Genomic DNA, 72,089 nt, shown 5'->3' on the forward strand with positions numbered 1-72,089 from the left:
CTTGGAACATCAGTAAGAAAGGAAAAGCAACAACAAGATAAATATATAAGTAAATATAATAGACTTCCCTTCTTGAGAGTTTCTAAACTAAGTTCAACTGTTGAAGCGAAAATTATAACATCATTTGATGCAGTTTTCAATTAATGTAGAAGAAATATGTAGGACAATTACACAAATAAAGAAGAATAAAGCTATGGAGAAGGAAAGAGTTTTTCTAAACTTCACATGAAATAGTAAAATGACAACACTGGTGACCTAGATCAACCACTAAGAAAAGCTGTACAAAGATACATTCAAAACACTATAAATTTTAAACTGTGTCATGTGTTTAAGAATAATACCACAAAGGAGAGCTGAGGAAGCAGACCAAGACTGGTGCTGGTGGTTAGTCACCTAGTCATGTCCAACTCTTTGTGCCGCCGTGGACTGTGGCCCGCCAGGCTCCTCTGTTTGCAGGCATTCTCCAGGCAGGAATACTGGAGTGCGTTGCCATGCCCTCCTCCAGGGGATCTTCCCAACCCAGGGATCGAACCCAGGTCTCCTGCATTGCGGGCAGATTCTTTACCAGCTGAGCTTCCAAGGAAGCCCAAGTTTGCAGTTAAGATTGCTATATTTTCTCAGAATTAAGTTGTTAATCTGAAGTGCATTTTGACAGACTAATGATACATTATAATCCATAGAATGACTAAGAAAAAATATAGCAAAAAAATCAGAGGAATAAAAATTGCACCTTGAAAATTGCTTTAAATAATACAGAGGCAGGAAAAGAGAAAAAGAATAACAAAAACATGTAAGTCATATGGAATATGAACTGCAAAACTCAACCACATTGATAATTATGTTAAATGTGAATGAATTAAATGAACCAGTTGAAAGATGGAGCTTGTATAACTGCATGAAAAGCAAAATGAGACAATTGATGACTATGGAAGACACTAAAGACACAAACAGATTGAAAGTAAAAAGATGGGAAAAGATAGTAATTTTAAAAGACCTGAAATCACTATAATAATATAAGACAACATAAAGTTTAGGATAAGAGACATTCAGTTCAGTTCAGTCGCTCAGTCATGTCCGACTCTTTGCGACCCCATGAATCGCAGCACACCAGGCCTCCCTGTCCATCACCAACTCCCGGAGTTCACTCAGACTCACATCCATCGAGTCAGTGATGCCATCCAGCCATCTCGTCCTCTGCCGTCCCCTTCTCCTCCTGCCCCCAATCCCTCCCAGCATCAGAGTCTTTTCCAATGAGTCAACTCTTCGCATGAGGTGGCCAAAGTACTGGAGTTTCAGCTTCAGCATCATTTCCTCCAAAGAAATCCCAGGGTTGATCTCTTTCAGAATGGAATTGTTTGATCTCCTTCAGAATGGAATTGTTTGATCTCCTTGCAGTCCAAGGGACTCTCAAGAGTCTTCTCCAACACCACAGTTCAAAAGCATCAATTCTTCGGCGCTCAGCCTTCTTCACAGTCCAACTCTCACATCCATACATGATCACAGGAAAAACCATAGCTTTGACTAGATGGACCTTTGTTGGCAAAGTAATGTCTCTGCTTTTGAATATGCTATCTAGGTTGGTCATAACTTTCTTCCCAAGGAGTAAGCGTCTTTTAATTTCATGGCTGGAGTCACCATCTGCAGTGATTCTGGAGCCCAAAAAAATAAAGTCTGACACTGTTTCCACTGTTTCCCCATCTATTTCCCGTGAACTGATGGGACCAGATACCATGATCTTTGTTTTCTGAATGCTGAGCTTTAAGCCAACTTTTTCACTCTCCACTTTCACTTTCATCAAGAGGCTTTTGAGTTCCTCTTCACTTTCTGCCATAAGGGTGGTGTCATCTGCATATCTGAGGTTATTGATATTTCTCCCGGCAATCTTGATTCCAGCTTGTGTTTCTTCCAGTCCAGCGCTTCTCATGATGTACTCTGCATATAAGTTAAATAAGCAGGGTGACATTATACAGCCTTGACGTACTCCTTTTCCTCTTTGGAACCAGTCTGTTGTTCCATGTCTAGTTCTAACTGTTGCTTCCTGACCTGCATACAGATTTCTCAAGAGGCAGGTCAGGTGGTCTGGTATTCCCATCTCTTTCAGAATTGTCCACAGTTTATTGTGATCCACACAGTCAAAGGCTTTGGCATAGTCAAGAAAGCAGAAATAGATGTTTTTCTGGAACTCTCTTGCTTTTTCCATGACCCAGCGGATGTTGGCAATTTGATCTCCGGTTCCTCTGCCTTTTCTAAAACCAGCTTGAACATCAGGAAGTTCACAGTTCACATATTGCTGAAGCCTGGCTTGGAGAATTTTAAGCATTACTTTACTAGAGTGTGAGATGAGTGCAATTGTGTGGTAGTTTGAGCATTCTTTGGCATTGCCTTTCTTTGGGATTGGAATGAAAACTGACCTTTTCCAGTCCTGTGGCCACTGCTGAGTTTTCCAAATTTGCTGGCATATTGAGTGCAGCACTTTCACAGCATCATCTTTCAGGATTTGGAATAGCTCAACTGGAATTCCATCACCTCCACTAGCTTTGTTCATAGTGATGTTTTCTAAGGCCCACTTGACTTCACATTCCAGGATGTCTGGCTCTAGGTCAGTGATTACACCATCATGATTATCTTGGTCTTGAAGATCTTTTTTGTACAGTTCTTCTGTGTATTCTTGCCACCTCTTCTTAATATCTTCTGCTTCTGTTAGGTCCACACCATTTCTGTCCTCTATCGAGCCCATTTTTGCATGAAATGCCCCCTTGGTATCTCTAATTTTCTTGAAGAGATCTCTAGTCTTTCCCATTCTGTTGTTTTCCTCTATTTCTTTGCATTGATCACTGAAGAAGGCTTTCTTATCTCTTCTTGCTACTCTTTGGAACTCTGCATTCAGATGCTTATATCTTTCCTTTTCTCTTTTGCTTTTTGCTTCTCTTCTTTTCACAGCTATTTGTAAGGCCTCCCCAGACAGCCATTTTGCTTTTTTGCATTTCTTTTCCATGGGGATGGTCTTGATCCCTGTCTCCCGTACAATGTCACGAACCTCAGTCCATAGTTCATCAGGCACTCTATCAGATCTAGGCCCTTAAATCTATTTCTCACTGCCACTGTATAATCATAAGGGATTTGATTTAGGTCATACCTGAATGGTCTAGTGGTTTTCCCTACTTTCTTCAATTTCAGTCTGAATTTGGTAATAAGGAGTTCATGATCTGAGTCACAGTCAGCTCCTGGTCTTGTTTTTGTTGACTGTATAGAGCTTCTTCATCTTTGGCTGCAAAGAATATAATCAATCTGATCTAATTTCGGTGTTGACCATCTGGTGATGTCCATGTGTAGAGTCTTCTCTTGTGTTCTTGGAAGAGGGTGTTTGCTATGACCAGTGCATTTTCTTGGCAAAACTCTGTTAGTCTTTGTCGTGCTTCATTCCGTATTCCAAGGCCAAATTTGCCTGTTACTCCAGGTGTTTCTTGACTTCCTACTTTTGCATTCCAGTCCCCTATAATGAAAAGGACATCTTTTTTTGGGTGTTAGTTCTAAAAGGTCTTGTAGGTCTTCATAGAACTATTCAACTTCAGCTTCTTCAGGGTTACTGGTTGGGGCATAGACTTGGATTACTGTGATACTGAATGGTTTGCCTTGGAAACGAACAGAGATCATTCTGTCGTTTTTGAGATTGCATCCAAGTACTGCATTTAGGACTCTTGTTGACCATGATGGCCACTCCATTTCTTCTGAGGGATTCCTGCCCGCAGTAGTAGATACAATGGTCATCTGAGTTAAATTCACCCATTCCAGTCCATTTCAGTTTGCTGATTCCTAGAATGTCAACATTCACTCTTGCCATCTCTTGTTTGACCACTTCCAATTTGCCTTGATTCATGGACCTGCCATTCCAGGTTGCTATGCAATATTGCTCTTTACAGCATCGGACCTTGCTTCTATCACCAGTCACATCCACAGCTGGGTATTCTTTTTGCTTGGCTCCATCCCTTCATTCTTTCTGGAGTCATTTCTCCACTGATCTCCAATAGCATATTGGGCTCCTACTGACCTGGGGAGTTCCTCTTTCAGTATCCTATCATTTTGCCTTTTCATACTGTCATGGGGTTCTCAAGGCAAGAATACTGAAGTGGTTTGCCATTCCCTTCTCCAGTGGACCACATTCTGTCAGATCTCTCCACCATGACCCACCCATCTTGGATTGCCCCACAGGCATGGCTTAGTTTCATTGAGTTAGACAAGGCTGTGGTCCTAGTGTGATTATATTGACTAGTTTTCTGTGAGTATGGTTTCAGTGTGTCTGCCCTCTGATGCCCTCTTGCAACACCTACCGTCTTACTTGGGTTTCTCTTACCTTGGGCGTGGGGTATCTCTTCACAGCTGCTCCAGTAAAGCGCAGCCATTGCTCCTTACCAGGGATAAGGGGTATCTCCTCACCGTCGCCCTTCCTGACCTTCAACGTGGGATAGCAGGATCCTCTAGGCTCTCCTGCGCCCGCGCAGCCACTGCTCCTTGGAGGTGGGGTTGGTCTTCCAGGCCTCCGCCCCTGGCCTCCGGCGTGGGGGCGTGGGGTAGCTCCTCTCAGCCACTACCCCTGACCTCGAATGCAGGGTAGCTCCTCTCGGCCGCTGCCCTTGACCTCAGACGTGGAGTAGCTCCTCCCGGCAGCCGCCCCTGACCTCAGACTTGGGTAGCTCTTCTCCGCTGTTCCTGCACTGTTGCAGCCTGGCACTCTTGGCCGCTGCCCCTGACCTCGGACATAGGGTAACTCCTCTTGGCCACTGCCCTTTGGGCATGGGGTCCTCCTGGCTTCTGTCCCTGACCTCGGACATGGGGTAGCTCTTCCCGGCCACCGCCCCCGACCTCGGATGTGGGGTAACTCCTCTTGGCCGCCGCCCTTTGGGCATGGGGTCCTCCCGGCTTCTGCCCCTGACCTCGGACATAGGGTAGCTCCTCTAGGCCGCGCTTACCGCCGCGCTTAGTGCGCCGGTCGCAGCTGCCACCACGCTAAGGCCAAAGAGGAACATTTCATAATGATAAAGAATCAATACATCAGGTAGAAAGAATAGTTATGAGTATATATGCATCTAAAATGAGAGCCCTAAAGTAATGAAACAAAGAGAGAATGAAGAGGAATAACAGAAGCTTCAAAAAAGTTATACTTTCATTTAATATAGCTGATTTAAACAGTGTTTTGTGGTCAGTGATGAAACAAATAGAAAATCTGTGAGAATGTATGACTTGAAAACCACTATAAAGCGTGACATACACCACATACAACTACTACATATAGAAGAACCCACCAAACAGCAGAAAAATACACAATTTTTCAAGTACTCTTGCAACATTCTCTAGGATAGATCGTATTCTAGGCATAAAAACAGTCAACAAATTTAAAACAACTGAAATAACATAAAGTATCTTCTCTGACCACAATAAAGTTAACTTAGAAATCAACAACAGAAAGACATCAGGGAAATATTTATATATTTAGTAATCAAACATCACACTTCTAAATAATGCACAAATCAAGGAAGAAATAAAGAGGGACTGCAACAAAATAGAAAACACGATGCTAAAATACGTGACGTAATTAAAGCAATGTTTAGGTGAAAATGTTGTATTTAAAATCTATTATTAGAAAGGAAGAAAGATTTAATAAAATTAAGATTGAAAGAGGAGACAACAATACAGATTTCTGGGAAGTAAGAGGATTTTAAGGGAAGATTATCATCAATTTTTGTCAAACTAAAACAAGTTTTCTTGGAGATGGTTTTAGTCACCATGTCCTGTACAATGGTACAAACACCATCCCTAGTTCTTCAGGCACTCTGTCTACCAGATCTAGTCCCTTGAATCTATTGATCACCTCCATTGCATAATTATAAGATTTTATTTAGCTCATACCTGAATAGTTGGGTTTCCCTGATAGCTTAGTTGGTAAAGAATCCGCCTGCAATACAGGAAACCCTGGTTCAGTTCCTGGGCCAGGAAGATCCCCTGGAGAAGGGAACGGTATGCACTCCAGTATTCTGGCCTAGGGAATTCCATGGACTGTATAGTCTATGGGATCGCAAAGAGTGGGACATGACTGAGCGACTTTCACTTTCACTTTTCATACCTGAATGGCTTACCATTGTACAGGAGGTGGTGACTAAAACCATCTCCGAGAAAAATAAATGCAAGAAGGCAAAGTGGTTGTCCGAGGAGGCCTTACAAATAGCTGAGAAAAGAAGAGAAGTGAAAGGCAAAGGAAAAGGGGAAAGATGTACCCAACTGAATGCAGAGTTTCAGAGAATAGCAAGGAGAGATAAGAAAATGTTGCTTTAAAAAAATAATAAATTTACTCATTTTAACTGGAGGACAATTTCTTTACAATATTATGATGGTTTTTTGCCATGCATCAACATGAATTGGCTATAGGTATACATGTGTTTTTAAGTGAACAATGTAAAGAAGTAGAGGAAAACAATAAAATGGGAAAGACTGGAGCTCTCTTCGAGAAAGTCAGAGGTAGAACATTTCATGCAAAGATGAGCAAAATAAAGGACAGAAATGATACGGACATAACATAAGCAGAAGAGATTAAGAAAAGGTGGCAAGAATACCCAGAAGAACTGTACAAATAAGGTCTTAATGAACCAGATAACCACAATGGTGTGGTCACTCACCTAGAGCCTGGCATCCTGGAATGTGAAGTCAAGTAAGCCGAAGGAAACATTACTACAAACAAAGCTAGTGGAGGTGATAGAATTCTTCTGAGCTATTTCAAATCCTAAAAGATGCTGCTGCTAAAGTGCTGCACTCAATATGCCAGCAAATTTGGAAACTCGGCAGTGGCCACAGGGCTGGAAAAAGTCAATTTTCATTCCAATCCCAAAGAAAGACAATGCCAAAGAATGTTCAATACCGAACTATTGCACTTATTCCACATGCTAATAAGGTAGTGCTCAAAATTCTCCAGGCTAAGTTTCAGCAATATGTGAACAGAGAATGTTCAGATATACAAACTGGATTTAGAAAAAGCAGAGGAACCAGAGATCAAACTGCCAACATCCACTGGATCATAGAAAAAGCAAAAGAATTCCAAAAAATTCCATCTTCTTTTGCTTCATTGACTACACTAAAGCCTTTGACTGTGTGGATCACAACAAACTGTGACAAATTCTTAAACAGATGGAAATACCAGACCACTTTATCTGCCTCCTGAGAAATCTGTATGCAGATCAAGTAACAACAGTTAGAATTGGACATGGAACAGCGGCTGGTTCCAAGTTGGGAAAGGAGTATGTCAAGGCTGTATATTGTTACCCTGCTTATTTAACTTATATGCAGAATACATCATACAAAATGCCAGGCTGGATGAATCACAAGCTGGAATCAAGATTGCTGGGAGAAATATCAACAACCTCAGATATGCAGATTATACCACTCTAATCACAGAAAACCCAGAGGAACCAAACAGCCTCTTGATGAGGGCAAAAGAAGAGAGTGAAAAAGCTGGCTTAAAACTCAACATTAAAGAAAACTAAGATCATGGCATCTGGTCCCATTATTTCATAGCAAATAGATGGGGAAAAGTGGAAACAGTGACAGATTTCATTTTCTTAGGCTCCAAAATCACTGCAGACAGTGACTGCAGCCATGAAATTGAAAGACACTTGCTCCTTGAAAGAAAAGCTATGACCAACCTAGGCAGCATATTAAAAAGCAAAGACATCACTTTGTTGACAAATATCCATATAATGCAAGCTATGGTTTTTCTAGTAGTCATGTATGGATGTGAGAGTTGGACCATAAAGAAAGCTGTTGCCAAAGAACTGATGCTTTCAAACTGTGGTGTTGAAGAAGACTCTTGAGAGTCCCTTGGACCTGAAGGAGGTCCAACCAGTCAATCCTAAAGGAAATCAACCCTGAATATTTATTGGAAGGACTGATGCTGAAGCTGAGGCTCCAGTACTTTGGCCACCTGATACGAAGAGTCGATTCATTGGAAAAGACCCTGGTGCTGGGAAAGATTGAGGGCAGGAGGAGAAGGGGGCAACAGAGGATGAGATGGTTAGATGGCATCACTGACTCAATGGACATGAATTTGAGCAAACTGAGGGAGATAGTTTAGGACAGGGAGGCCTGGCGTGCTGCAGTTCATGAGTTTGCAAAGAGGAGGACATGACTTAGCAACTGAACAACAACAACAAAAACAAACAATTTAGATGGAAAAGGAAAGTTCCTAGAAAATCATAAAATATCAAAACTTAGTAAAGAAGAAAAAGGGAAATCTTTAAGCAAAGAAACTGAATTAGTAATTTAAAACCTTATTCAAAATAAAGCTCAGGCCAGGATGACTTCATTGGTGAGTTTTACCAAACATTTAAGGAAAAAATATCAGCAACCCTTCACTAAATCTTTCAAAATACCAAGAAGTATAAAATATTTCCAAGAAAGTATTTCAATTTATGAAGCCATATTCTCTGTTAAAGACTGACAGAGACATCACAAGAAACCGAAACCATGGACGAATCTCCCTCATGAAAACTGATGCCAATCTTAGCAAACTGATCCAAGTGACAAATGAAGCTGATTTTACATAATACGCAGGAAGGTTTATCCCAGAAATAGAGGGTTGGTTGACATCCAAAAGTCAAATGATGTAATACACCATAGTAACAGAATAAAGGGAGAAAATGACCATATCAATGGGAGTGGAATGCTAGTCACTCAGTCCTGTCCAATTCTTTGTGACCCCACGGACTGTAGCCCTCCAGGCCCCTTCCACGGGTTTTGACCATATCAAGAGTTGCTATAAAATCACTTGACAAAATCTAATACTGATTCATGATAAAAATTCTCAGAAACTAGTAATAGAAGGGATTTTTCTCAACCTGACAAAGTGCATCTACAAAAATCTTATGTGCATATGCACTCAGTCATGTCCAACTCTTTGTGACCCTATGGAATGCAGCCTGCCATGCTCCTCTGTCCATGGGATTCTCCAGGCAAAAATACTGGAGTGTTGCCATTTCCTACTCCAAGGGATCTTCCTGATTTAGAGATTGAACCCTCGTCTCCAGAGTCTTCTGAATTGGCAGACGGATTCTTCACCACTGAGCCACTAAGGAAACCTACAAAAAATTCATAGCAACCATCGTACTTAACAGTGGAAAAAAAATGCTTTCCTCTGTAATATTGGGAAGAAGACAAGAATATCGGTTCTTACCACTTACATTCAGTATGTGCTGGAGATTCTAGTATGTGCAATACAGCAGTAAGAGGAAATTAAAGGCATACAGTTTGGAAAAGAAGAAACAAAACTGTCTTTGTTCTTAGAGGACATGATGTTACATATAGAGAATACTAAAGGAAAGTGAAGTCGCTCAGTCGTGTCTGACTCTTTGAGACCCCATGGACTGTAGCCTACCAGGCTCCTCTGTCCATGGGATTTTCCAGGCAACAGTACTGGAGTGGATTGCCATTTCCTTCTCCAGGGGATCTTCCCGACCCAAGGATCGAACCCAGGTCTCCCGCATTGTAGACAGACGCTTTACTATCTGAGCCACCAGGGAAGTCCAGTAGAGAATACTAAGGCATCTATAAAATTATTAGAACAAATAAGAAAGTAGGAAGGTCACAAGATATGAGCTTAACAAACAAAAAAAGGCAGAGGAACCAGAGTTCAAATTGCAAACATCTGCTGAATCATAGAAAAAGCAAGAAAATTTCAGAAAAACACTGACTTCTGCTTTATTACTATGCTAAAACCTTTGTGTGGATCACAAGAGACTGTGGAAAATTCTTCAAGAGATGGGAATACCAGACCACCTTATCTGCATCCTGAGAAACCTGTATGCAGGTCATGAAGCAACAGTTAGAACCGGACATGCAACAACAAACTAACTCAAAACTGGGAAAGGAGTAGTGAATGCTGTATATTGTCACCCTACTTATTTAACTTCTATGTAGAGTCCATCATTCGAAATGCCAGACTAGATGACTCACAAGCTGGAATCAAGATTGCTGGGAGAAATATCAACAACCTCAGATATGCAGATGATACCACTCTAATCACAGAAAGCGCAGGAGAACCAAAGAACCTCTTGATGAAGGTGAAAGAGGAGAGTGAAAAAGCTGGCTTAAAACTCAACATTCCAAAAACTCAGATCATGGCATCTGGACCTGAGAGAGTAAACTTAGGCAGGTTGATAAGGAGTCCAAGCCTAAGACTCCTTTAAAGAGGGGATAAACATTCTTTCTTTTTCACATTCTCTTCCATAGACATGTAGGCCTCATAGGCAGCAGTATCTCTTGCTCAAGAACATGCTTTTTTGAGCTCAAAGTGAATGCTATGGGAGAAGGTCTGGGTAAAATTTCCACAGCCTCGAGCCCTGGGTTAACCCATTCCTTCTGGCTAATCTCATGCTGACGTCATCCCAGGATATACATTATAGGAAATGGTTTAGGCAAAATTTCCACAGCCTTGGGGTATATTTTTCTATTCTCAGCAGCTCGCAGAAAAGTATATAACGCTCTACTTAAACTAGCAAGAAGGGTAATCTTTCTACTCCCTTCTGATGTCTATGTCAGAAGTTTTTTTTTTTTTTCTATCACTATCACTTTAATAAAATTTCTACAAAGCTCTGAGTGACTGAGACTGTCTTTGGTCCCAGAGTTAAATCTTCTCCTTTGGAGACCACAAATCTGGCAGAACACTGTAAGCTTTCGCCTATCATGCTGGAGGCTCATCTGGGACCCCAAGACAAGATGTGAGCTATCATCTTGGGGGCTAACCTAAACCTATCAGTCCCATCACGTTATGGTACATAGATGTGGAAAAGGTGGAAACAGTGACAAATTTTGGTTTTTTGGGCTCCAAAATCACTGTGGACAGTGAGTGCAGCCTTAAAACACACTTGCTCCTTAGAAGAAAAGCTATGACAAACACAGACAGTGTATTAAAAGCTAGAGACGTTACCTTGCCGAAAAAGGTCCCTATAGTCTGAGCAATGCCTCTTCCAGTAATCATGTATGGATGTGAGAGTTGGACCTAAAGAAGGCTGAGCGCCAGTGAACTGGTGCTTTCAAACTGTGGTGCTGGAGAAGACTCTTGAGAGTCCCTTGGACTGCAAAGAGGTCAAACCAGTCCATCCTAAAGGAAATCAACCCTGAATATTCACTGGAGAGACTGATGCTGAAGCTGAAGCTCCAATACTTTGGCCATGTGATGCAAAGAGTCAAATCATTAGAAAAGACCCTGATGCTGGGAAAGATGGAAGGCAGGAGAAGAAGGAGATGACAGAGGATGAGATGGTTGGATGGCATCACAGACTCAGTGGACATGAATTTGAACAAGCTCTGGAAGATGGTGATGGACAGGGAAGCCTGGTGTGCTGCAGTCCATGGGGTCACAAAGAGACCGACATGACTGAGCGGCTGAACAGCAGTTATTAAATTCAATTTTTAAAAAAGGATTTACTCCTGTCTCTAAGCCACCTTTAGTGCTCAGGTTTAACCCAAACCTCAAAAGAGTCAGCACCCTACACATCAGCTTTAAATCCTTTTCCGAGGGACCACTGCCCACAGATGATGTTCATCCAGCTCCAGGTAAAAGTTGTCAGATTTCAAGTGAAAAAGCTTTGTCACTGTTCTTGAGCTTCCATCAAGGGGCCTTTACTTGGAGACCTTTGTTTTACTGCTTCTTAGACAATTTATGATGAGAATAAAGCTCAGAGCACAGATTTTTTTTTTTTGCTGTAAGTAAAACAGATACATAAGAAAACATACAGTTCTTATGGATTTTCCCTCTAACAATGTGTATAATAAGACAAACGAGAAGTAATTGTGATGTCCCGAGTCGGAAAGATCCGCAGCAGAAGGGAAAGGCTACCCACTCCAGTATTGCTAGGCTTCCCTTATGGCTCAGCTGGTAAAGAATCCACCTGCAATGCAGGAGACCTGGGAGGATCCCCTGGAGAAGGGAAAGGTTACCCACTCCAGTATTCTGGCCTAAACTCCATGGACTGTAGAGTCCATGGGGTCGCAAAGAGTCAGACACAACTGAGTGACTTTCACTTTCACTTTAAAATAAGCAAGTTCAGCTCAGTCATGTCCGACTCTTTGTGACTCCATGGACTGCAGCACACCAGGCTTCCCTGTCCATCACCAACTCCTGGAGCTTGCTCAAACTCATGTCCATAGAGTCGGTGATGCCATCCCACCATCTCATCCTCTGTCATCCCCTTCTCCTCCTGCCTTCAATCTTTTCCACCATCAGGGTCTTTTCCAATGAGTCAGTTCTTCAAATCAGGTGGCCAAAGTATTGGAGCTTCAGCTTCAGCATTAGTCCTTCTAACGAATATTCAGGGTTGATTTCCTTTAGGATTGACTGGTTTGACCCCCTTGCAGTCCAAGAGACTCTTAAGAGTCTTCTCCAACACCAGTTTGAAAGCATCAATTCTTTGGCACTCAGCTTTCTTAATAGTCCAACTCTCACATCCATACATGACTATTGGAATAACAATAGCTTTGTCTATATGGACCTTTGTCGGTAAAGTATTGTCTCTGCTTTTCAATATGCTATCTAGGTTGGTCAAAGCTTTTCTTCCAAGGAGCAAGCGTCTTTTACGCTTTAATTTCATGACTGCATTCACCATCTTCAGTGATATTAGGGCCCAAGAAAATAAAACTCTCACTGTTTCCATTGTTTCCCCATCTATTTGCCATGAAGTGATGAGACTGGATGCCATGATCTTAATGTTTTGGATGTTGAGTTTTAAGCCCGCTTTTTCATTCTCCTCTTTCACTTTCATCAAAAAGCTCTTTAGTTCCTCTTCACCTTCTGCCATAAGGGTAATGTCAGCTGCATATCTGAGGTTGTTGATATTTCTCACTGCAGTTTTGATTCCAGCTTATGCTTCATCCAGCCCAGCATTTCACATGATGTACTCTGCATATAAATTAAATAGGCAGGGTGACAATATACAACCTTGACGTACTCCTTTCCCTACAAATTTGGAACCAGTTTGGTTCCAAATGGAACCAAATTTGGTCCCTACAAATTTGTAACCAGTTTGTTGTTCCATGTCCCCATCTGTTCCTTCTTGACCTGCATACAGATTTCTCAGGAGGCAGGTCAGGTGGTCTGGTATTCCTATTGCTTGAAGAATTTTCCACAGTTGTGATTCACACTGTTAAAGGCTTTGGCATAGTCAATGAAGCAGAAGTAAATGTTTTTCTGCAATTCTCTTGCTTTTTCTATGATCCAGTGGATGTTGGCAATTTGATCTCTGGTTCCTCTGCCTTTTCTAAATTCAGCTTGAACATCTGGAAGCTCTGGGATCATGTACTGTCGAAGCCTGGCTTGGAGAATTTTGAGCATTACTTCTCTAGCGTGTGAGATGAGTGCAATTGTGCAATAGTTTGAGCATTCTTTGGCATTGTCTTTCTTTGGGATTGGAATAAAAACTGACCTTTTCCAGTCCTGTGGCCACTGCTGAGTTTTCCAAATTTGCTGGCATATTGGGTACAGTATTTTAACAGCATCATTTTTTAGGATTTGAAATAGGTCAGCTGGAATTCCATCACCTCCACTAGCTTTGTTCGTAGTGATGCTTCCTGAGGCCCACTTGACTTCATATTCCAGGATGTCTGGCTCTAGGTGAGTGATGACACCATCGTGGTTATCTGGATCATGAAGATCTTTTTTGTATAGTTCTTCTGTGTATTCTTTCCACCTCTTCTTAACATCTTCTGCTTCTGTTAGGTCCATACCATTTCTGTCCTTTATTGTGCCCATCTTTGCATGAAATGTTCCCTTGGTATCTCTAATTTTCTTGAAGAGATCTCTAGTCTTTCCCATTTTATTGTTTTCCTCTATTTTTTTCCATCTATCACTGCAGAAGCCTTTCTTATCTCTCCCTGCTATTCTTTGGAACTCTGCATTCAAATGGGTATATCTTTCCCTTCCTCCTTTGCCTTTAGCTTCTCTTCTTAATTATTTGTAAGGCCTCCTCAGACAACCGTTTTTCCTTTCTGCATTTCTTCTTCTTGGGGATGATCTTGATCACTGCCTCCTGTACAATGTTATGAACCTCCATCCATAGTGCTTCAGGCACTCTCTCTATCACACCTAATCCCTTGAATCTATTTGTAATTTCCAGTGTATAATTCTAAGGGATTTGATTTAGGTCACACCTGAATGGTTTAGTGGTTTTCCCTACTTTCTTCAATTTAAGTCTGAATTTGGCAATAAAAATGTGGCTTCATGATCTGAGCCACAGTCAGCTCCTGGTCTTGTTTTTGCTGACTGTATAGAGCTTCTCCATCTTCAGCTACAAAGAAACCAATCTGATTTCAGTACTGACCGTCTGGTGAGGTCCATGTGTAGAGTCATCTCTTGTGTTGTTGGAAGAGAGTGCTTACTCTTGCCAGTACGTTCTCTTGGCAAAACTCTGTTAGCCTTTGCTCTGCTTCATTTTGTACTCCAAGGCCAAACTTACCTGTTACTCCAGGTATCTCTTGACTTTCTACTTTTGCGTTCCAATCCCCTGTGATGAAAAGGACACCTTTTTTTTGGTGTTCATTCTAGAAGGTCTTGTAGGTCTTCATAGAACTGTTCAACTTCAGCTTCTTCAGCATTACTGGTTGGGGCATAGACTTGGATTACTGTGATATTGAATGGTTTGCCTTGGAAACGAACAGAGATCATTCTGTCATTTTTGAGATTGCATCCAAGTACTGCATTTCTGACTCTTCTTGACTATGAGGACTATTCCACTTCTTCTAAGGGATTCTTGCCCACAGTAATTCCAGTCCATTTTAGTTCACTGATTCCTAAAGTGTTGATGTTCACTCTTGCCGTCTTCTGTTTGACCACTTCCAATTTACCTTGATTCATGGACCTCACATTCCTGGTTCCTATGCAACATTGCTCTTTACAGCATCAGGCTCTACTTCCATCACCAATCACATCCACAACTGGTCGTTGTCTTCACTTTAGCTCAGTCTCTTCATTCTTTCTGGAGCTATCTCTCCACTGATCTCCAGTAGCATGTTGGGCACCTACCGACCTAGGGAGTTCATCTTTCAGTATCATACCTTTTTGCCTTTTCATATTCTTCATGGGGTTCTCAAGGCAAGAATACTGAGGTGGTTTGCCATTCCCTTCTCCAGTAGACCACATTTTGTCAGAACTCTCCACCATGACCTGCCCATCTTGGGTGGCCCTACACGGCATGGCTCATAGTTTCATTGAGTTAGACAAGGCTGTGATCTAAGTGATCAGTTTGGTTAGTTTTCTGTAATTCTGTAAATAAACAAGGAATGTTTAAACAAATGGTAGTTTGGCCATATCTGGGAATACTGTATAGCAGTGTAAAAAAAATGAGAAGGAAGAATTCCAAGATTAATAGGGAACATTTTTTATTAGTATTACTGAAGTATTTCAATAATACTGTTGGTTAATGAGCAATTAAACTAACTCAGAAATTAAAAAAAAAACAAACAAATTTATTTGAACTGTTACCAAATTTGAAACCTGGAGAGAGGTGGGGAAGCACCTTTCTCACTCCCTCATGCAGAGGGTACATCCTCAATATAGAAACAGAGGCCCAGAGAAATTAAACTGTCTTGGCCTGTCAAGGTATTATTTATCAGAATGTGGATTAAGATCCAAGTCTGTTGATTCCTGTTCATGCATTATTAATAAAGTCAATATGTTACTTCCCAAAATAAATAATAAAAAGTTCTGTATAGGAAAGGAAGCAATTGACAAAATGAAAAGAGCAACCTATGGAATGGGACAAAATAGCTATACACTATATATCTGATAAGAGGTTAATATTCAAAATATATGGGCTTCCCAGGTGGCGCAGAGGTAAAGAATCTGCCTGCTACGGCAGGAGAGGCAAGAGATGCGGGTTCGATCCTTGGGTTAGGAAGACCCCCTGGAGAAGGAAATGGCAACCCACTCCAGTATTCTTGCCTTGAAAATTCCCTGGACAGAGGAGCCTGGTGGGCTATATAGTCCACAGGATCACAGAGAACTGGACATGACCGAGTGACTGCATGCATGCACACTTTCAAAATATATAAGGAATTCATGTAACTCAGTAACAAAAAATAATACAAAGCAAAACAATTAGTTTTTTAAAAAATAAGCAAAGGGCTTGAATAGACATTTTTCCAAAGAAGACATGCAAATGATCAGCAGGCATGTGAAATTGCTCCTGCCATCACTAACCTTTGGAAAATGCAAATCAAAACCACAATGAGACATCACCTCACAGATGTTAAGAAAGAAAGAGACAGCAAGGGTTGACGAGGATACGGAGAAACTGGAACTCAAGTAACTTGGTGCAGCCACGATCCTCTGTCCATGGGATTTTCCAGGCCAGAATACTCCAGTGGGCTGCCACTTCCTCCTTCAGGGGGATCTTCCTCACTCAGGGATCAAACACGCAACTCTTGCATCTCCTGCACTGGCACGTGGATTCTTTACCACTGAGCCACCTGAGAAGTCCTATGGAAAACTGTATGGAGTTTCAATAAGTTAAAACTATTACTACAGTACGATCCAGCAATTTCAACTCTGGATATATATTCAAAGGAAACAAAATCAGGATCTCAAAGAGATATATGCACTATTATTCACAGCAACCAAAATATAGAAACAACCCATGTGTCTGTCAGTGTATGAGGGGATTAAAAAATGTGGTACATATCTACAATAAAACATCATTTATCCATAAAAAAGAGGCTTCCCTGGTGGCTCAGATGGCGAAGAATTTGCCTGTAATGCGGGAGACACAGGTTCTATTTGGGAAGATCCCCTGGAGAAGGACATGGCAACCCACTCCAATATTCTTGCCTAGAGAATCCTTTGGACAGAGGAGCCGGGTGGGTTACAGTCCATGGGGTACAAAGAGTTGGACATGACTGAAGCAACTTAGCACAGCACATATAAAAAAGAACACCTGCCATTTGGAGCAACAAATGAACGAACCTGGAGGACAATATGTTAAGTGAAATAACCACAGAAAGACAAATACCATATGATCTCGCTTACATGTGAAATCTAAAGCAGAAATGATAGAGAGTTGACAGGTTGTCACCAGGGCTTGGGGGATGGGAGAAATGGGGGGATGTTGGTCAAAGCATACAAGCTTTCAGTTACATGGTGAAGAAGTTCTGGGGATCTAAGGTACAGCATGGGGACTACAGTTAACAATAATATCCTGAAGGACTTCCATGGTGGTCTAGTGGTTAAGAATCTGCCTGCTGATGCAGGGGACACAGGTTCGACCCCTGGTCTGGGAAGATCCCACATAATTCAGGGCAGCTAAGCTCATGTGCTACAACCACTGAGTCTGCATACCACAACCACTGAGTCCCTCTTTCTGAGGGCCCGTGCTCCTGTCACCACAGTGACAGGCCCGTGCACTGCAACAGAGAAAAGCCCTTGCTCACAGCAACTAGAGAAAGCCCGTGCATGCAGTGAAGACTCAGCACAGTCAAAAATAGATAAATAGAAATTGTAAAAAGTAATATACTGCAAGCTTGACATTTGCTAAAAGAAAAGACCTTAAATGGTCTCACCACACCAAAGGGAAAAAATGGTGAGGTGATAGATATGCTAATTAAATTAAATTAAATTAAATCACATTGATTTTGGAAATCATTTCACAATTGTGGTTCAGTTGCTCAGTCATGTCTGACACTTTGTGAGGCAGACTGCAGCAAGCCAGGTTCCCTGTCCTTCAGTATCTCCCAGAGTTTGCTCAAATTCATATCCATTGAGTCAATCAATATATTTCACAATATATACAATATATTCAATCATCACATTGCACACTTTCAAAATATACAATTTTTACTTTTAATTTTACCTTAATAAAGCTGGAAAAAAATAAAAGTAAAAAATAGCCCAAATAAGATGACAAAAAAGACAATAATAATGGAACTTGGCAAAATTGTTATGGTGGTAAGGTCAAGGACAGAAGAAGACCAGCCAATACAGAGAGTGGAAGACACCCAGAGTAGGATGAGGTGGTACCGCAGCCAAGTCTTAAAGGATGAAGAGTGACCCAGGGAGAGAAGAGGAGAAATCCAGGCAAAGATGGGCAGTCTGCTGAAGGTGTGGAAGGCTGTGCTCTGCGCTGCCTGGAACTGCCACTTTTCTAGAGTAGGAAGAGTATTAAAGAGCAGAGGGACAGCCTCAGAGGGTTTACAAAGAATAAATGCTAGAGAGAGTGCGGACAGAAGGGGAGCCCCCTACACTGGGGGTGGGAATGTAAAATGCTCTGGAAAACAGTATGGAGATCCCTTTAAAAACTAACAATAGAGCCACTGTGTGACCCAGCAAGCCCACTCCTGGGCATGTCTCCAGAAAACTGTGATCGAAAAAGGTACACGCACCCCTGTCTTCACAGCAGCTCTACTCACAGTAGCCAAGACATGGAAATGGCCATTGACAGCTGAATGGACAAAGGATAAATGCACGTGTGGTCCATGTACACAGCGGAATACTACTCAGCCATAAAAAAGAGCGAAAGAATGCCATCTGTAGAAACATAGATGGACCTAGAGAGCATCATACTAAGTGAAGTACGTCAGACACAGAAAGACAAATACATTATATCACATATATGTAGAAAAAATGATACAAATGAATTTATTTATGAAACAGACTCACAGACATAAAAAGCAACCTTACAGTTACCCATGGGGAAAGGTGGACAGAGGTAAATTAGGAGCTTGGGATTAAAATATACACAGTACCATACATAACATAGATAACCAACAAGGACCTACTGTATAGCAACAGGGAACTATACTCAATATCTTGTAATAGCCTATAATGGGAAAGAATTTACAATGTTGTATTTGTTTCAGATGTACAGCAAAGGGGTTCAGTTTTATGTATTATATATATATATATATTTACATATATAAGGGCTTCTCTGGTGGTCAGTGGGTAAAGAGTCTGCTTGCAATGCGGCAGAGCTGTGTTCGATCCCTGGCTTGGGAAGATCCCCTGGAGAAGAAAATGGCAACCCACTCCAGTATTCTTGCCTGAAGAATTCCATGAACAGAGGAGCCTGGTGGGCTACAGTCCATGGGGTCACAAAGAGTCGGATGCAACTGAGTGACTCACACACACATATATAAAATCATATTACATATGTATATATTATAGCAATATATTTTTATATATTAAAATATATTTATATATAATATGTATATTTATATATATCCATTCATACTTAAAATTGAACCACTTTGCTGTACACCTGAAACGAATACAACATTGTAAATCAACTATATTTCAATAAAATTTGAAAAAATACATAAAAAGGAAAATAATTAAAGGGTGGAGGGAGATGAGCCGATGAGCCTAGACAGCTCTGGGAGGGGGCAGGGGAGCGGCTTTAGCCTACAGGCGGTAGGAAATCCCGGTGCAGTTCTGGGGACAGAAGCGCTCCGCTCGGGGCGTGTGTCTGAAAGCAAGCTCTTGCACAAAGCGGGTGCGGCGTGGTTTTGGGCTCCGCCGTCTTGGTGTAAAGGGATCACCAGTGCTTACCTAATAGAACGCCGCATGATGCACTGTTGTCTGAGTCCTCGCCTCCCGTCTGTGCAAAGAGGGGGTTGAGTGACTTCTCGTCAGTCCAACGCGGTGAACGACGGCGGGTTGCCAGCTCTGTGCCCTGAACCAAGCCCTGGAGACGCCACCTGGGAGAGGGAGGTCCACGGGCCTGTGAGGCTGGGGGCGCAGCGCGGCTGAGCCCCGGGCTGTGACCACAGGGTCCTTCCCCGGCAGAGCCCAGCCAGGCCCGGACCCCCCCCGCCTTCCGGGGCCCTCCTCACACCTCACTGCCTCCTGGGCTCGGAGCCAACAGGGATGCTGGGGGCGCCGCTGCTGAAGGCCTGGGACCGGGCGCAGCAGGCCGACGGCCGGCGGAAGGAGACAGACACATGTTCGTGAAGACCAAAGTAGAACACTGTCGTGGCGGCGGTTCAAATCAACAAGCGGGGTGAAAACGGAGAAGGAGGCGAGGCACCAGCAAGCTCAGGCTATAAAAATACTGCCTCCCTGCCCGGCTGATCAAGTGGGACTTTGGGGATGCCAAGCGTCCCACGAGTAAACAAATACAAGGCCTCCTACCCGTGTAACAGGATAAGATGGAAAACACATACAATGATGAAACCCTATTTAAAAGGCGCAAGTCAAAACAAATAAATTAACTGAGTATGTGATGAAACAATTACAGCGGCACCCACTGCCCTGGTCCCAACCCTCACCCTCCCCCCACCCCAACCCAATTCTAACTAGAGGTCCTCTTTCTGGCTCGAAACCTGGGGTTTTGGCAAAATTTTAAATGGCTTCAGAGTACAGCGTGTGCCTTTGGACCCGACCCGGCTGGCTCTACTATGTGCTGGGGCTCCATCAGCGGGGATGGACGACTGTCGGCCTCCCCGAGTCCAGCATCCTGCTCGCTCCCATATACAGACTACGGACTGACTGCTCTGCCTGCGCCTGCTGCCGCAGCCCACCAGCCTGGCTGGGGCCACGCCCTCTGAAAATGGGGGGCTGGTGGGACTTGCTGGGTAGGGGGGCTGTGCTCCCCCAGGTTGACCTCTGCCCGGCCTTTTCAAAAACTGCCCCATTTCTCACCTCTTCTCTACGCCCCCTCAGCCTTACCCTACCTTTCAAGGAGATCCCCTCGATTTGTACTTTAGGGTAGGAAATCCTAATGTCACTGCCCCAGTCCCTAACGGGCTCTGCTCACTTCAAGATGAATACCACCTCCTCTGGGAAACCCTGGGGCTTCCCAGGTGGCACTGTGGTAGAGCCCACCTGCCGGATGCAGGAGAAACCATGGGAAACCGGGGTGGGCAAAGTAATGCCCACCCCCACCCACAAAGATGTCTACATCTCAATCTAGGGAACCTGTGAATATGTCAGTTACATGTCAAAGGAATGGACTAAGGAGGACAGTTCCCATGGAGATGGGGTTAAGGATGCTACTCCGTTGACCTTAAAATAGAAAGTCGATCTTGAGTTCTCCAAGTTTGAACTCAGTGTCATCGTTTGCACCATTTTTTCTTTTTTTCTCATGTTTTATCACTCAATTCTGTCCAACTCTTTGCAACCCTGTAGCCCGCCGGACTCCTCCGTCCATGGAATTTCCCAGGCAAGAATACTGGAGTGGGTTGTCACTTCCTGCTCCAGGGGAATCTTTCTGACCCAGGGATCAAACCCATCTCTCCTGTTTCTTTTGCATTGGCAGGCAGATTCTTTACCCACTAAGCCACTGGGGAAGCCCAGAGTGTCATCACAGGGGTCCTTAAGAATGTGAACAAGGCCAGCAGGAGAGGTGGTCTGGGCAAGACCCAGCCGCTGTTACTGGCTCTGAAGATGGAGGAAAGGGTCACAAACTGAGAAGCGCATGTGGCTTGCAGAAGCTGGAAATGGAAATGGACTCTCCCTGGAACCTCCAAAAGAAACACAGCCCTCCCGATACCTTGATTTTAGCCCGGGAGACCTGTCTCAGAACTTCAACCTCCAGAGCCGTAAGAGAAGGCATCTGTGTTGTGAGCCTCCAAGAGCACGGCGACTTATTAATAGAGGCCATAGGGAACTCATGCAAAAGAAAGCCTTCCCACCCGCCCCTCCAGGAAGAGGTGAACAGTGCCCCCACAGGTCCCCAAAATCCAGGGCAGGTTTCTTGATGCTACTATGTTGACTTGGGACCTTCAAAAGACAGCTTTCAAGTCATGTCTGGGTAGAGTAAGATCAGTCCTCACCTTCGCCCTTCTGTGCCTGTTCTGTCCTTGACCCCCACACACCTCAGGGCTCCTGTTCACAGAAAAGGCTCAGCTGTCTCTGCCATCTGAAACTGATCCTAAAGACAGATATTATGAAGCCTAAAGGCGCCGAAGTGTCAAGCCCTTTCTGCAGGCAGAAAGCCACGCAGACTTGTGCTAGGCTGGGGGTCCTGCAGGGGGCCGCTTGCCCCATAGGGTGAGGAAACAGCTGTGGCCTGAGCATCCTGCTTGGAGCACAGCCCTCTTGTGGCACCTGCGTTACCCTCGGGACCTGGGTTGGCCCCAGCGTCTCCCTGAGGACAGTGTGGGTGGCTGGTTGAGCCCTGTGTCCCCAGAGCTGAAGGCTCTGTGCTGAGTAATGAATGAAGACACGAAGCCATAAAAAAATCAGCAAAAACCAGAAGATGGTTTCAGAAGACATGCTTGCGGTTCACTGCATTGCATTTTCCTTATGGGGGACCACTTCCAAGCTGGCCCGTCTCCCATCCACGGGTGCTCCAAAAGGCATCACCATTTCACACTGGCTTCCCCTCTCCCGGGCTGGCTCCTGCACCCCCAGCTGGGGTTCACTGCCCTCTCACCTCTCCTTGGCACCCCGGGCATATCCTCAGCACACTGGCTCCCAGGGCTGTCCACGCCTTGTCCCAGTCTTCCGTGTCCCCAAGTCCAGCTCTAACGGAGGAGCCCATGAAGGCTTCCCGTGTGGGGATCCTCAAGGCAGGGAGGGGTGCAAGGTGCAGGCACATGTTGGGCCGACAGGCTCGGGAAATGTGCCAGTGCCGATGTTCCTTTCGCATTGTCTGTCCTCATTTCCTCTGCCCTTCCCCCAGAGTTTGGTTTTTGTTGCATCAATGAAAAGAGCACGTGCTCTCAGCCTACTTCTCTCGTGGTGCTCACTGCTGTGTCCTTGGAGCCTGGTTGGAGCTCAGAGTGGACACCACATCCCCGGGAATCTGAGGTGGGGAAAGAAGACAGAACGCAGGGGCGCTCTGTGCTGTCCTGTGGAGGGTCCCTGAGCTGCCCTGCCTGCCCACAGGGATGGGCGGCCCACTGGGAGGCGGAGAGGGTGGAGGTCTCAGTGCAGGCAGAACCTAGACACCCTCCTCCTGTGTGTCTCACAGGAAGCATCAGAGCCTCTCTCCCACCGTGAGATGAGTCACTCCGTGTCCAGGGTGGGCAGGGGCCGAACAGACTCCCGAACTGGCCATGAAAAGCACCCTGAAGATCCGGTTGCTTGAGATGAAAGTCGGGTCAGTAATCACAAGAACGGAAGCATGGTTTGTTCCAGCCGCTTCCCTGGGCCTCACCATCTGTCGCAGACTCACCAGCCGCAGCTCGCAAGCTGGTGGCCACTTCCGGCAGGAGGCACGAGCCGCAGGGATGAGCCCACTCTGACTGCAATTCCAGCTTCATGTTAATTCACGCGAAAGCCGCCCACGGCCTCCCTGCCTGACCCGCCCCCGGAGGCAATCAGGCTAGATGGTTCAGCTCCACATCCAGACCACACAGCACAAAGCAGACAGAAATGCCACCCCACTCCAGGCCACTGCTGCCCCCAGCTCCTGAAAAGTCAGACGGGCAAGGCAGGTGAAAGGCAGGATGCAGGGATTCCTCCCAAGGAGCCAAGGAACTTCTGGCCCTGGTGGTTCTCCAAGACCAACCAGACTGGGCACTCAGAAGGATGGACATAAGCCATCTCTAACAAAGGGGTGTGAGCTGTCCACGAGGACCCAGGACAGCTTCTCTAAGGAGGGAAGGCAAGCCAGAGAGATGTGAGAGTGTGCCCTAAACACTGCACGAATGACTGGCGACTTTTATCCAGAAGCTTCCACAGGAAGCAGCACACTGTGGTGAAAGTCAAGATGGGGAGAAGGCCATCACCAACCGCAGGCAAAATAAAACCCAAACCCACATCGCCTTGCTATTAAAAAAAAATTATTGAATTATACTTGAACTGCATGCAATTGTACTAAGTCACTTCAGTCGGGCCTGACTCTGCAACCCTATGGACTGTAGCCCACTAGTCTCCTCTGTCCTCGGGATTCTCCAGGCAAGAATACTGGAGTGGGTTGCCGTGCCCTCCTCCAGGGGATTTTCCTGACCCAGGGATGGAACCTGAGTCTTTTACATCTTCTATATTGGCAGGCAGGTTCTTTACCACTAGTGCTACCTTGCAATATTATATTTGTTTCAGGTAAACAGCATAGTAAACAGGTGAACAGCATAATCGATATTTTATCAATTACACTTCACATAGAGTTATTATAAGATATTGGCTATATACCTTGTACCGTACAATATATCCCTGTGCCTTCTTTATTTTATGCCAAGTAGTTTGTACTGCTTAATCTTAACATCTTCTTCATCCATTCATCTGTTGATAGACACTGAGTGTGCTTCCGTATCCTGGCTCCTGCAAATGATGACGCTATGAACATTGGGGTTCCTATATCTTTTCGAATTAGTGCTTCTGTTTAGCCCAGATACACCCAGAAGTGGAATCACTGAATCTTACGGTAGTTCTGTTTTAACTTTTTTGAGACACCTCCCTACTGTTTTCCATGTTGACCGCTGCGCCAGTTCATATTCACACCAACAGCATGCTGCTGCTGCTGCTGCTGCTAAGTCGCTTCAGTCGTGTCCGACTCTGTGCGACCCCATAGATGGCAGCCCACCAGGCTCCCCCGTCCCTGGGATTCTCCAGGCAAGAACACTGGAGTGGGTTGCCATTTCCTTCTCCAATGCATGAAAGTCAAAGTGAAGTCGCTCAGTCATGTCTGACTCTGTGCAACCCCATGGACTGCAGCCTACCAGGCTCCTCCGTCCATGGGATTCTCCAGGCAAGAGTACTGGAGTGGGGTGCCATCACCCTCTCCGAACAGCATGCTAGAGCTCCTTATTTTCCACATTCTTGCCAGCACTTGTCACTTGTTACCTTTTTGATGATAGCCTTTCTGACGCGCAGGATGTGATTTCTCAAGGTGGTTTTGCCTGGCACTTCCCTAATGACTGACGATGTTGAGAATCTTTTTATGTGCCCGTTGGCCATCTGTATGTCTTCTTTGGAAAAATGTCTATTCAGGTCCTCTGCCTATTTTTTAACTGGGCTGTTTGTGTGTTTGTTTTTGTTTTTGATATCGAGTGTTATGAGCTGTTTGTATATTCTGGAAATTAGCCCTTGTCAGTGGCACTGTTTGCAAATATTTTCTCCCGATTTGTAGGTAGTCCTTTCATTTTGTTGATGGTTTCCTTTGCTCTACTAATGCTTTTGAGTTTTATTAGGTCCTATTTGTTACCCGTGTTTGAGGAGACAGATCAAAAAAAAAAAAAAATCCTGCTAAGACCTGGGTCAAAGAGTGTACTGTCTATGTTTTCCTCAAGAAGTTTCATGGTTTGCAGTCTTACTTTTAGGTCTTTAATCCATTTTGAGATTATTTTTGTAGATGAGATGAGGCCATGTTCTAATTTCATTCCTGTGCATGTGGCTATCCAGTTTTCCCAGTGCCACTTACTGGAGAGGCTATCTTTTCCCCCACTGTATATTACTGCCTCCTTTGATATAGATTAATTAACCATATGTGCCTTGGTTTATTTAGGGGTTCCCTATTCTGCTCCATTGACCTATGTGTCTAGTTTTTTGTGCTAGTACTATATATATATTTTTTTTTTCATTACTGTAGCTCTGCAGTATAGTCTGAAGTCAGGGACCTTGATACCTCTGGCTTTGTTCTATTTTCACAAGATTGCTTTGGCTCTTTGGGGCCTTTCATGTTTCCCTGCAAATTTTAGGAATATTTGTTCTAGTTTTTCAAGAAATGTCATGGGTATTTTGATAGGGATTGCATTAAATCTATAGATTGCTTTGGACATTTCAATAATATTAATTCTTTCATTCCATAAACATGGGATATCTTTCCATTTATTTGTATCATCTTCAATTTCCTTCATTAATGTTTTACAGTTTTCAGAGTATAGGTCTTTTATCTCTTTGGTTACATTTATCCCTGGGTATTTTATTCTTCTTGATGCAATTATAAATGGAATTATTTTCTTATTTTCTCTTTTTGATAGTTCATTATTAGTATATAGAAAAGCAACAGATTTCTGTATATTAACCTTGTATCCTACAATTTTGCTGATTTCACTTACTAGTTCTAACAGTTACTTTCATGGTGACTTTGGGGTTTTCTATATATAGTATCAATCTGATTTCGGTGTTGACCATCTGGTGATGTCCATGTATAGAGTCTTCTCTTGTGTTCTTGCAAGAGGGTGTTTGTTATGACCAGTGCATTTTCTTGGCAGAACTCTTTTAGTCTTTGCCCTGCTTCATTCCGTATTCCAAGGCCAAATTTGCCTGTTACTCCAGGTGTTTTTTGACTTCCTACTTTTGCATTCCAGTCCCCTATAATGAAAAGGACATCATTTTGGGGTGTTAGTTCTAAAAGGTCTTGTAGGTCTTCATATAACCGTTCAACTTCAGCTTCTTCAGCGTTACTGGTTGGGGCATAGACTTGGATTACTGTGATATTGAATGGTTTGCCTTGGAAACAAACACAGATCATTCTGTCGTTTTTGAGATTGCATCCAAGTACCGCATTTTGGACTCTTTTGTTGACCATGATGGCCACTCCATTTCTTCTGAGGGATTCCTGCCCGCAGTAGTAGATATAATGGTCATCTGAGTTAAATTCACCCATTCCAGTCCATTTCAGTTCGCTGATTCCTAGAATGTCAACATTCACTCTTGCCATCTCTTGTTTGACCACTTCCAATTTGCCTTGATTCATGGACCTGCCATTCCAGGTTGCTATGCAATATTGCTCTTTACAGCATCGGACCTTGCTTCTATCACCAGTCACATCCACAGCTGGGTATTGTTTTTGCTTTGGCTCCATCCCTTCATTCTTTCTGGAGTTATTTCTCCACTGATCTCCAGTAGCATATTGGGCACCTACTGACCTGGGGAGTTTCTCTTTCAGTATCCTATCATTTTGCCTAAAGATGGAGAAGCTCTATACAGTCAGCAAAAACAAGACCAGGAGCTGACTGTGGCTCAGACCATGAACTCCTTATTGCCAAATTCAGACTTAAATTGAAGAAAGTAGGGAAAACCACTAGACCATTCAGGTATGACCTAAATCAAATCCCTTATGATTATACAGTGGAAGTGAGAAATAGATTTAAGGGCCTAGATCTGATAGATAGAGTGCCTGATGAACTATGGAATGAGGTTTGTGACACTGTACAGGAGACAGGGATCAAGACCATTCCCATAGAAAAGAAATGCAAAAAAGCAAAATGGCTGTCTGGGGAGGCCTTACAAATAGCTGTGAAAAGAAGAGATGCAAAAAGCAAAGGAGCAAAGGAAAGATATAAACATCTGAATGCAGAGTTCCAAAGAATAGCAAGAAGAGATAAGAAAGCCTTCTTCAGCGATCAATGCAAAGAAATAGAGGAAAACAACAGAATGGGAAAGACTAGGGATCTCTTCAAAAAAATCAGAGATACCAAAGGAACATTTCATGCAAAGATGAGCTCGATAAAGGACAGAAATGGTATGGACCTAACAGAAGCAGAAGATATTCAGAAAAGATGGCAAGAATACACAGAAGAACTGTACAAAAAAGATCTTCACGACCCAGATAATCACGATGGTGTGATCACTCACCTAGAGCCAGACATGCTGGAATGTGAAGTCAAGTGGGCCTTAGAAAGCATCACTACGAACAAAGCTAGTGGAGGTGATGGAATTCCAGTTGAGCTATTCCAAATCCTGAAAGATCATGCTGTGAAAGTGTTGCACTCAATATGCCAACAAATTTGGAAAACTCAGCAGTGGCCACAAGACTGGAAAAGGTCAGTTTTCATTCCAATCCCAAAGAAAGGCAATGCCAAAGAATGCTCAAACTACCGCACAATTGCACTCATCTCACACGCTAGTAAAGTAATGCTCAAAATTCTCCAAGCCAGGCTTCAGCAATTCGTGAACCGTGAACTTCCTGATGTTCAAGCTGGTTTTAGAAAAGGCAGAGGAACCAGAGATCAAATTGCCAACATCTGCTGGATCATGGAAAAAGCAAGAGAGTTCCAGAAAAACATCTACTTCTGCTTTATTGACTATGCCAAAGCCTTTGACTGTGTGGATCACAATTGTGGACAATTCTGAAAGAGATGGGAATACCAGACCACCTGATCTGCCTCTTGAGAAATTTGTATGCAGGTCAGGACGCAACAGTTAGAACTAGACATGGAACAACAGACTGGTTCCAAAGAGGAAAAGGAGTTCGTCAAGGCTGTATAATGTCACCCTGCTTATTTAACTTCTATGCAGAGTACATCATGAGAAGCGCTGGACTGGAAGAAACACAAGCTGGAATCAAGATTGCCGGGAGAAATATCAATAACCTCAGATATGCAGATGACACCACCCTTATGGCAGAAAGTGAAGAGGAACTCAAAAGCCTCTTGATGAAAGTGAAAGTGGAGAGTGAAAAAGTTGGCTTAAAGCTCAACATTCAGAAAACAAAGATCATGGCATCCGGTCCCACCACTTCATGGGAGATAGATGGGGAAACAGTGGAAACAGTGTCAGACTTTATTTTTCTGGGCTCCAAAATTACTACAGATGGTAACTGCAGCCATGAAATTAAAACACACTTACTCCTTGGAAGGAAAGTTATGACCAACCTAGATAGCATATTCAAAAGCAGAGACATTACTTTACCAACAAAGGTTCATCTAGTCAAGGCTATGATTTTTCCTGTGGTCATGTATGGATGTGAGAGTTGGACTGTGAAGAAGGCTGAGCGCCGAAGAATTGATGCTTTTGAACTGTGGTGTTGGAGAAGACTCTTGAGAGTCCCTTGGACTGCAAGGAGATCCAACCAGTCCATTCTGAAGGAGATCAGCCCTGGGATTTCTTTGGAAGGAATGATGCTAAAGCTGAAATTCCAGTACTTTGGCCACCTCATGCGAAGAGTTGACTCATTGGAAAAGACTCTGATGCTGGGAGGGATTAAGGGCAGGAGGAGAAGGGGACAACAGAGGATGAGATGGCTGGATGGCATCACTGACTCGATGGACGTGGGTCTGGGTGAACTCCGGGAGTTGGTGATGGACAGGGAGGCCTTGCGTGCTGTGATTCATGGGGTCACAAAGAGTCGGACACGACTGAGCGACTGATCTAATCTGATATATAGTATCATGTCATCTTCAAATAGTGGCAGTTTTACTACTTCTCTTCCAATTTGGATGCCTTCTATGTCTTTCCTGATGTCTGTGACTAGGATCTCTAATACTATGTTAAATAGAAATGGTAAGAGTGGGCATCTTTGTCTTGCTTCTGATCTTGGAGTTAAAACTTTTAGCTTTTCACCATTGAGTATAATGTTAGCTGTAGGTTTGTCATAAATAGCCTTTATTATGTTGAGATATGTTCCATCTATAGTAAGTTGGTTGAGAGGCTTTTTTTTCTTTATCATGAATGGATACTGAGTTTTGTCAATACCCCCTATGCATCCATTGAGATAATCTTGTCATTTTTATCCTTCTTTTTTTTAATGTGGTGTATCACATTGGTTGACTTGCATATATTCATCCATCCTTGCATCCCTGGGATAAATCCCACTTGATCATGGTGTATGATCCTTCTTGTACTTCTTGTTGTTTAGTCGCTAAGAGTTGTGTCCAACTCTTTGAGACCCCATTGACTGCAGCACACCAGACATCCTTGTCCCTCACTATCTTCCAGAGTTTGCCCAAGTTCATGTCCATTGAATCAATGATGTTACCCAACCATCTCATCCTCTGTCACTCGCTTCTCCTTTTGCCTTCAATCTTTCCCAGCATCAGGATCTTTTCCAATCAATCGGTTGTTTGCATCAGGTGGCCAAAGTATTGGAGCTTCAACTTCAGCATCAGTCCTTCCAATGAGCATTCAGGGTTTATTTCCTTTAGATTGATCCTTCATATGCATGTTGAATTCAGTTTGCTAATATTCTGTTTAGAATTTTTGTATCTATATTCATCAGAGATATTGGCCTATAATTATTTCTTTGATAGTATCTTTGTTTGGTTTGAGTATCAGGTAATGCTAGCCTTGTTAAATGAATTTGAGAGTGTTTCCTTCTCTTCAAATTTTTTGGAATGGCTTGAGAAGGATTAGTATTAACATTTTCTTATATGCTTGGTAGAATTCCCCTGTGAAACCTTGCAGTTCTGAACTTTAGTTTGTTCAGAGTTTTTCAAATTACTGATTCAATTTCCAAACTAGTAATCAAATCTGTTCAGGTTATATATTTCTTCTTGATTCAGTCCTAGAAGATTGTCTGTTTCTAGGAATTTATTCATTTCTTTTAGGTTGTCCAATTTGTTGGCACACAGCTGTTTTTAGTATTCTCTTATGATTTTATTTCTGTGATATCGGTTGTAACTTCTCCTCTTTGATCTCTAATTTTGTTTATTTGGATCCTCTCGTTCTCTTAATGAACCTGGTTAAAGTTTTATCCATTAATTTTTACTTTGTCAAAAAAACAGGTCTTGGTCTCATTAATCTTTTCTATTATTTTATGTCTATTTTATCTATTTCCACTGTAATCTTTATTATTTTCTTCCCTCTGCTGACCTTGGGCTTTGTCCTTTTTCTGATTCCTTTAGATGATAGATTAGGTCAGTCATTTTAGACTTTTCTTGTTTCTTGAGGTAGGACTGTATTACTATAAACTTCCCTGTTAGAACCACTTTTGCTGCATCCCACAGATTGTGAAAAGTTGTTTTTATTTTCATTCACCTCAAGGTATTTTCTATCTCCTCTCTGACTTCTTCAGTGACCTATTGGTTTTAAATAGCATGCTGTTTAGTCTCCACGTGTTCATACTTTTTCCATTTTTCTTCCTGCAATTGATTTCTAGTTTCATAACATTGTGGTCAGAAAAGGTGCTTGATATCATTTCTTTCTTCTTAAGTTTTCTGAGGTTTGTTTTGTGGCCTAGTACTTTCCCTATCCCCAGAGAATATTCCATAAGTATTTGGAAGGAATGTGAATGCTGCAGCTGTCTATTAAGTCCAACGGGCCCTAATGTGTTATTTATGGCCACTGTTTTCTTATTGATTTTCTGTCTGGATGGTCTATCCATTGATATAAATGAAGTGTTAATGTCTCCTAATATTATTGTATCACGGTCAGTTTCTCGCTTTATGTCTGTTAACATTTCCTTTATATATTTAGGTGCTCTGTATCAGGTGCGTATTTGTTTATCAATGTTGTATCTTCTTATATTGACACCTTTATCATTGGATAATGCCCTTCTCTCCCCTTTATTACAGACTTTATTTTAAAGCCTACTTTGTTTGATAAGAGTATCACTATCCAGCTTTCTTTTCATTTCTATTTGCATGGAATCTATTTTCATTTTTCAATTTCTGCATGTGTGTTTTTAGCTCTGAAGTGAGTCTCTTATAGGCAGAATATAGATGGGCCCTGTTTTTTTTAATCCAATCAGTCACCCTACATCTTTTGATTGGAGCATTTAGTCCATTGACATTTAAAGTGATTACTGATAGGTATGTACTTATTTTCATTTTGTTATTTATTTTCCGGTTGTTTTTGTAGTTCTCTATACTTTTCTTATTCTTTTCATCTCTTTCCTTGTGGTTTCATGATTTCCTCTAGGGTTAAGTTTTTACTCCTTTCTCTCAACTATTTGTGTATCTGTTGTGGTGGTGGTGTAGTCGCTAAGTCATGTCTGGCCCTTGTGATTCCAAGGGCTGTAGCCCACCAGGCTCCTCTGTCCATGGGATTTTCCAGGCAAGAATATTGGAGTGGTTTGCCATTTCCTTCTCCAGGGGATCTTCCCAACCCAGGGATTGAATCCAGTGTCTCCTGCACTGCAGGCAGATTCCTTACCAGCTGAGATACCAGGGAAGCCCTATCTGCTGTAGGTTTTGGATTTGTTGTTACTATAGAGTTCACATATGTTGATCTGTAACTATATATACTCATCTTAAATTGACAGTCATTTAAGTTCTAAAAGATATACATTTTTTGCTATCACCTCCATGTTTAGTGTTTTGGATGTCTTATTTTATATCTTTATGCCTGTCTCTCAACTGCCTATTGTAGCTATAATTGCTTTTACAATTTTTGTCTTTTAACCAATGTACTAGCTTATTTGAGTGGTTGATCCACTGCTTTTGCTGTGTATATATTCGCCTTTACCAGTGGGATTTTTCCCTTCCTATATTTTCTCATGTCTTCTTGCAACCTTTTCTTTTTCAGTTAAAGAAGACCCTTTAATTTCTTTCAGACTTGGTTTAATGTTGATGATTTCTCTTTCAGTCTTTGCTTATCTGAAAAACTGTTCAGCTCTCCTCAACTCTGAATGATAACTTTGCTGGGTAGAGTATCCTAGTCTGTAGGTTTTTCCCTGGGAGCACTTTAAATATATCATGCCACTCCCTTCTGGCCTACAAATTTTCTGCTGAAAAAATCAGCTGATATCCTTATGGGGGTTTCCTTCTATGGGACTCTTTGTTTTTCTCTTGCTGCCTTTGAAATTCTCTCTTTACCTTTAACTTTGTCATTTTAATTATGACGTGTCTTGGTATGGTCTCTTTGACTTCATCTCCTTTGAGACTCTGTGCTTCTTGCACCTGGATATCTATTTTCTTCTTTAGGTTAGGGAATTTTCAGCCATCATTTCATCAAATACATTTTCTACTCATTTCTGTCTCTTTTGTCCTCCTGGGACTACTATAATGTGAATATTAGTATGCTTGATATTGTTCCAGGTCCTTTAACTAGCCTCATTTTTATTTATTTTTTTCTTTTTGCTGTCCTGATTGGATGATTCCCAGTATTCTGTCTTTCAGATGGTGTTCTTCTGTGCCACCTAGTCTGCTTTTAACTCCTTCTAGTGTATTTTTCATTCTGTTCTTGTATCCTTCATCTCTGACTGATACTTTATCATATTTCCTGTTTCTTTGTTGACGTTCTCACTGTCTCATCTGTTCCCCTCACCCAGTTCAGTTAGCATTCATATTATTATTGCTTTGTCCTCTTTAATAAGTAAATTAGTCTAAATTAATAAAAATCAGATCTTTTAGGACTTTTGCTCTTTCATTTGAAACGTATTCCTCTGTTTTCTCATTTTATTTAACTTTCCATGTTTGTCTCTATGAAGTGAGGTGCTATCAGGTCACTTATCCTGATCTTAAAGGTGTGTCCCTGTGTGGAAGCATCCCTGTGCAGTCCGCATGCACCCAGTGGCTTTGATGGGAGACCTGGACCTGAAGTGGGCATGGGCCTTGTCTTCCCTGGCAGCGTGCTGGCTGCCACTGCCTTAGTGGGAGGTAGGGCTGGACCTGAAGGGACTAGAGTCCGAGCCAGATGCAAACCAGGTTTTCTTCCAGGCTCAGTGGCAGTCGAAGACTATCAGCAGAAGGGCTGGGCCCAAGAAGCTGCAGCAGGAGCCCTGAAGGAGCTGGGCTTCTCCTGCACGTGATGGCAGCCTCGGCCTTGGCTGGGGATGTGACGTGGCAGGCCCAAGGGCTTGGGCTGCACTTCTGAGTTGGTTCCACTTTTTTCCCTGGTGTGCAAACCTTGGCCAGAGGCTGGATCAGGGCCAGAGGGGTTGGAAGGTACTGAGCTGGTTCTTCTTCTTCCCACCTGCATGCAGGCAATGGTGGTCTCTGTTCTGGCCAGAGGCAGGCTGGGGTCAAGGTGGCTCCATGCCCTCCAAGTGCATGCGTTGTTGTTGTTGTTGTTCAGTCGTTAAGATGTGTCTGACTCTTTGCAACTCCATGGACTGCAGCACACCAGGCTTTCCTGTCCTTCACCGTCTCACGGAGTTTGCTCAGACTCACATCACATCCATTGAGTTGATGATGCCATCCAACCATTTTATCCTCTGTCATCCCCTTCTCCTCCTGCCCTCCATCTTTCCCAGCATCAGGGTCTTATCTAATGAGTCAGCTCTTCACATCAGCTGACTAAAATATTGGAGCTTCGGCATCACTCCTTCCAATGAATATTTAGGATTGACTTCCTTTAAGATGGACTTGTTTGATCTCCTTGCAGTCCAAGGGACTCTCAAGAGTCTTTTCCAGCACCACAATTCAGAAGCTTGTGAATCAATTCCTTGATGCTCAGTCTTCTTTATGATCCAACTCTCACATCTATACATGACTACTGGGAAAACCATGTAGCTTTGACTATATGGACCTTTGTTAACAAAGTGATATTTCTACTTTTTAATATGCTGTCTAGCTTGGTCATAGCTTTTCTTCCAAGGAGCAAGTGTCTTTTAATTTCATGACTGCAATCACTGTCCGCATGATTTTGGAGCCCAGGAAAATAAAGTCTGTTACTGTTTCCATTTTTTCCCCATCTATTTTCTGTGAAGTGATGGACCAGATGCCATGATCTTAGTTTTCTGACGCATGCTCACTGAAAAAGCAGCCCAACCTTAGCAGAGAGCAGCACTGAAGCAGAGGATACACTGGGGCCGTCCTGGCAGGGCAACCGGAGCACCAGGTATCTCTCCACATGCTGCTTCCAAGCTGTGACTGGGAGCAAGCAAGTCTGTGTGTGCATTATTCAAGAGTGGAACCCCAGTCTCCTACAGCCCTCTGATAAGCTACACTGGCTTTCAAACCAGCTAAGAGGGCTCATCTTCCCAGTGCTAGACTCCAGGGCTAGGTGTCTGTGGTTGGCCGTGGCTCAAACCTCTCCATTTCCAGAAAGCCTGTGATTTTCCCCTCCTCCTTTGGGTTGCCTGGTAGGAGTGTGAGTCCTGACTAGATCACTTCTCCTCCCCTTCTACCAGACTCCATGTGGTTCTTTCTTCACAGCTTTGGTTGTAGAGGAGCCACACTGCTAGCCTTTGGGTAGTCCTCAGCGCAATTGCTCTGTATGCAGTTGTAACTTCGATGGGTTCATGAGAGGAAAGGAGCTCAGGGTCCTCCTACTCCACCATCTTGATACCAGCCCCCTCAATTCCTGCTTTTCATGTTACCTGCATAATTCGCAGGCTGAGAATTGCACAACCAAATTCCATCAACATACAGTAAAACCGATTTCCTGATTGAAATGTTGTTGGTTGTAAACGTGTTTGCACTTAGCTCTTACAATTACGCCTAAGTTTATCAGTTGTGTCACAGAGGAAAGCTAACCTTGGCCACTGCAGTTAATTTTTACCAAGCCCCTTTTGGTAAACAGGAGACTTGGCAGGGCTGTATTCTTTCTAAACCAGAAGCCTCAATATGATTGTAGTATAACAAATAAAAGCAGCTCTTTTGAAAACTCCAGGAAACAAATGGCTCATTTCTCCTGGCTGATGGATGTGAGGGCACTCAATTACCTTATACTGATTAAAGACAAGCACAGCTGCCTCTAGGCAGAGAAAAAGAAAAGCAAAAATGGAGCCCTTTAGCAAAAGGGAGCAGTGATGTAAGTGGTGGTAAACACGGTGGGTCTGCTTTCCTGCTCGAGTGTGGCTTCCAGATGCCACAAAATGGGATCCGATGAAGCTGAGACCATACTTGGTCATGAGGCTATCTTCCTAGAGTTCGCCTAGGGAGATAAAAAGCGGCCATTAATTACTAAGGACCAACTCTGCATCTGACTCTCGCATCTAATTTCCCATTTAAAGATGCCCTGCAAGGTAGGTCGTGTCGTAGTGACCTTAAAGCTCCAGGAACAGACATGGAGAGCCAGTTTCCTCTCTGTGCAGAGCAGCGGATGACAAAGGACCCTCAAGCCTGCTGGGGTGTGAACTGCGGCTCTCAGGAAACTTTGTGCCTGCCAGGGAGCTCAGCCCTGTCCAGATGTGGACAGATTTATTACACCACTGAAAGGCCCTGGATTGAGGGGTAGAGTCAAGCAGTGAGGCGTCCAGATGGATCATTTCCCAATTGTTTTGTGCCCACACCACTGGCAAACACGCACACAAACAAACATGCACACAGCAGGAAATATCCTGGAAGCGCCCCACCCCACCCCAAGAAAGAAGGGGGAGTCCAGATGCTATCAGTGGAAAGAAAGCCAGTCTCAAGCATCAGGGGCTGACTTCTCAGCCCAGCTCTGCCTCTCAACAGCTCTGCTGCATGGAATAAAACTCTCTGCCCCTCCCCGCCCCATGATAAAGGGCCGCCCAGGGTAATTTCCAAGGTCTTTCCAGTTTTACATCCTATGATTCTATTAATGCCGAGAGTGGGTTTTAAGTGCTAAATGGAGTCCGTGAAGGCTGAATATTTCTCGAGATTTAAAATGTCTCTCTGCTAATTGAAACTAATTCTCCAAACCACACATTAAAAGCCCCAGGCTGATTTTTCTATTTGATGGGCCCTGACAAAGCAGAGCATAGAGACGGAGCGGCCCCGGGTGGGCACTCTGATGCGAGCCCTCTGCTGTTCCTTCCCCCGGCGAGGCTCCTGCTAATTTGTATTAATGCATCTCTGCTCCCCGCCGCCCAGCGCCCGAGCCCGCGCCCCAGCCAGCCCCATAGCCCATGCCACTTAAGCCTCATAATTCTCTGCCGTCTCTCTCATCCTTCCATCTCTCAACTTAGAGCTTGGCAGGCTAATGGCCATAATCATGATGACGAGCATTAAAAATGATGGGCACTGCTCTCAACAGAATGCAGCTCTTCCTCAAGAGAAGGAACACTTAAATCCCAACTAGGTAAGTGGGTTCGATGGTGGCGTTAGCCCCAGAGCCGGGCATTTGCAGGCGAGGCTGCAGGCGGTGCACGCACGAGCAGGTGCAACCAGAAAAGCAGTAGCCAAAACCCCCAAAGCAGCAGGGCAAAGATTCGAGGTTCTGGTTCACCCTCCCGGTCCCCAGTGCCAGAGAGTCTCTGAAAGGGGGACCTTCTACCATGGTTGAGCTGATTAAATACATGAAAAAGTCAAAGCTCATAATGCCGTGTCTACCGTTGCTTTATGAGATGCATTCTGTTAAAACCTGTGCTGAAATACACGTACCATACAATTGACCACCTTAACCATTTACGTCAGCCCACAACTCAATGGCACGAACTTGCAGGGGTCCCCAACCTCTGGGACCTAATGTCTGATGAACTGAGGTGGAGCTGCTGTAATACGAATAGAATCAAAGCGTCACAAGGAATGTAATCAAAGTGCGCATCTGGAAACCATCTCCCACCCCAGTCTGTGGAAAAATTATCTTCCATGGGAAAATCACCTTGCATGATACTGGTCCCTGCTGCCAAAGAGGTTGGGGACTGCTGGCACTAAGGACAGCTACAGTGCTGTGCCACCACCACCATCCACCCCAGAAAGCTTTCATCATCCCAAGTAGAATCTCGAACCTACAAAACAGTAACTCTGCATTTCCCCCTTCCAACAGCCCTGTATATGATGGACTTAACGTTTTGTGATTATTTTGGTGTATTCCACTTTACAAATGCTGGTCAGGACTCAGTAGCAACCCACATTTTGAAAAGCTGTATACCCCTCTTTCCAGCTGGGGAAACTAATGCACAGAGAGGGGAAACAGCACACCCCAACTGAGCAGAGAGCCAGGGTCATGAAGGCAGCAAGGAATTTGCTAACCCTAACCCTAGTCTCACCGGTCTTTTGACCCTCATGACACATTTTATATGGCTAACACAGGCTTGTCTGTTCCTTTCCTTCACAGGAGATTAAGGAGCTATACAAGAGGGATGGACTTCCCTGGTTGCTCAGTGGGTAAAAGACCCACCTGCCAATGCAGGAGACACAGGTTCAATCCCTGGGTGGGGAAGATCCTCTGGAGAAGGTAATGGCAACCCCACTCCAGTATTCTTGCCTGGAGAATCCCATGGACAGAGGAGCCTGGCAGGATACAGTCCATGGGGTCACAAAGAATTGGACACGACTGAATGACTAAACAACAGCAAGAGGGAAGAGAATGACGTGACAAAACTGGGACAGCCACCATCTAGAGCTGACAAATGTTAATATTTTATCATAATCGCTCAACATATTTATACAAGAAGTGGAGTATCAGTGAAAGCCGGCCCCTTCCCCCTGCGCGGGCGTCCTCTCCCTGTAGGTAACCTGAATTTCGCCTTCTGAATTTGGTGTGTGCTTTTTTCAGTCCACCATCTCCATGTTTACACCTACAGAGGGAGAGATTCATGAATAATTCATTGTGTTGTTTGCAGTGTGTTTTTAAACATTTTCATAAACGATATTACACAGGAAGCTTGCTTTTTCACTCAACATTATGTTTTGAGATGTAATCATGTTGCTATGAGAGAGGGAGTGAGTGTGTGTGTGTGTCTACTTAGGTTGTCTCCAATTTATTTTCCTGTTACAAACAATGCTGCAATTATGCACGAGTCTCTCTAGGTAATAGGTCTAGCAGTGCAATTGCTGAGTCTCTGCGAACATGCATTTCCAATTCCAATTTTGCTTTGGATATTGACAAATTGCTTTCCAAAGTGGCTGAATTAATTTACACTCCTACCAACAGTGTGTGAGAATTCCTATTTCTCCTTATCTTCCTTAACTCTTGCTATTGTCATTTTTAAAAAATTTTACCCATCTAATTAGCGTGAAACATTCTCATTTGTTTTAAATCACATTTATCTGATTATTAGAAGGACTAAGCATATATGCATGAGTAATTTTCTTTTTTTTTTTTCTGTGAATTGTTTATTGTATTATTTTTTATTGCAAGGATTGTCAAACCACAGCCTGAAGACCAAATCCAGCCCATGGGCTTTTTTATACTGCTTGTGAGCCAAGAATGATTTTTACATTTTAAAAAGGTCATAAAAGAAAAAGAAGTGACAGAGGTTGTATGTGTCCTGCAAAGCTGAAAATATTTACTATCTGGTTCTTCACAGAAAAGGTTCGCTGACTCCTATTCTGTTAGATTATTTTGTCTGTTTATTGATATGTATTTTGGATATTAACAATTTGTTTGAACTAACTCCTCCCTCCCTTGTCCCCTCATCAGCTACCCTGAGCATGCCAAGTTCCTACTGCCCTGGGGCCCCGGTCTATGTTTTGTTGGAAGCAAAATGTTTTTTCAGCATCTTGTCAAGTTTCAATTACATTTGGAATGTATCATCTAACCTTATCTCCCTCTCAAATACTCGCAGTAAAATCAATTTAATGCTCTTTACCTTGTGAAATGCATACGGTAGAGGTCTGCTTCTGGCTCCAATGGAATGACTGCTAGTGAGCTTGCTTTCCTCTCATAAATAACTAGGAAAGTGGATAAAACATAAACAACTGTCTTCAGACGGAGGAAAACAAACAGCAAAAATGGTCATCTCCAAGAGCTGGGAAAGACACGAAATAAGCCCGGTTGTTCTGACATTCTGTCTAGAAGAGCTCTCTGGACTATATCCCTGGGAGGATGGCCCAAGTGCAGCAGGAAGGTGTCACAGAGGTAAGGAAACCGAATTTGGAATTTAGGGAAGCGAGGTAGAAGGTCCTTGTAGGCCAGAACTCCAGAGAGGAGGTGGCTACGCAGAGAAGGGTGGTTCCAGAACCTGGGTAGGGATTCTCTTTAGACACTGATTGAATAGGAAGATACACGTGTGTAGTGCGAAGCAGCATGACACCAGGTAACAAAGAACTGAGGAAGCTGAACAATTCCCAGAGCACATTAACGACTGGGATACATTGTCATTCAGTTTAGTCAGAGTGGACAGACCTCAAGAAACACCCAGGACATTCAGGAGGTCTCAGAATAGTCATGGCGAAGTAGTAAGGCTCACTTAGCTCTAGAAAAAGGCTTCTTTAAATGATACCTTCATAAAACTTAAAAACAAACCTCAAAAATAAAGTCAAACTGATCCTCAAGCAACTTCTTGCACGCTAAGTCATTTCAGTCATGTCCAACTCTGTGCGACCCTATGGATTGTAGCCTGCCAGGGGATTATCTAGGCAAGAATACTGGATAGGATTGCCATGCCCTCCTCCTCCAGGGGATCTTCCTGACCTGGGGATCAAACTCGTGTCTCTATGTCTCCTGCATTGGCTTACCACTAGCGCCACCTGGGAAACCCCTTGCTGCTGCTGCTAAGTCGCTTCAGTCGTGTCTGACTCTGTGCGACCTCAAGACGGCAGACCCCTTGGCTGCCTGCTAAAATAAACTTCACCATTCTTTGGAAATCTTAGGCTTCCCAGGTGGCACAGTTGGTAAAGAATCTGCCTGCCAATGCAAGAGAGGCAAGAGACACAGGTTTGATCCCTGGCTCAGGAAGATCCCCTAGAGGAGGAAATGGCAACCCACACGAGTATTCTTGCCTGGAAAATTTCATGGACAGAGAATCCACCAGGCTACAGTCCATGGGGTCCCAAAGAGCTGGACACAACTGAGCATACACACAATGCTACATTATTTGGAAAAAAACAAAATCTAGACACAACAATGTTGCATGCGCAAGGTTCAGCATCCAATCAAAAATTAGTCAACCTATTAACAATGAGGAAAGAGTAAGCAATAATCAGGAAAAAATCAACCAAGTGTACAGATCCAGAAATGACAGAGATAATGGGATTAGCAGATAATCACTTCACAAAATAGAAGTTATAAACACAGCGAGTCTCCTACATATGAACCAGTTCTGTTCCAAAGAGTGCATTCATAAGTCCAACAAAGTTAGCCTAGGTATCCAGCTAACACAATTGGCTATATAGTGCTGTACTGTAACAAGTTTATCATACTTTTCACACAAATAATACATAAAAAGCAAGCATTAAAAATAAAGAAAACATTTTCACCTTGAAAAGTACAGAACAACGACTGGAATGCAGGGGCTGGCATCTAGTGAAAAGACAAGAAGAGTTACTGACTGAGGAGGGAGAAGAAATGGGAGACAAAGGAGCTGAAGGATCCGTCAGCAACAGGAGATGGAGGGCAAGCTGCAATTTCACTCACACCTGAAGTTGTTGGCACAGGGTTTGGTTCTTTGCTGAATTCAATTCGATCTACCCTCTTGAAAAAAAAAACAAAAAAAACGATCCAGCGATGTCCAGGTAGTAGCTCTTTTTTTCCTCATTGTAAATAACACGGGAGCACTGTATTGCACTCTGAATGGCTGCTGCAACCTTCACACACTGTTGTATGTTTGGGTCCTGTGCTGCAAAAGCTAACCATGCCTCCTCAGATAAAGAAAATCCTTTTCCATTTCCTGCATTGTGAATCTCTTTGCTTCTTCCATTACCTCTTCCTCTTGTCTCTTTGTCCTTTCTCTGGACTGCCAATTTCTGGGGCTTCTTAGCAGTACCAGCTATAACACTGCTGCGTTTTTGCTTGCTTCCAGACATTCTGGGCTTGAAATAAAGACATACAGTATACTGTACTGTACAGTGAAGTACACAACCATTTGTAGAAGATGCATGTACATGACAACGTACGCCAGACATGTGAACTAACTTACACGATTGAACATGTGAATGCACGTTCACATCTTTGAAAGTTTGTAAATTGAAGGTTTCTATGTAGGGGACTTAAGGTACTAAAGGAGTTAAAGGGAAACATGAAGAAACATGAACACAATGAGGAAAGATATAGTAGGTCTTAAAATGAATTAATTGCATCTTTCAGAGATAAAAGTATATGCAACAAAAACATTTACTGAAAGAATTAGCAAATTCCATACTGAAGAACTGATCAGTCAGTCAACTTGAAAGAACATAGCAAAAAAACTAAGTGACATACAGGCAGAAGAAAGGCTACAAACAGATGAAGGACTCTCTGTGACGTGAGAAAATATAACAGTCTGATATATGTGTATTCAAAGACCCAGAAACAGAAGAGATGGGAGAAAAAAAAATTCATAAAACCTGGGCAAAGTTTTCCTGAATTATATGTAAACCATTAACTTACACGGAAAAGGCAATGTCACCCCACTCCAGTACTCTTGCCTGGAAAATCCCATGGATGGAGGAGCCTGGTGGGCTGCAGTCCATGGGGTTGCTAAGAGTCGGACACAACTGAGTGACTTCACTTTCACTTTTCATTTTCATGCATTGGAGAAGGAAATGGCAACCCACTCCAGTGTTCTTGGCTGGAGAATCCCAGGGATGGGGGAGCTTGGTGGGCTGCCATCTACGGGGTCGCACAGAGTCAGACATGACTGACGTGACTTAGCAGCAGCAGCAGCAGCAGCATTAACTTACAAATCTAAGAAACTCAAGAATATGCATACACAGTCAAATCACATAAGACATATGTCACATCAAATAGTTAAAAGTCCAGTAATAAAGGGGAAATCTTAAAAGGATGCAGAAAAGGGAAGAAAGAAAGAGAGATGGAAGGAAGGAGGCATACAGGGGAACAAAGATAAAATTGTTATTGCTAATAATGTATCAGAACTAATGCAAGCCAGAAGACAATGGAAAATTTCTTCAAAAGAATGTAATGAAAAGATAGCCAGATAGAATTCTACATCAGTGAAAATATCCTTCAAAAATCAAGGTGAAACAGAGACATTTTCAAATTAAAAATCTGAGAAAATTCACCACCAGCAAATCTAAATTATAAATAATAAAGGAAGTTCTTTAAGCTGAAAGAAGATGATACAAGTCAGAAACTCAGATCTACACAAAGGAAGGAACAGTGATAAAACAGTAAAAATATGAATAAACCTAAGAGGTGCTTGTTATCTCTTTTACTATTTCTTTAAAAGATAATTGATTCACCATTTCTGAGTCAGAATGCAAGGCAGTTAGAAGTCACTGCTTCATCCTAAAAAAAAAAGAAAATGTTATAAACTGAACAGAATGAAAATCAACAGCTCTTTTTGGATGTGCAATGAGGTAAGTTCACAGAGCAAAACATTTCCTCCAACACTAGAGAGATGGTCAGCAAATACTGGGAATCACAGTTTCCCAGGACAGACTTGTGATTGGAAACCGCTGTGGGAACTCAGTAAAGAATCTGCCTGCAATGCAGGAGACACAGGTTCAATCCCTGGGTCAGGAAGATCCCCTGGAGAAGGGAATGGCGACCCACTCCAGGATTCTTGCCTGGAGAATTCCATGGACAGAGGAGCCTGGTGGGCTACAGTTCATGAGGTCGCAAAACATCAGACATGACTGAGTGATTAACACACACACATGGGAACCAAGGCTGGGATAGAATAATCAGAGCCGTGGTGGACAAGTTGCTGGAGGCTCAATGTGGACAACTCCAAGATTCAAAAATTTGAGGAGGATCCACCATTGTGAGATTTACCTACAGAAAGGAGCTCAACCAGATTTCCACAGTAAATATCAGAGAAAAATCCAACCATTTTGAAATATACCAAGCATTCTTTTCTTCCTAAAAAGGCCTGTTTGTGAGAAATCGTTTAACCAGAGTCTAGTCTGTTAAAGAGCAGAGACCTTACTTTGCCAACAAAGGTCCGTCTAGTCAAAGCTATGGTTTTTCCAGTAGTCATGTATGGATGTGAGAGTTGGACTATAAAGAAAACTGAGTGCCAAAGAATTGATGCTTTTGAACTGTGGTGTTGGAAAAGACTCTTGAGAGTCCCTTGGACTGCAAGGAGATCCAACCAGCCCATCCTAAAGGAAATCAGTCCTGAATATTCATTAGAAGGACTGATGCTGAAGCTGAAACTCCAATACTTTGGCCGTTTGATGCGAAGAACTGACTCATCTGAGAAGACCCTAATGTTGGGAAAGATTGAAGGCGGGAGGAGAAGGGGATGACAGAGGATGAGATGGTTGGATGGCATTGCTGACATGATAGATATGAGTTTGAGTAGGCTCCGGGAGTTGGCGATGGACAGGGAGGCCCAGCGTGCTGTGGTTCATGGGGTCGCAAAGAGTCAGACATGACTGAGTGACTGAACTGAACTGAATCTGCTGAAGGGCTACTGGAGCCTGACTCACCTCAGGGAGAAGAAACACCTGACTCCAGTCAGCTCTAGCTCTCCACAGGGGAGAAGAAAACACCCACACCAGCCCACTCTAGCCACTCTCTCCCACCTAAAGGAGTAGGGAAAAAACCTGAAAAATATCCTTGAAGTTCACAGTCCAGGACATAGGCTCTCTGAAAGACCGAGACATACACAAATACAGAATGCTCCTCACTCCACCCATCACCACCACTAAGGCCTATTTACAGCAGTTACTTTTACCTGGTAACTCATATCCAGCTATAAGAAAAATTATAAGGAACACCAAAAGGTTCTTTAAAAAAAAAAAAAAAAACACTTTGAAGATACAGAGCAAGATCAGAACCAGACATGGCAGGAAGGTTGGAATTATCAGTCTGTGAATTTAAAATAAATATGATTAGTATGCTAAGGGCTCTAAGGCACAAAATAAACACATATAAGACAGATGGAAAGTGTAAGCTTGGAGATACAAATTATAGAAGGGAAAGAAAAGAAACACTAGAGATTTTTACAAAAACATGGTAACAGAAATGAAGAGAGCCTTTGATGGGCTCATTAGTACACTGGACACAGCTGAGGAAGGAATCTTTGAGACTGAGTGTATTTTATCGGAGATATTAAAAACTAAAAAACAGAATAAAGGCAAAAGACAGGGACTTCTGGCAGTCCAGTAGTTAAACTGTGCTTCCACTGCAGAGTTGCAGGTGTTGGGAGCCAGCATGGGGGAGGTCCCACCCATGACAAGGTCATGCAGGAGAGCCCTGACGGGCAAGGCAAGTCAGGGCTCGAGGGCCCCCCTGGATCTGCTTGAGCATCTACCCCCAAACCAGAATCTGTCTGTTTTACTATTTTATGACTTTTACCAACTCCTCTGACATTAACAGGGGGCTATCCCCGACCACCTTTCTCTGAAGAAAATCAACTTAGAGCTCTAGTTAATAAGTCTCCTGGGCATAATAGGAGTGTTTCAATTCAAACCCCTCTGATGACTTTCTAGCTTGCCTGACAGGTTTGTTCGGACTCCTGCAGCTACACATGTGATTGTTCACAGCCTCCCAACCATGAGAGGCACGGGAAGCTTAATATATTCTAACAATGCAGAGCTTCTCAGAGAGTTAAAATTGTTAGAATAGAACTAGTAGAGGATTTCTTTGTTGAGCTACTGCTTGCTGTCAAGTTTCCATATCCCTTACCTACTGTGTCCCTGGGAGTGTATTGATTAATATAGTTGGTATATAAAAATGTAAGTAGTAGCTTTAATGTTTGTAACCTTGGACCCTTGAGTTAGTTCTTTTCTTGTTATAACCCACCACACTTTTGCCCTATAGGAATGCAACTTTATCTAATGCTTTCAGAGGGTGGCGCCTGACTGGCACCCCACTCCAGTACTCTTGCCTGGAAAATCCCATGGATGGAGGAGCCTGGTAGGCTGCAGTCCATGGGGTTGCTGGGGGTTGGACGCGACTGAGCGACTTGACTTTCACTTTTCACTTTCATGCATTGGAGAAGGAAATGGCAACCTACTCCAGTGTTCTTGCCTGGAGAATCCCAGGGACGGGGAAGCCTGGTGGGCTGCCGTCTGTGGTGTCGCACAGAGTCGGACACGACTGAAGTGGCTCAGCAGCAGCAGAGAAAATAAGTTTTCTGATTGACTAACCGTTATTCAGAAGAAAGGGTCATAAAATGTTAACAGGCCTCCTGGCCAGAAGATGATGTAAATCACCTAAAGCTTTTGCATATGATAAGTTTGCAGAAAGAAAGCCTGGCTTCGATAAGGATCAAGGACTGCTGCTGACCTTGCATGATTCTACCCCGCCCCCCCCCCAAATTATCCTCTATGCACAACTTAAGGTATAAAAACTACTTTGGAAAATAAAGTGTGGACCTTGCTCAACAGGCTTGGTCTCCCCGTGTCATTCTTGCTTCCTTTTCTCTCCTTTTCTTCTCTGTTCTTCCTTCAGGACAAGTAATTGGAGCATGGGGGCCCTCTGAGACCACTTATTTGCCAGGGCTTCTAAGACCCACTCGAAAAGGTGCCTAAGGTGGGGCACCTTCCACTATTTGAGAGGTCAGTGCAAACCTGGTGTCACAGGTTTTATTGGCTTTCCGTGTAAACCAGTTATATTGAGCCTCTGATCTTTCTCCTTTTATCCATCCTTTTAATCGCCAACGCCGTCCTCCTGAGGGAATCCCTGGATCCAATCGGGGCTGGACCCCAACATGCAGGTTCAATCCCTGGGCGGGGAACTAAGATTCCCACATGCCACATGGCACGGGGGGTGAGGTGGGGAAAGACTGAAAAAACAGAAAATCCAAGGACTGTGGGATAACTAAAAAAGTATAATATACTCATAATGGGAATATCAGAAAGAGAAGAGAGAAAGGAACAGAAAGATATCTGAAACAACAACTGAGAGGTTTCCCAAGTTCATGTCAGACACCAAACCACAAATCCAGGAGGCTCAGAGAACACCAAGCAGGATAAATGCCCCCAAATCGACCCCTAGACATATCATTTTCAAAGTACAGAAAAACCAAAGATTAAAAAAATATTAATCATGAAAGAAGCCAAAGAGGAAACATACCCACCTATAGAGGACCAAAGATAAGAATTACAACTGACTGTTCTCCAAAAGCATGCAAGCAAGAAAGAGTAGAGTAAAATATTGAAGTATTGAGCGAAAGATGAGTACTGAGAGAAAAAGGCCTGTTGACATTTTGCAAAATCATCCTTCAAAAGTGAAAAAGAAATAAAGATTTCATTGGTCAAACAAAACCGGAAGGAATGTGTTATTAGTAGACCTTCCTAGCAAAAAAAAATATTAAAAAGAGCTTTTAGAAAGGAGGAAAATAATATAGGTCAGAAATTTAGATCTATACAAAGATAAAGAAAGGAAAAACATCAAAAAGGAATAAGTGAAGATAAAATAACAACTTTTATTTTTCTTATTCTTAACTGATCTTACAGCTTGTTGTTCAGTCGCTTAGTTGTATCTAACACTTTGCGACCCCATGGACTGCAGCATGCCAGCCTTCCTTGTCCTTCACCAACTCCCAGAGCTTGCTCAAACTCATGTCCGCTGAGTCAGTGATGCCATCCAACCATCTCATCCTCTGTCATCCCCTTCTCCTCCTGCCTTCAATCTTTTCTAGCATCAGGGTCTTTTCCAATGAATCGGCTCTTCACATCAGATGGCCAAAGTATTGGAGTTTCAGCTTCAGCATCAGTCCTTCCAATGAAAATTCAGGGTTGATTTCCTTTGATCAACTGTGGTTTGATCTCTCTGCAGTCCAACGGACTCTCAAGGGTCTTCTCCAGCGCCACAATTTGAAAGCATCAATTCTTTGGCACTCAGGTATGTATGTATATATAGTACGTATATACTTATGTGTATGTATACTAAGTCGATTCAGTCATGTCTGACTCTTTGTGACCCTATGGACTGTAGCCCGCCAGGCTCCTCCGTCAATGGGATTCTCCAGGCAAGAATACTGGAATGGGTTGCATTCCCTCCTCCAGTATATACATACACATATGTGCTTATTCATGCTAACACAAAAGTGAAATAAATGACAATGGTAATATAAGAAACAGAGGGGAGAAACTGGGATGATTTTGTTATTATAAGATACTCATACTGCATATGAAATGGTATATTCTTATTTGGTAAATGGTTAAGTGACTAACTTGGATCAGTTGTACAGGGCAACCACTAAAAAACATTTTTAAAATGTATAACTGATATGTTTTAAAAAGGAAAGAAAAATTAAATCCTGTAAAATTCTCAATTAAAACCACACAAGGCAAAAAAAAAAAAAAAATAGAAGACCAAAATAGGAATAAAGAACATGAGTAGGAAATAGGAAAAAGTAACAAGTGTGGTAGATGTTAATCATACACATCAATAATCATTTTGAAATCAGTGGTTTAAATGCACCAATTACAAGACAGATTTTCAGAGCAGATCAAAAAGAAGATCCAACAATATGTTGCCTATAACAAAGCCACTTCAAATATAAAGATGTGTATAGATTAAAAGTAAATGAATGGAGAAAAATACACCCATGCTAAAGCTAGTCAAACGAATTAATTGCAGACACTAATTCATTTCAGACAGAGCAGACTTCAAAGCAAGGAAAGTTATCAGGGATAAAGAAGGGCATTACATAACAATAAAGGAGTCAATTCTCCAAAAGATATAATAATCCTTAATAAGTATGCATAAAACAACAGAGCATCAGACTACATGAGGCAAAACCTGCTAGAACGGCAAGGAGAAATAGATTCATCCACAATTACAGCTGGAAACTTCAACACCCTTTTTTCAGACATGAATAGATCCAGCCAGGAGAAAATCAGTAAGAGTATAGTTGAGTTCAACACCACCATCAATCAATGGAACGTAATGGACATCTATAGACTGCTTTATCCAACAAAAGCAAAATATAGTCTTCTTAAACTTACAGGGGATATTTACCAAGATAAACCATATTCTGGGCCACAAAACACCCTTTAATAAATATAAAATAATAGAAATTACACAATGTCTGCTCTCCTACTGTAATGAAATTAAACTAGAAATCATTAACGGAAAGACACTGAAAAATTCCAAAATACCTAGAGGCCATACAACACACTTCCAAACACACAAGACAAAAAAAATTTCAAGAGAATTTTTTAAATATTTTGAACTAAAGAAAAATGAAAGTACAACTTATCAAAATTTGTGAGATGCAGCAAAAGGAGTGCTTAGAGGGACTTTTAGCATTAAATGCACAGAGAAAAATGTAAAGTTGATCATCTCAGTTTTCACGTTAGGAAACTAGAAAAAAGAAGAGCAAATTAAATCCAAAGTAAACAGAAAAAAGAAAAATGCTAAAAATTAAATTGATAAAATTGAAAATAGGAAATCAGTAGAGAAAATCAATGAGATCAAAAGTTACTTCTTTGAAAAGATTAATAAAATTGATTAACCTCTAGCCAGGGTAATTAAGGAAAAAAAAAAAAAAAGAAGACAAAACTTACTAACATAAGAAATGAAATAGAGGCCATCAATACTGATCACATGTACACTAAAAGAATAATAAAGAAATATTGTGAATAATTCAATGTCCACAAATTTGATAAACTAGATGAAATGCACCAATTCCTTGAAATACACAATCTGCCAAAACTCACACAAGAATAGACAATCTGAATAGACCTACAGCTATTAGAGGAATTTAGCCAATAAATGGTAATCTTCCAATATAGAAAGCACAAGGCCTAGATGGGTTCCCTGCTAAATTCTACCAAATACTTAAGGATGAACTCATATCAATTCTCTACAATCTCTTTCAGAAGACAGAAGCATAAGGAATATTTTCTAACTCATTCTATGAGAGAAGCATCACCCTAACAGCAAAACCAAAGTAATTATAAGAAAGGAAATCTATAGACCAATATTTCTCATGAGTATCAGTGCAAAAACCCTCAACAAAATATTAGCAAATCAAGTCTGCTGCTGCTAAGTCGCTTCAGTTGTGTCTGACTCTGTGCAACCCCATAGACGAAAGCCCACCATGCTCCCCCATCCCTGGGATTCTCCAGGCAAGAACACTGGAGTGGGTTGCCATTTCCTTCTCCAATGCATCAAAGTGAAAAGTGAAAGTCAAGTCGCTCAGTCATGTCCGACTCTTAGCCACCTCATGGACTGCAGCCTACCAGGCTCCTCCGTCCATGGGATTTTCCAGGCAAGAGTACTGGAGTGGGGTGCCATTACCTTCTCCAACAATATATAAAATAAATTCTACACCATAACCACTGGCGTCTATCTCAGGTATGCAAGGTTCACTGTTTGAAAATCAGTTAATGCAATTTATCACATCAATAGGCTAAAGAAAATAATCACATGTTCATAGCAACATAAGCAGAAAAATCACTAGACCAAATCCAATACCAATTCATTATTTAGAAAACTCAGTAAATTAGGAATAGAGAGAAACTTCTTCAACTTGATAAAGAATGTCTACAAAAAACATACATCTGATACCATACTTACTGGGAAGAAACTCAAAACTTTCTCACAGGAATCATGTACAAGACAAGGATGTCCCTTCTCACCACTCCTTTAAAACACTGTACAGTAAGTCCAAGCTAAAGCAATAAGACAAGAAGAAAGTGTACATATTGGGAAGGAAGAAATTAAACTATCTTTTTCACAAATGGCATGATCATATAAGTAGAAAATCTAAGAGAATAAACAAAAACATCTTTTTGAAAGGCAATTATTAAAAGATTGCAGGAACATACCTCAACATAATAAAAGCTATATATGACAAATCCACAGCAAACACTATCCTCAATGGTGAAAAACTGAAAGCATTTCTCCTAAAGTCAGGAACAAGACAAGGGTGCCCACTTTCAGCACTACTATTCAACATAGTTTTGGAAGTTTTGGCCACAGCAATCAGAGCAGAAAAAGAAAAGGAATCCAAATTGGAAAAGAAGAAGTAAAACTCTCACCGTTTGTAGATGACATGATCCTCTACATAGAAAACCCTAAAGACTCTACCAGAAAATTACTAGAGCTAATCAATAAATATAGTAAAGTTGCATGATATAAAATCAACACACAGAAATCCCTTGCATTCCTATACACTAATAATGAGAAAATAGAAAGAGAAATTAAGGAAACAATTCCATTCACCATTGCAACGAAAAGAATAAAATACTTAGGAGTATATCTACCTAAAGAAACTAAAGACCTCCAGGGCGCCCGGCCCCTCGTCACTCGCCCGGCAGTGCGTCTTCTTGTGCCTCCGCAGCACGGCCGAGCGTGTGAAGCACTTGTTGCACACGTCGCATGTGTACGGCTTCTCCCCGGTGTGCGTGCGCACGTGCCTGCGGAGGTCGCCCGACCCTCCGAAACACTTCCCACAGGCAGAGCAGCTGTAAGGCCGCTCGCCCATGTGCCGGATTCTGTGCTTTACCAACTTCCTCTGCATGTTAAAAGACTTCCCGCACTCATCGCAGGTGAAGACTTTGTCAGTCGTGTGCGTCTTTTTGTGCTCCTTCAAATTACTGAAGTTACTGAACCCTCGACCACAGATGTCACACAAGTGTGGCTTTTCTCCTGAGTGGATGATAATGTGACGCTGGACATCTCCCCAGGCTGCAAACCTCTTCCCACAGATCTCTCAGATGTATGGCTTCTCCCCAGAATGCCGACGTAAGTGAGTCTGCAAGTTACCCGCCCTCAGAGACCGCTCCCTGCCCCGTCGCCTCTTCTTCACCTGCAGCCGCCACCGCCGCCCTCAGCGCTCCTGACCCGGCTCAGCCGGCAGCGGAACCCGATCCTGACCTGGAGGGGCTGAGCGCCCCAGCACCTTGAGCTCAGCGTGCGGAAGAAAGCCTCCCGGCCCCTCGCGGAGGGGCACGTGGGACTGAACAAGGCTCATGGACCGGGCGGTATGGACTGCGGGGAACGCCTGCACATTTTGGTCATGGTAAAGGGAAAATACACATCTATAATAATCCAGATACTATTTTTGCATTTTTACATGGTTGAAATTTGTAGCATTTTGTATTTTTATTTACAAAAAAGGTTTTATTTGTATAGGGAACTCATACAATAATTTAATTTGAATAAATGGAAGTTGCCTTTCTGCATAAAAAAAAAAAATTAAAAAGAAACTAAAGACCTATATATAGAAAACTATAAAACACTGGTGAAAGAAATTGAAGAGGACACTCTTAGATGGAGAAATATACCATGTTCATGGATCGGAAGAATCAATATAGTGAAAATGAGTATACTACCCAAAGCAATCTATAGATTCAAAGCAATCCCTATCAGGCTACCAATGGTATTTTTTCACAGAGCTAGAACAAATAATTTCACAATTTGTATGGAAATACAAAAAACGTTAAATAGCCAAAGCAGTCTTGAGAAAGAAGAATGGAACTGGAGGAATCAACCTGCCTGACTTCAGGCTCTACTACAAAGCCACAGTCATCAAGGCAGTATGGTACTGGCACAAAGACAGAAATATAGATCAATGGAACAAATTAGAAGGCCCAGAGATAAATCCATGCACCTAGGGACACCTTATCTTTGACAAAGGAGGCAAGAATATACAATGGATTAAAGACAATCTCTTTAACAAGTGGTGCTGGGAAAACTGGTCAACCACTTGTAAAAGAATGAAACTAGAACACTTTCTAACACCATACACAAAAATAAACTCAAAATGGATTAAAGATTTAAATGTAAGACCAGAAACTATAAAACTGATAGAGGAGAACATAGGCAAAACACTCTCTGACATAAATCATAGCAGGATCCTCTATGATCCACCTCCAAGAATATTAGAAATAAAAGCAAAAATAAATGGGACCTAATTAATATTAAAAGCTTCTGCACAACAAAGGAAACTCTAAGCAAGGTGAAAAGACAGCTTTCAGAATGGGAGAAAATAATAGCAAATGAAGCAACTGACAAACAACTAATCTCAAAAATATACAAGCAACTCCTGCAGCTCAATTCCAGAAAAATAAACGACCCAATCAAAAAATGGGCCAAAGAACTAAATAGACATTTCTCCAAAGAAGACATACAGATGGCTAACAAGCACATGAAAAGATGCTCAACATCACTCATTATCAGAGAAGTGCAAATCAAAGCCACAATGAGGTACCATTTCACGCCAGTCAGAATGGCTGTGATCCAAAAGTCTACAAGCAATAAATGCTGGAGAGGGTGTGGAGAAAAGGGAACCCTCTTACACTGTTGGTGGGAATGCAAACTAGTACAGCCACTATGGAGAATAGTGTGGAGATTCCTTAAAAAACTGGAAATAGAACTGCCTAATGACCCAGCAATCCCACCGCTGGGCATGCACACCAAGGAAACCAGAATTGAAAGAGACACGTGTACCCCAATGTTCATTGCAGCACTGTTTATAATAGCCAGGACATGGAAGCAACCTAGATGTCCATCAGCAGACGAATGGATAAGAAAGCTGTGGTACATATATGCAATGGAGTATTACTCAGCCATTAAAAAGAATACATTTGAATCAGTTCTAATGAGGTGGATGAAACTGGAGCCTATTATAAAGAGTAAAGTAAGCCAGAAAGAAAAACACCAATATAGTATACTAACGCATATATATGGAATTTAGAAAGATGGTAACGATAACCCTGTAAGCGAGACAGCAAAAAAGACATAGATGTATAGAACAGTCTTTTGGACTCTGTAGGAGAGGGAGAGGGGGAGCTGATTTGGGAGAATGTCATTGGAACATGTATAATATCATATAAGAAACGAATCGGCAGTCCAGGTTCGATGCAGGATATAGGATGCTCAGGGCTGGTGCACTGGGTTGACCCAGAGGGATGGTACAGGGAGGGAGGTGGGAAGGGGGTTCAGGATTGGGAGCACGTGTACACCTGTGGCAGATTCATGTTGATGTATGGCAAAACCAATACAATATTGTAAAGTAATTAGCCTCCAATTAAAATAAATAAATTTAAATTAAAAAAAAAAGATTGCAGGATACAAGGTTAACATAGAAAAGTCCATAGCTTACCTATATACCATCAATAAACAAGTGCAAATTGAAATTAACCCAGTATCATTTACCTTGGGTTATATTAAGCCAACACCAAAAAAGAGAAATAAGAATAAATCTAACAAAATATGTACACAATCTATATGAGGAAAACTGCAAAACCCAGAAGAATAAACTCAAATAATTAAATAGATATCCAAACTCATGAATAGAAACACTTGGTATTGTCAAAATATTAGTTCTTTCAAGGTGATATATAGATTTGATGCAATCTGGTTCAAATTCCCAGCAACTTTTTGTGTGAAAATCAACAAACTGATTCTGAAGTTTATATGAAGATGCTAAAGAGCCAGAATAGCCATTACAATTTTGAAGATGAAGAACAAAGTTGAAGAGGTGACAATATTTGACTTCAAGACTTATTATAAAGCTTCAGTAATCAAGACCAAAGAATAAACAAATTGATCAATGGAACAGAGTAGAGAGCCCAAGATAAACCCACATAAAAACTGTCAAATGATTCTTGATGAAGAAGCAAAGGCAATACAGTGGAGCAAAGAGTCTTTTCATCAAATTGTTCTGGAACAACTGGGCATCCACATGCAGAAAAAATTAAAAAATCAGTCTGGACATAGACTTTACATACTACACAAAAATTAACTCCAAATTGATCACAGGCCTAAATGTAAACCAAAAAGTGGTAAAACTCCTAATAGATAACATAGGGCCTTGGGTATGGTAATGACATTTCAGATACAAGACCAAAGCAGAAAAATTGAAAGAAATAATTGATAAGCTGGGCTTCGTTAAAATTAGAAACTTGTGCTCTGTACAACACAATGTCAAGAGGATGAGAAGATAAGCCACAAACTAGAGAAAATATTTACAAAACATGTACCTGAAAAAGGACTTACCTCCCCAATATACAAAGACCTCTTAAAACTCAACAATAAAAAAAACGAAAAAAAAAAAAACACAGGGATTTCCTTGGTGGTCCAGTGGTTAAGAATCTGCCTGCCAGTGTGGGGAACACAGGTTCAGTCCTTGGTCTGGGAATTAAGCTCCTACATTCCTCGGGGTAACTAAGCCTTGCACCACAACCACCGAGCCCATGCTCAGCCTGCGTGCAGTGCAGCAACTGTTGAAGCCCACTCGCCCTAGAATCCACTCTCTGCAACAAGAGAAGCCTCCACGATAAGAAGCACACACACCGCGACTAGAGAGGAGCCCCCCACCACAGCTAGAGAAAGTTTGCACACAGCGACAAAGATTCAGCACAGCCAAAAACAAATAAACATGTTTAAAACAAAGAAAACAATACAATTTTTTAAAAGGGTCAAAGATTTAATAGACACTTCAGCACAGAAGAGATACATGTAGGAAATAAGCATACGAAAAGATCTGTTATTTAGTCTTAAGTCACATCCAGCTCTTTTGCGAACCCGTGGATTGTAGCCCAATGGGCTCCTCTGTCCATGGCATTTCCCAGGCAAGAATACTGGACTGGGTTGCCATTTCCTTCTCCGGGGGATCTTCCTGACCCAGGGATCGAACCCTGAATTGGCAGACAGATTCTTTACCACTGAGCCACTAGGGAAGCCCATATGAAAAGACACTCCACATTGAATGCCATCAGGCAAATGCAAATGAAAACAATGAATTACCACTACACACCTATCAGAAAGGCCAAAATCCAGAGCACTGACCACACACCAAATGCTGGTGAGGAAGTGCGGCAGCAGACTCTCGTCCATTGCTGGTGAGAATGCGAAATGGTACAGTCACTTTGGAAGACAGCTCTCAGTATAAGTAACATACTTTTGCCATAAAATCCAGCAGCTGTGCTTCTTGGTATTCACTGAAAGGAACTGGAAACCTAAATGCACACAAGACCCTGCACACAGATGTTCACAGCAGCTTTGTCTGTAATCCCGGAACAACCAAGATGTCCTTCTGTAGGTGAATGGTGAACTGGGTTCATCTAGACAATGGAATATTATCCAATGCAGAAAAGATATGAGCTATCAAGTCCGAAAAGACATAGAGGAAACATAAATGCATATTACAAGTGAAAGAAGCCAATCTGAAATAGCTATATATTGCATGATTCCAACTACATGATGTTCTGGAAAAGGCAAAACTGTGAAGACAGTATATAGATGAGTGTTTCAGGGACTGGGGAGGAAGGGATAAATAGGTGAATCACAGAGGAATTTGAGGGCAGTGAAAATACACTGTATGATACTATAAGGATAGATTTACACATTTCATCATACATTTGTCCTGAACTATAGACTCTATAACACCAAGAGTGAATCCTATGGCATACTGTGGATTTTGTGTGATAATGGCATGCCAGTGTAGGTTCATCAATTGTAACAAACATCCCACTCTGGGGAGGGAAGTTGGTAATGGTGGATTCTATGCATGTGTGAGGACAAGGGGAATAGGAAAAACGTCTGTATCTTCCTCTTAATTTTCCAGTGAACCTAAAGCTGCTCTAAAAAACAAGGTTATTCTTTAAAGCAAAAATAATAGCAATGCTTTATTGAGTTTTTAATATTTGTAGACATAATATATGACAATAACAACACAAAAGACAGGGTGGAAAATGAAAACATACTGTTTACAATGTTTATTGAACACATAAATTGATACATTTTTAAAGACAGACTGTGATCTTAAGTGTTCACACCAAAACTTCTAGATCAACATTTTTTAATTAATTAATTTATTTTAATTGGAGGCTAATTACTTTACAATAGTGTACTGGTTTTTGCCATACATTGACATGAATCCGCCATGGGTGTACACATGTCCCCCATCGTGAACCCCCCTCCCACCTCCCTCCCCATCCCATCCCTCAGGGTCATCCCAGTGCACCAGCCCCAAGCACCCTGTCTCATTTATCGAACCTGGACAGGCGATCTGTTTCACATTAAAACAAGTCTTGCTCATGAGCCAATGGGGCTCATAAAATGAAATGCTAAAATATCCAATCCAAAATAATGCAGGGAAAGGGAAAAAGGAACAAAGAACATATGGGAAGGCAATGACAAGCAAGATTATAGAATTAAATAAGAAGTATAAATGGTCTAAATGCACCAATTAGAAGCAAAGATTGTCAGACTGGGTTAAAAAGCAAGACCTGAGACTTCCAATTTCAGCTCTAAGGGTAAAGTGCTTGAGAGTAATCACTCCCATTCTTACGATGAAAAAGAAAAAATATGAACAAAGTGAAAATCAATGTCTTTTGTTGGACCCATCAGAGAACTGAGGTCCTAGGGCAAAGCACCACTCTGAAATAAGAGAGACAGGAGAATACAGAGTTGCAGCTGAGATCTGCTTACCTGGAACAGCAGCCATTGGAGTAATAACTAGAAGATAAGCTTACTTGGCAATTGTGACAAATTGCAGAGAGTGTGGACAGCATGAGTGTGGGGGTTGCATTCTTGAGGGAGGCTCACAACTGAGTGGATTTTATCTCCAACCCCATCAGCCTCTCACCTTGAAGAGCCAAAAAAATCCCTCCTCTTGTCTCAGGTAGGAAGAGGGGCAAAAGTCACTTGAAATACTCTCAGAGCATCTTCATAACCAAGCCAACTCAGCAAGGGGAAACAATTCAATCAGAGCTGTACCTCAGCTAGGAGGAAGGGCAATGCCCAAACTTCAGGCCCCTTCAGCCTTCCCATCTCACTTAAGTTGGGGAGAAAGGAAGGCACTTAAGAAAGGTTTGTAAAGGTCATAGACCAGGGACACAGAGGCACTAAAAACCCAAACTTTAATCATAAGATTATACAATGATTTCCTTCATCCATACCTTACTACCATACCAACTGGGCTACAATAGAACACCAGGGGATTACAGCTGAAAGATCTGCAAGGCACAGACTGTATCTAGGAAGTAGTTCCTAGAGAAATCCAAAGACAAGATGAAAGAGAAAGCCTCTGGGACTCACATCTAGAGCAAACACTGAACACAATTCAACTTATAGGTTGACACGAAACTTTTACACTAAACCTATCTACCTCATCACCAGATACATCATGTTAGATTCTTCACAAAATAATTATAAGGCATTCTAAACAGCAAGAAAAAATAAGGCCAAACTATATGTTGTTGTTGCTCTTCAGTTGCTAAGTCGCGTCTGACTCTTTTCAACAACAGGGCCTGCAGCACACAGGGCTTCCCTGTCCTTCATAATCTCCCACAGCTGCTCAGATTCATGTGCATTGAGTTGGTGATGCCATCTACGCTGGCTGCAAGAGCCCCAGTGTAAGTACAAAGACACAAATAAAAATAAAACTGGAGTTTCTATATTAATAAAGAACAAAGTAGACTTCAGGACAAAGAATGTTGCTGCTGCTGCTAAGTCTCGTCAGTCGTGTCCGACTCTGTGTGACCCCATAGACGGCAGCCCACCAGGCTCCCCCGTCCCTGGGATTCTCCAGGCAAGAACACTGGAGTGGGTTGCCATTTCCTTCTCCAATGCATGCAAGTGAAAAGTGAAAGTGAAGTCGCTCGGTTGTGTCTGACTTGTAGCGGCCCCATGGACTGCAACCTACCAGACTCCTCTGCCCATGAGATTTTCCAGGCAAGAGTACTGGAGTGGGGTGCCATTGCCTTCTCCAAGGACAAAGAATATCCCCAGGGAAAAGAGAGACATTTTGTAATGATAAAACTCTCAGCATATGACATTGACAGCAAAAACTTGTATATTCCTAATAACAGAGCATCAAAATATGTATAAGAAAAACTGAGGGAATGAAAGGAGAAATGAAAATTCACAATGAATTTGAGATTTTGAAATTACTTTCTCAAAAGTTGAGAGAACAAGTACACAGGAAATCGCTAAGGAGCGTAATTAGAATAACTCTGGACTTTTATTCAGAAACGGAACAAGAGAGTGGAGTGAAATTTATTAAAGTGTGGAAAGAAAAATGTCCACCAATCTGAGAGAAAGTCATTTCCTAGGCAAGTTGATAAGAAGTCTTGGGGTCCCCAAGGAGAGAGGGGTCTGGAATTCTGAAGAAGGAAGAAAGGACAATTTTTTTTTTTTTCCCTCTACATTCCTTAGCATTATATAACAATAATGTATCCTGCTCGAGGACAGTCTCTGGCAAAAACCTTCCGGCTAATCCTATTATCTTAAAATGTAAATTATGGGAATAGGTCTAGTGAGGTCTTTACAACCTCCAGACATTCTTTGATTCACTGTAATAACTAATTGGAGAGTATATAACTCCATTGCTAACACTAGCAAGGGGGTACTCTTTCTGCCCCCTTCTGATGTCTATGTCAGAAGCTTTCTCTATCTCCTTTATACTTTAATAAAACTTTATTACACAAAGCTCTGAGCGATCAAGCCTCGTCTCTGGCCCCGGATTGAATTCTTCTTCTCTGGAGGCCAAGAATCCCGGCATCTTTTCCTGTGTCAGCAACAACCTTTCAAACCTAGAACTCTGTATTCAGTAAAGTGAAGTAGTACTTTCTCAAACAAACAAAAATTTAGGAAGTTTGTCACCAGTAGACTTGCCTGGAAAGAAATGTTAACAATAAGTTCTTTAAAGAGAAGGGAAAAGATATAGATCAGAAACGCAAATCTATGAAAAAGAAAGAGCATAAGAAAAGGAATGGAGAAAGGTAAAATATTTAATTTTTGTTATTCTTAACTGAACTAACATAAAATAATAGTAATGATGAATTCAGTGAGTTTGTTGTTGTTCAGTCACCAAGACATGTCTGATTCTTTGCAACCCCATGGACTACAGCACGCCAGGCTCCCCTGTCCTTCACTATCTCCAGGAGCGTGCTCAGATTCATGTCCATTGAGTCAGTGAGTTTACTAATGGAAAAGTGAACTGAGTGGCAGCAATATAAGAGGCTGGATGGAGGAATTGAGAATGCTCTGTTAAAAAGCACCTGCACCCCCCATGAAACAACATCATGTTACTTGAAAATGGACTTGGATTTGTTGCAAATGTATATTGCAAACTCTGGGGAAGCCACTAACAAATATTTTTTTAAAAGGAATTTAATTAATATGCTAAGAGAAGAGAAAAATGGAATAATATAAAATGCTCAGTTAAAACCACAGAATGCAGGAAAAGAGTGGAAGACAAACAAGAAACAACAGCAAAGAATAAATGAATAAAAAAACTCACCAACATGATGGGTATTAACCAAATTTCTGTGTTCCAAATATCCACGTCCTCCAGAAATTCATGTTGAAATTCTTCCTAAACCCCAAGCTGACCCTTGAACAACGTGGGTTTGAGTTGTGCGTGCTCACTTATACGTGGATTTTTTTTTTCAACAAATATGTGTGTCGTGCTACAACACGACACAATCAGTGCTTGTTTTAATCCTAAATGCAGAACCACAGATACAGAGAGCTGACTGGGAAGTCACACAAGGATTGTGCAGGGGTCAGTGTCCCTAATCCTCGGGTTCTGTTCTTCCAGGGTCAACTTGATTAGGAGATGGGCCTCTGAGAGTGCTTGGAGAAAGAAATGGCAATGCACTCCAGTATTCTTGCTGGAAAATTCCATGGACGGAGGAGCCTGGCAGGCTGCAGTCCATGGGGTCGCCAAGAGTTGGACACGACCGAGCGACTGAGCACACACGCACTTGGGCGTGCCTAGATCATGAGGGTTGAGACTTTGTGAATGGGATTGTTGTGGTGGTGGTGGTTCAGTCACTGAGTCATGCTGGACTCTTTGTGACCCCGTGGACTGCAGCACGCCAGGTTTCCCTGCCCTTCACTATCTCCCGGAGTTTACTCAGACTCAGGTCTATTGAGTCAGTGATGCCATCCGTCTTACCTAAATGGTAAGATGCCATCCAGCCATCTTACCCTCTACCACCCTCTGATCCTGTTGCCTTCACTCTTTCCCAGCCTATACAATATTGTTCTTTGCAGCATTGGATTTGACCTTCACCACCAGACACATCTACAGCTGACTGTCGTCTCCGCTTTGGCCCAGCCGCTTCATTTTTCTGGAGCTATTAGTAATTGCCCTCTGCTCCTTCCCAGTAGCATATCGGACACCTTCAGACCTGAGGGGCTCATCTTCCAGTGTCATATATTTGTACCTTATCATGTTGCTCATGGGGTTCTCACAGCAAGAATACTGGAGTGGTTTGCCATTCCCTCTTCCTGTGGACCACGTTTTGTCAGAACTCTGTACTATGACCCACCTGTCTTGGGTGGTCCTGTATGTCATAACTGCAGTTTTATTGAGTTACACATCATGACAAGGCTGGTCCACGCAGGGGTGAATGGGATTAGTACATGTCAAAAGAGGCTCCAGAGAGCTCCCTCCCCTCTCCATCATATGAAGGCACAGCAAGAGGGTCTGGCTATGAACCAGGCTCCCAGCCTCCAGAACTGTGAGCCATAAATTTCTCTTGTTTATAAACCACCTAGTCTGTAGCATTTTGTAATAGAAGCTTGAATGGTCTAAGACACCAACTATATCAATAATCACTTTAAGTATCAATGGTCTAAACACACGAATTAAAAAATAGAGATTGTCAGAGTGGATTAAAGACAACACCAATTGTAAGCTGCCCACAAGAAACCCACTTTAAATATAAAGACTCTGATAGATTAAAAGTGAAAGTGTGGAGAAAGTTACACCATGCTGATACATCAAAGGAAAGCTGAAGTAGCTATATTAGTGTCAGACAAAGCAGACATCAGAGCAAGGAAAATGATCAGACATAAAAGGGGCATTGGATAACGATGAAAGGGTCAGTTCTCCAAGAAGACATTAACAACTCTTGATAGCCTGTGAGTGTCAAAATACATGAGGCAAAATCTGCTAGAACTATGAGGAAGATAGATTAATCCACTGTTAGTTGGAAACTTCCACAGCATCCTGTTTGTAATGCACAGACAGACCCAGCAGGCAGGAAATCAGTAACGACAGAGTTGAAGTGAGCTGAACTATCAATCAACTGGATCTCATTGACATCTGTAGAATACTTCATCTAACAGCAGCAGAATACACATTCTTCTCATGAAATGTTCAGCAAGATAGATCAAATTCCAGGTCATAAAACATACCTCAGCAAGTGTAAAAGAATAAAAATAATGAAATATGCTCTCATGCCACAGTGGGATTAAGCTAGAAATCTATAATAGAAAGACGCAGGAAAATCTCAAAATACTAGAGACCAAACAACACACTTCTGAACATCACATGAATCAAAGAATAAATATCAAGAGATGTTAATAAATATTTTGAACTAAATGAAAACAAAAATACAACTTATCAAAATTTGAAATGCAATGAAAGTAGTGCTTAGAGGAAAATTTTAGCATTTAGTGTATATATTAGAAAAGAAGATGTAAGACCAATAATCTCAGTTTTTACCTTAGGAACCTAGAAGAAGAGCAAATTAAAACCAAAATAAGCAGAAGGAAAGAAATAATAAAAACTAGGACAGAAATCAATAAAATAGAAAACAGGAAATTAGTAGAGAAAATTAGCAAAACCAAAAGCTGCTTCTCTGAAAAGATCAATAAAATTGATTAACTTCAAGCCAAGATAGTTAAGAAAAAGGAAGACACAAATTACTAACATCAGAAATGAAACAGAGGCCATCTACTACTGGTCCCATGGACATTAAAATGGCATAATCAAGGAATGTTATGAAAGCCTCTGTTCCCACAGATTCGATAACCTAGATGAAACAGACCAATTCCTTGATATATGTTTTACCAAAACTCACACAGAAAGAAATAGATAATCTCAATAGGTTTGTATCTATGAAAGAAATGGAATCAGTAAATGATAACCTTCCAAATAAAAAACACTAGACTCAGACGAGTTCGCTAATGAATTTGACCAAACATTTATCAATTCTCTACAATATGTTCCAGAAGACAAAGCAGAAGAAGTATCTCCTAACTGATTCAGTGAGGCAAATATTACCCCAAGAAAAAAACAGACAAAGACCTTCTGAGAAACGAAAACTACCAATCTGTGTCATACAAATCTGATTATCTAGATTTATAATCATGAACACAGATGGAAAGATTCCTCAAAAAATATTAGCAAATCAAACCCAACAAATAAGAAAAGAAGTATACAGCATGATCAACTCGGATATTCCAGAACGCAATATTGTTTCAGCATTTGAAAATCAGTTAATGTAATTCATCATATTAACAAGTAAAAACGAAAAAATGTATGATCATATTAAGAGATGCAACAAAATCATTAAAAAAAAAAGTCCAATACCCAGTTATGATAAAAACTCTCAGTAAACGGGCAGGCTGGTCCATGGGGTCACAAAGTGTCGGGACGTGACTGAGCGACTAATACACACACAAACCAGTAACGGAGGAGAACTTCCTCATCTTGATAAAGAATAAGCACAGAAAATAAACAACCAACATCAGACTTAATGGTGAAAAACTAGACCTTTACTCCCAAGATGAAGCAAAAGACAAGGTCCGTTCTCCCTACTCCTTGTCAACATGATACAGAAGTCCTAGCTGATACAATATGACAGCAAAGGAAATAAAAGATACACAGATTAGGAAGCAAGGAATAAAACTTTGAAGATGACATGATTGTCTACGCCAAAAATCTGAAAGAATCAATAAAAGCTTTCTGGAACTGCTAAACAATTATAGCAAGTTTGCAGGATACAAAGTTAGTATACAAAAGCCATTGCTTTCTTATATATCAACAATGAACAATCGGATTTTGATATTAAAAATCCAATACTATTCACATTAGTGCCAAAAAAAAAAATCAAAGAAATATTCAGATATAAAACCAACAAAATATGTTCACAAACTATATGAGGAAAACAATAAAACTCTAATGAAAGAAATAAAAGATATAAACACATGGAGACCTATGGCATGTTCTTGAGTAGGAAGGTTCAATATTGTTAAATTGTCAGTTCTTCTCAAGTTGATCTAAAGTTTCAACACAATCTCAGTTAAAATCCCAGCAAGCCATTTTGTGAATATTGACAATCTGGTTCTAAAGTTTATTGGGAGAGGCAAAAGAACCAGAATGGCCAACTTAATATTTACAGAAGAGAAGAAAATCAAGAACTTCAATATCTCTGCAGTGAGACTACAGTCATCAAGCAGTGTGGTACTGCTGGGAGAATAAATGAACAGATCAATGGAACAGAATAAAAAGCCCAGAAATATGCCCCACAGATTAGTCAACAAAGGAGCAGAGCCAATTCGACGGAAAAAAATAATCTTTTCAACAAATCGTATTAAAACAGCTAGGCAAACACCTGCAAATAGATCTACATGTACACTTACATCCTCCACCAAAAATTAACTCAAAATGGATCTCAGCCCTACTTGTAAACCACAAAACTATAAAAATCCTAGAGGATAACATAAGAGGTAACATAGACGACCTTGGCTATGATGATGACTTTTTAGACACAACAATAGCACAAGTGATGAATGAAAAAAATCAGCAAGGTGGACTTCACTGAAATGAAAATTTCTGGCCTATGAGAGATACTGTGAAGTGAAAAGACAAAACAAACTCACAGAACGTATTTGCAAAATACGTATCTGATAAAGGACTTGTATCCGAAACACACAAAGAACTCCTGAAAGTTAACAATTTAAAAATTAAAAAACGGGCAAGAGAATCTGAACAGAAGCCTCACTGAAGAAGATAACACAAATTAGACATGGAGAAAGAAACTGTAGTACATCCAGACAATGGAACATTATTCATCAATTAAAAAGAAACAAGCTTTTAAGCCATGAAAAAAGACACAGAGTAAATGCAAATGAATGTTACTAAGTGCAGGAAGTCAGTCTGGGGACTTCCCTGACAGGCCAGCGGTTAAGACACTGTACTCCCAATGCAGAGGACCCAGGTTCGATGCCCAGCTAGGGGACTAACATCCTTCATGGCACATGGCCCAGCCAAAAATAAAACAAAACAAAATAACAAGATGAAAAACATTTTTAAAAAAGAAGTCAACCTGAAAAGCCTATAATACTGTACGATTCCAACTCTATGACATTCTGGAAAAGACAGAACTGTGTGTGTGTCAGTTGCTCAGTCATGTCCAACTGTTTGTGACCCCATGGACTGGGCCCCACCAGGCTCCTTTGTCCATGGATTCTCCAGGCAAAAATACTGGCATGGATTGCCATTCCCTTCTCCAGGGAATATTTCCAACCCAGGGATCAAACCCAGGTCTCCTGCGTTAAGGGCAGATTCTTTACCAGTTGAACCACCAGGGAAGAGACCGATACTATATGATTCCAACTCTATGACATTCTGGAAAAGACAAAGCTATGGAGACAGTTAAAAGGTCAGTTGTTGGCAGGGGTCTGGAAGGAGGAGCGGAGGGATGAAGAGGTGGACACAGAGGACTTCCAGGGCAATGAGACCATTCTTCATGACACTGCAGTGGTGGGTACATGACATTATGCCCTTGTCAAAACCCTGAGCATGCACAACACTGCACGTGTCCTCATGTAAACTCCGTGCTTTGCTTAATAATAACATCCCAAGACAGGTAGGTCAGTTGTCACTGACGTACTGACCACACTGATGCAGGATGCAAACCACAGCAAAACTCTGAGCTGCAGAGAGCGCGGGCGTGGGAACCCTGGACTTGCGCATCCCTGTTTCAGGCAACTCAAAACCTTGCTAAAAATGTGAAGTTGGCTAATTAACGGGAAAAAAAAAAACATCTCAAAGGTTTCTCTCCAGCCCCGAGCCCGGCATTCAAGGCCCCACAAAGCCTCGGCCCAGCCCAACACTGGCTGTTTGGCTCCCACTGCGGCCACGTAGAGAATGGTCCTTGCACAAACGGAATTCTCTCCGACGTCCCCGACGGTCGGTGTGTACCAGACAGGACACGCGGGTCCTGCAGTGTCCAGGGAACTGTCAAGAGGCAGGAAGAGGGCCTCCCTTGACCTGGTTCTCCCTGGGCTGCTGGCCCTTCTCTTTTCTGGGGACCTTTTTGGGTGGTTCCTGTGGGATGTGTCTCCTTTTACCTGGGTGCCCAGTCAGGGGCAGGTGGTCCCCTAAGCTTTGTCCCCCCTACTCCTATATGCTTCTTAAAATTTAAGAAGACAAACAAGCTGATTTTATAAATGGATAAGAGATTTTCACAGAGCATTAACAAAAGAAGATAGGCACATGGCTGATAGCAGGTGAAAAGATACCAACATCATGACCTACATGAAGGGCGAGCGGAAAACCCCAGGGAGACATCAGGACACGATTTCCCACGCTGCTGAGGACGCGGAGAAACTGGCTCCATCCACACAAAACAAAACCAACGCACACACACACGAGCTGGCGTCTGTGTCAAGGGGTACAAGCAGTCTGCAAAGCAGTTTGATAATGTCTTAACAATTAAGCATACACTTCTCCTGCAATCCAGAAATCCCGTGTATAGATATTTATTCAAGAAAAGTGAAAAGGCATGTTTATAAAATAACATACCCATAGGAATGACATCATATGATATTTGTCTTTCTCTGTCTGACTCCTTTCACTTCGTATGACAATCTCTAGGTCTAACCATGTTGCTGCAAATGGCATTATTTCATTCTTTTTTATGGCCAAGTAATATTCCCTTGTATGCATATACCACAGACTTCCCAGGTGGTGCTAGTAGTGAAGAACCCATCCGCCAGTGCAAGAGACATAAGAGACACCGCTTCAATCCCTGGGTCAGGAGGATTCCCTGGACTCACTCCAGTATTCGTGCTTAGAGAATTCCATGCAGCCTGGCTCGTATGGAGCACACAGGCGTGTGTGGATATACCACATGTTCTTCACCCATTCATCTGTCTAAAAAAAAATGATACAAATGAACTTATTCACAAAACTGATATAGACATAGACATAGCCAGACCCCAAAGATACAGAAGACAACCTTATGATTACCAAAAAGAAAAGCTGGGGAGGGATAAATTAGGAATTTGGGGTTAACAGATACACACCGCTGCTGCTGCTGCTGCTGCTAAGTTGCTTCAGTCGTGTCCAACTCTGCGCAACCCCACAGACGGCAGCCCACCAGGCTCCGCCATCCCTGGGATTCTCCAGGTAAGAACACTGGAGTGGGTTGCCATTTCCTTCTGCAATGCATGAAAGTGAAAAGTGAAAGTGAAGTCGCTCAGTCGTGTCCGACCCTCAGCGACCCCATGGACTGCAGCCCACCAGGCTCCTCCGTCCATGGGATTTTCCAGGCAAAAATTCTGGAGTGGACTGCCATTTCCTTCTCCAGTTTAGCGATGAATGCGTTTCAGTGCTCTTCCCTGGGTTCATCCCACCCTCTCCTGCCCCTGCTGTGCCCACCAGTCTGTGCTCTTCTGTGTCTCCACTGCTGACCTACAGACAGGTTCATCGGTACCATCTTTCTAGATCCCATAAGATGCATTAATCCACCATATGTGCCTTTCTGTTTCTGAATGACTGGAACAAACATTTTTAATGTACGTAAAGCAGGTGGTTTGCTTTCAGAAGGGCTCAGGTGTCTGCAAAGTGAGCGAAAGGACTCTGCTCCTTACTGTTCACAAATGAAGTGTTAGTCACTCAGTCGTGTCCAGCTCTTTGTGACCCCACGGACTGGAGCCCACCAGGCTCCTCTGTCCATGGAATTCTCCAGGGAAGAATTCTGGAGTGGGCTGCCATTTCCTTCTCCAGTTTACAAATAACGTGCCTGCAATTATGCCCTGCCCTACAGAGTGTACTATGATAAAGCCAAGCTAGACGAGCGACCAAAAAGTACAGTGGTGAAATAGAAAAGCTTCAAGTCGGTCACGAAATGGAGTCAACAAATGACGGACGCCTGTCCGCCACAACGAGAACCAGACTGGTGCCTACAGAGTTGGCAGCTGTGCCTCGGGCCGGCTCACGTCGCCCTAAGTCACCTTTCCTGGAGGAACACGTCCCAGCCTCCCTTGGTCACAAGTGGGATGTAGCCCCAGGCAAGCAAGTTGATGCTGGCTCATAAGATGCCCAGACTTCTGGGTCGGAAAGCCGTAATGCTCTTTTGAAGGACAAGGATGAAAATAACAATTTCCGTGATACGGTCACTGCTGATTTTATTTATGAGAATTCATGGGAGGCAGAAGAACTGAATAAGCAATTGAGTCTGCTGCTGAGTATTTCCCCTAGTTTTCCTCCAAGAATGTCTTTATTTCCTCTTCATCCCTACAGGATATTTTCAGTGTATGCAGAATTCTATGCAGACAGTTGTTTTTTTTTTTTTTTTTTTTTTCCCAGCAGTTTACAAATGTTCCATGGCCCCTGACCCTCACAGTTTTGGGGAAGAAATCTTCAGTCATGCAGTCATTGTCCCCACCTAAGGGCAAGAAAGAACAGCACACACACACACACACACACACACACCAATAGATGCATGTTCACACAACTGAACCACTTTGCTATACACTTGAAACTAACCCAACATGATTTTGTTGGTGGTAGTGCTGTTCTGTTGCTAAGTCATGTCTGACTCTTTGAGACCCATGGACTGCAGCACGCCAGGCTCCTCTGTCCTCCACTGTCTCCCAGAGTTTGTTCACACTCAAGTCCACTGAGTCAGTGATGCTATCTCACTGTCTCATCCTCTGCCGCCCCCTTCTCCTCTTGCCCTCAATCTTTCCCAGCATCAGGGTTTTTTTCCAGTGAGTCAGCTCTTCACATCAGGTGGCCAAAGAATTGGAGCTTCAGCATCAGCAACAGTCCTTCCAATGAATATAGGATTGACTGGTTGGATCTCCTTGCAGTCCAAGGGACTCTCAAGAGTCTTCTCCAACACCACAGTTCAAAATCATTAGTTCTTCGGTGCCCAGCTTTCTTTATGGTCCAACTCTCACCTTTGTACATGACTGCTGGAAAAATCATAGCTTTGACTATACAGACCTTTACAGCAAAGTGATGTCTCTGCTTTTTAATATGCTGTCTAGGTTTGTCACAGCTTTCCTTCCAAGGAGCAAGCATCTTTTAATTTCACGGCTACAGTCACCATCTGCAATGATTTTGGAGCCCGAGAAAATTAAGTCTGTCATTGCTTCCACTTTCTCTCCTTTCATTTGCCATGAAGTGATGGAACTGGATGCCATGATCTTAGTTTTCTTAATCCACTATACTTCAATATAAAATAAAAATTTTAAAGTGCACAGGAGAGGAGGATTTTCCCTCACTCTCTGACTGTGGTCCCCAGACCAGAAATAGACAGCTTCCCTTGAACTTTTCTGCTCACACTTGGTGTGTAGTTCCACACTTTCAGCTGCCTTGAGGAGCTACTGTGCTGTCCTGCGCAGGGGCGGGGGGTGCGAGGTCATTCAATGGGAGACCCAGTGGAACGGGCTTGCACCATCTCCATGCCAATTATCGTTTCATGTCTTTCTTCCCTGACACATTTCCTATTCTACCAGGTCAGAAACAGAGTCCAGCTTATTAATCACTGCACCCCCTGACCCTGGCTGAGTGTTTTTCACATAGTAGCTCCTCCTCCAAAATTCAGTGACTAAATCCATAAGCAGTGCAGACTGAGTTAGACGATGTTGGTCCAGCAGTCAGCAGGACGTCTGTCGTGAAGCTGTTCAGTATCAATAAATGATGGCGTCTATTGCAGACCCCAGAGGGCTGCCACCTCTACACACACTCAAAACAGAGTTAGAAGCTTCCACAGGTCACCACGGGTCACCATCGAAGTCAGTGAGACCCCTCTCTCAAAACATTATTCATAAGCTTCCCCTCAAATCTGAGTTTATTGTACCAAGTGTTTTACAGAAAAATAGTAAGACTGTTTTATAAGCGCACGCACACACGTGCAAACACAGACGCAAACCGTGTCTGCATTACAATCCTCTGAAAGATGACTTTCTCCATTTCTTGCATTGCTTTCAGTGACAGGAGGGAGATTCTATCTTTGGGGGGAGCTCTTTGTATTTAATACTTTGAACAGGTGTGTGCCCACTCTCTTCCATGAAGTGATGCTGCAGAAAGTTCCAGAAGAGCATTGACGTCATGGCCTCTCATGTTAGAGGTGGCACGGGGCCAGGCACTCTAGCACCTGCTCAGCTACTAAATGGTTCTGCCCCACACCTCCTGTCCAGTCTTCTCCTTCTCCTGTTCACCAAACCAATGGGTGCCTCTCATCAGTGGAAATTAACCAGAGACCTGGTTGCAAGGAAGTCTGGGAAATGTAGCTTCCAGACTCCTAGCTCCCTGTACTAAAGGCATGAGTTGGGGAGCAAATTGGGTAGAGAGATGGTCATATCACTTCTCGGTTTTAACTGTTATTGTTGGGAATGGCATTAATAGATTTCCTAAGTTTGAATCATGTTTTCCTTCCTTGGGTAAAGATGGTCTTCTAAGGTATTGTTGTATTTTCTTTAGGATTCTAGTTGGAAATTTCCACACCATTTTCCTAAGTGGGGTGGCCTTGTCTGTGTTAGTCTTGTCTGGATCTAGGGTCAGAGGTATCATGGAATAGACTGGAAATCATCTTTTTCTGTTCTGTGGAATAGTTTATGCTACAGGCACCAGGTACCCCTTAAAAATGTCAAGCATGCCTGCTAAAGCTGTATGGGCCTGTTTTCTGGTGTGTTTCGTGTTTTGTTTTGTTTCTATGTGCAGCCCTATGGGAGGAGAAGGGGACGACAGAGGATGAGACGGTTGGGTGGCATCACCGACTCAATGGACATGGGTTTGAATAAACTCCAGGAGTTGGTGATGGACAGGGAGAGGCCTGGCGTACTGCAGTCCATGAGGTCGCAGAGTCAGACACGACTGAGTGACTGAACTGAACTGAACTGTAGCCCTGTTATTACCTCTTGCTTTTTTTTTCCTCTATGGGTTGTTTTTCTTTTTAGAATTTTCCTCTCTGGGAGGTACACTTTAGTTCATCCATTCTCAATTATTTCTAAATGGCTTTTAATTTTGTTTTTAATTTTCTTTTAAACTCAAGTTATCTAGAAAATTGTTTTTTAATTTGCAAGCGGATGGATGGATTCTTTCTTAATGTGGCAGAAATATTATTCATCGATGCTGACTGCAATTTCCTACTTCTTCCTTGCTGTAGGAATCCATATTCTGTTCAGGGTAGCAACACGCCCAGCTCTAAGGCATGAATCATGATCTGTCTTAAGTATCTTGGAACTCTTGCTTCCTGCTTGCCAGTTCCTTTCCGAGCCCCTCTTTGGGGCCAACTTGGGGCCAGGATGGCCATGTGACCCCATCTGGCCCTTCTCAAACCACTGAGGCTGGGAAGAGCAACCCCTGGACACACAGTGCACCTTATTTTTTTATCTATTTTCACTGTGCTGGATCTCAATTGCTGCGCAGGATTTTTCGAGTTGCGGTGCACGGATTTCTCACCGCAGCGGCTTCTCTTGTGCAGCACAGGCTGTAGGGCACACGGGGTTCAGTCATTGAGGCTCACAGGCCCAGCTGCCCCACGGCATATGAGAACCTAGTTCCCAGACCAGGCACGGAACCCATGTTCTCTGCACTGGCAGGCAGAGTCCCAACCACTGGGCCGCCAGCGAAGTCCTCACAGCACAGCTTTGAAAGGTAAGCACAGGCCACAGGCTATGTCTGGCTCCAGCTTCTGGTTCCATCAACTAGGAGCTATGTCATTTTGGACATGTTACTGAAACTCACTCGGCCTCAGCTTCTCTGTCTTTAAATGAGAAATAATGGTACCTACCTTATGGACTGACATGAGCGTTTAAAGAGTAGAAAGACTGAGGGCAAAAGGAGAAGGGGGTGGCAGAGGATGATGGCTAGATAGCATACCCGACTCAATGTACGTGAAGTTGAGCAAACTCTGGGAGATGGTGGAGGACAGGGAAGCCTGGCGTGCCGCAGCCCACGGGAGCACAAAGAGTCGGACATGGCTTAGGGAATGAGCAACAGCAACAAAGAAATATGGGAGGGGCTTAGAATAATGATTGGCACAAAGTAATTCAGACAAGCTATCATTACCATGGAAAAGACCTGATGCTGGGAAAGAGTGAAAGCAAAGGAGAGGCTGGCAGAGGATGAGATGCTTGGATGGCATCACTGACTCAATGGACATGAACTTGGGCAAACTCTGGGAGATAGTGAGGGACAGGGAGGCTTGGTGTGCTGCAGTCTGTGGGGTCACACAGAGATGGACATGACTTAACCACTGAACAACAACATCACCATAATAATAATAATTATTATTATTGTGTGGACGTAGGTTCAAGCCCTGGGTTGGGAATATCCCTTGGAGTAGGAAATTGCAAGCCACTCCAGTCTTCTTGCCTGGAAAATGCCGTGGACCAAGGAGTCTGGCCGGCTACAGGACACGGGGTCACAAAGAGTCGGACAGGCCTGAGCGACTGAGCATACATTATTATTATGCTATCGTCATCAAATTGGGACTATGAGGACAGTCAACATAACGAGAATTCGGAGGAGAGGAAAGGAAAGGCTTGGATCCTTGGTGAGTACCTTGAGCTGGAAACCCCACCATTTGACATTCGGTGAACGTCCTGTCTTAGGTCGACTTCTAATTTCCATGGAATGCATTCTAAATGATATGCCTGATTATATTTTTCATGAATTCAAAAACTGGTACCAAGATCTCTTCGAGGCTCCAATAAAACAACTGTGAGCAACAACAACAAAAGCTCTCTGCTTCTTGGAGCTGACACCCCTTTTGTGCTAATTTCCAACTGTATTTCCACGAAAGTCAGAGAAAGTAGCCTAGTGAGTTCACTGGCGCACAGGACAGAACGTTCCCTTCATGAGCTTAAAATCGGGCTGAAAGACGAGGACCCCCGCTGCCGTGGCACCCTCTACAGCGGAACACTACAAGGGGCCAAGAAA

This window comes from Bos mutus, chromosome 21 (assembly GCF_027580195.1).
Source record: "Bos mutus isolate GX-2022 chromosome 21, NWIPB_WYAK_1.1, whole genome shotgun sequence".
Lineage (NCBI taxonomy): Eukaryota > Metazoa > Chordata > Mammalia > Artiodactyla > Bovidae > Bos > Bos mutus.